At 46.7% G+C, this 71,818-nt stretch overlaps 1 protein-coding gene across 1 annotated transcript; it reads right to left on the bottom strand.

Moving 5' to 3' along the window:
- Nucleotides 1–37,278: 37,278 nt before the first annotated feature.
- Nucleotides 37,279–71,106, bottom strand: ADGRG5 (adhesion G protein-coupled receptor G5). Its single transcript, XM_090063504.1, has 13 exons — nt 70,987–71,106; nt 66,143–66,236; nt 64,714–64,825; nt 60,487–60,631; nt 51,426–51,578; nt 50,339–50,455; nt 46,921–46,963; nt 45,803–45,909; nt 44,852–44,973; nt 43,477–43,745; nt 41,216–41,315; nt 40,331–40,596; nt 37,279–38,773 (listed from the first exon to the last, which is right to left on the bottom strand). The coding sequence occupies exons 2-13, from the start codon at nt 66,204–66,206 to the stop codon at nt 38,688–38,690; spliced, it is 1,584 nt and encodes a 527-aa protein (XP_089919630.1). The 5' UTR covers nt 66,207–66,236; nt 70,987–71,106; the 3' UTR covers nt 37,279–38,687.
- Nucleotides 71,107–71,818: the final 712 nt, after the last annotated feature.

Raw genomic sequence — 71,818 nt, 5'->3', positions numbered from 1 at the left:
GTGTTAATGACTAGACACCCAAAGAGCCAACCCACCAGAGCTCTTTCGGCCACTGGTTGAAGTAGTGTAAGCATTTCCATGTGTTACATCAGTGAAGACAAAAACCGGGAATTCATAGGGCCTATGCTGCAGTTCTGCTAGCTGAAGGAGAGGGGCCTTCCATGGCCCTCTAGCCCAGCAGAGGTTATGATAAGCTTGCCTCAACCAGAAGCTATTTTAGATTTCTCTTGCCTACCTGCTGAAATGGGAGAAGCTGTGGTTTGGATTAGAGGATGGCAAACCAGCTCACCTCTGCTAGAGCAGGATCTGAGAAGACTGAATCAGAGGTTACTGTCTGCAAGAGGGTTTTTTTCTGATTTTTCAGAAAGAAGGTTTTTTTGCCCTTCTAAAAAAAATGTTATCCCCCAAATCCATCCCCAGGCCAGGAAAACATTTGGGATTAAGTCCTCAGCTAAGAACTATATGCCTTTGAAATCAGGAGAGCTACCCTGATTTGCTCCAAGTGAGATTTTGGTTCAGGGTTGTGAGGTCCCCTGGCTGTTTCTCCTGTAAGTCTAGGCATAGCTCCAGGCTGCCCTGACTCTGAGGGTTCTACAGTTGATGATGGGTTATTTTTAATGTCTGGGTTTTGCATTTGGTTCAGTAAGATACAACAGTGTGTTTATGAGGATGCTGACATCCTTTGCTTATTGAAGCCATTCTGAAAAATTGTGCTGTGGATTTCCATGTCCCTCCTCACTGAATTCTTTAAGGTGCTGACACTGCATGCCTGTGGAAAGATGACTTCTGTAGCTACTGTGGGAAGCAGGAGCTAATTTATATTTCGGCACTATGTTCAGTTACCTCAGGAAACCGTCACAAGAATCTGCATGGTCTGGGCATGCAGATTCAGTGGTTTTGACTGGATTTTGGCTTTCAGGCAAGTGACCTTGATTGATTAGTATTTTGTTACATGTTTCTCATCCTCCTTTTCAGCTTCTGTGAATTGTATGGTTCTATTGACACTACACAGCATTTCTAATATGTTCATCTTCTGCCTGACCACTTCAGGATTGGCAAAAGGCACATTTCTTTGTGCTGTTGAAAACATTCTCTCTCACTGATGGAGCTGGAGGAGTTATCTGAGCCAAAGGGTAGCCTTGGTTATAGTGGAGTCTCTCTTCTGGAGTCAATAGAATTATCCTGTCACTCAGGCTTCTGCATCACACTGAGGAAGGGAACAGCTCAAGTGGCAGGGTGGCCATTTCTGAAGAAGGAACTGTGCGCAGATAGAAACACCTTAAGAAGAAAAGCACAATGCAGATATACATAGGGATGCCCAGATGGTAACTTGCTTATGCCCAGATGGTAATTTGGACCCAAGCCTCTGCTCTGCCACAGGCTTTCTGGATGATTAAGGACTGTATGGGTAAAGACTGTGAAGTGCAATAGTAATGCCTACAGACAGAAACTCAAGCCAAAGACTACCAGTGCTAGCAACAGTATTTATCAACTACTCTTTGGCACCCCTGGTAAAAGAACAGCATTATACCTGATCAATGCAAACTGCATTCTGCTCTGGAAAACAAACTATTACCCAGATTCAACTCGGCTGTAATTAAAAGGGCTGAGTTTGTAAATTGCCACTAGATCCCCCCTCAGCCTTCTCCTGTGGAGGCTGAACAGGTTCGGGTCTCTTAGCCTTTCCTCGTAGGGCCTGCCCTGCTGACCCCGATCATGCAGGTGGCCCTCCTCTGGACCCTCTCCATGTTGTCCACATCCCTCTTGAAGTGCAGGGCCCAGACTCCAAGATCCTATTCTGCCTCTGCACCGACGAGAAGGGAGTTCCCCAGCCTGTAGGTCTGCTGCTGGTTCTTCCCCCCCCAGGTGAAGCACCCTGCACTTGTCAGTGTTGAAACCCATCCTGTTCTCATCCACACACCCCTGTAACCTGTCCAGGTCCAATTGCAGCCTATTCCTCCCTTCTACCATGCCCACTTCTCCCCACATTTTAGTGTCATCTGTGAATTTGAACAGGGTGCTTTTTACTCCCCCGTGCAAGTCGCTGATGAAGATGTTGAACAGTGCGGGCCTGAGCCCTGTGGAACCCCACTGCCCACCTCCCTCCAGGTTGAATAAGACCCATCCACTACCACTCTCTGGGTGCAGCCCTCCAGCCAACTAGAGACCCATCTGACTGTAGGTATTGACGCCACAGTCTCCTGGTGTTTTTTTGTGTTTTTTTTTAATGAGAATGGGCTGAGAGACCATGTCAAAGGCCTTCCTAAAGTCCAGAAAGACTACATCCACTGCTACCCCTGCATCTAAGGATTTCGTGACCTGGTCATAGAAGGCCACCAGGTTGGTCTGACATGACCTGCCTCTAATGAACCCATGTTGGTTGGCCCTAAGCATAATCTCCCCTGCTGGCCCCTCACAGCCATGCATCAGGATTATGGCTCTCAAAAAGCGTACCCAGGACCAAGGTAAGACTAACTGGCCTATAGTTCCCTAGGTCCTCCTTCCTCCCTTTTTTTGAAGATGGGAACTACATTGGCCCTCTTCCAGTCCTGTGGCACCACACCAGAGCACCACAAGTGCTTTTAAAGCTGTGCCAGGGGTCCCACAATGACCTCAGCTAATTCCCTCAGCACTCTGAGGTGGAGATCATCCAGACCAGCTGATTTTAAATACATCCAGTCCCTCCAGAAGTTTTCTGACTAGATCTTCACTGACCCTTGGCCTAGGTGCACCTCCCCTGGGGCCTGAAGGGGGTCCAGTGGGGGGGCTGATCCGGTCCCTGATTAGGAAAATGGAGGCAAGGAAGTTGTTAAATAGGTTAGCTTTGTCATCTGGTGTGACAACCAAATTTCCCAGTGTGTCTTGCAGGGGCCCCACGTTACCCGGTACCTTCTTTTTGCCCCCATGTATTTAAAAATGGACTTCTTGTTGTCCTTGATCCGGGAAGCTAGTCCCAGTTCCATCTCCACCTTGGCTTTCCTGACTGCCCCCCTGCATCCCTGAGCAACCGCAGTATAATCCTCCCTGGTGATGGCCCCTCCTTTCCATTGGGTTTATGCCTCTTTTTTAGCTAGAAAAAGCTCTTGATCAAGCTGAGTGGCTTCCTCTGCTCCCAGTCTTAGGCAGGTTGCCAGCAGCCAAGACAGGCATCCTTTCTTAGGTCTGCCCCTCTGCATGGCAGTGAGCACAGCCCACTGACAGGGTACAGTGTTGGGATCGTTCCCGGTGAGTCTCAACCTCTCTTTATCCCACCCCTAATTCTTAATACCCATAACCTCTTCTCTCAAAACAATCAGTGGAGTCCACCCCTCTGCCCCCTCTGCACCATTTTTTTCCTCCGAACTCACCATCCTCGATCCTGTTTGTGACGCCAATTTTGTCACAGGCCACCTGGGCACTGTGAGTATATCAATTTAGCTACTAGGCTGTATGGTTCAGGACTAAGGAAGCAGAGTTGTGAGTAAAGCAATGGCAAGTTTATTATAGCTTACACACACACAACAGTTAACAGAAAGATAAATGTGATAAGCAGATAATGCAGTATTAAAGAGCTAATAGTAAATAATAACAACAGATAAATAGATCAATCTGTTGCAGGCCGGCTGGGCACTGCGAGGGTATCATCCACTGGCTGTTTAAAACAACAAATAGACAGACATGGGTTGGCAACTTATCGATTGTCCCTCAATGCCAAGTGTGCGCCAGGTGATTTCAGCAAATTCAGGAGTCCCTGATCGATGCTGTCAGAGCAATTACCAGGGAAGGTTCCTTGATCAGGATCCGATCCTCACTCACACGGGGAGTCTGGGGTCCGGGTGTGGAACAGCATTGACCGTTCTGTTCCCTCCTTTCTGCTCGTCACCTGATGTACGTGCTGTTTATACCTAGTCTTATGCTAATCTGTTGGCTTTAGAGCCATTCACAATCTTGTTCTACAGCTATTACCCTATGGGATTAAAAGATGTTAAAAATTATTATAAAAGGTTACTACCCAAACTTGGGTTTCTCCAATAAGCAAATTACAATGCAGCATCTTCAGGTTTGAAATTAACATTACTCCACCTAAATCCAACCCGTGTAGAACTCTCTGACCATGCTTTTTTGAGATGTGCTTTCCTGGAATGTGCTGGGTAGGCCAGGCAGTTGAATCCAGTTTTTATCATCATCAAGGCTAAATTCTGAGCAAGAAAAAAACTGTTAGGTCAGCTAATTTTACAACTATAGTTTTGTCTTTGAGGCCTAGTCAGTTCCTCAAACAGTTACAAGTTACATTTGTGGGTTATAAAAATACAAGCTTTATATTAGATAAAAACTCCAAATGCCTCTAAGAAGCACATATTTATTGCTTATTAATTTCTTTGGTTCTTTGGTTCATCTCATGGATGGCCTTCTGGTACTCCACCAGCTTCTCAAGCATTAGGTATGTGGAGTTGCACTGAGTCTCCACATCCTGTATGATTTTGTGCTGTGGGATGTTCAGCTCTGCCTGGTTCTCCTGCAGCATCTTGCCACCCTTGATGCTATGGTGGAAGTAGCCTGCCACCTTCCTGCATTTGGAAATGAGCTTGTTGGTGGTGCTAACACCATCACCAGCAGCCCTGTTCCCCTCCAAGATGTCCGTGACAAGGCAGGCACAGCACCACACAGCCCATGTGCGCAGTGCAACAGCTGTGCCTTCCTCACGCACTCCTCACCGCCTCGTACCACCAGGGCAGCCAGCTAAGCATGAGTGAGCTGCCGCCCCCCAGCCATGCTGGTGCGTGCAGGTGTGTGTAGGCAGTACCACGCGGTGCTGCACTACGCGCCGTGCCCTGGCCAGCACAGTGAATGGAATGCACACTTGGAGAAAAAGCACAGATTTCTTTTCTGGAGGAAAAGAATCAAAATAGACTAACACAAACAACAGAGAGAGGATTTTGCAAGAGGACTAAATTGAAAGGAATGAATGAATGAATATAATAATAAAAGGATATAGAAAGCAAAAGTTATTGATGAATCCTACTTGCTATGAACAGGCTAGCAAGTAGGAAATGATAGCCTTTATTGGCAGCTCAGTTAAAAAAATGCTACTTTTTATGCTGTTTTTCAATCCTTCTCCCAGAGCACTTAGACTGGAAGGGACCTCAGGGAAAGGTGATCACAATCACTGGACAGCTACACAGTCAAGATCAGAGCAGTCCTTCCCCCTCCCTCTCCTTACTTTTGTTTCCCTGGCATCAAGCCCAGCTTCAGCTTTGAAACTCAAAACATTTTGAAACTTTCAAAATGTTTTGACTCCCCTCATTTCATTTTGAGGCTGTTTCGAAGCCTTTCATTTCATTTCGATCTTGCTGTTTCGAACTTGAAACGAGTCAAAACAATTGTGAAACAGAATAGTTTGCGAAATTTCGCACAGCCCTACTGGAGAACATTAGACTGTCACATCTTTTAAAGACTTTTTAACAAGGAACACCAGAATCACTTCTTCCAACTTGTCTTTGGCAGTGACACAGCTGGGTGTTTCACTCCAGATATGAGGTAACCCATCATGCACCTGCCCCACTGCATTACATTAAACTGTAGAGAAAAATTTCTCCTTACCTCAACATGAAATGGAAGGATTGATAACTATCCCCACTTCCCTCTCCTCTGCTCCAGCAAAGTATAATTGCCTGTGTTGGACTAGCTCCTCCACTGGTGAGAGGTCAGCAATGAAGTCGACGCTGCTACATCTGATAAACTGACTCACTTTTTTGAGTCGTATGTTTTAGACCTCGACTCCATGCAACTAAGGAGACAACAGATCAATGCACTCATCACTTGCACACAGTGCTTGTCAACAGCTTTATTCAAAATGGAGACCACTTTGGGCAAGCTCCAACAAACTGGGGAGCAATCATGACATTAGTTCTTTCCATCTTTATACACCTTGGTTTTTGCTCATTAACATTTACTTCACCTTTGTCCCTCCTTTGTTCCACCTTTAGTCCTTCCCGTCTTAAGCTCTGCCTCTGTTTACTGTTGTTTCATTAGCATGGAATTGCCTATGTATTTCACTTATTTACATGTCTTTTTGTTTTGAGCGCATACCTGAGACCCTGACCCCTGCTTCTTTCAGTCACTTGGGTGGACTTCAACCAAAGCCTGGAAGCTTCTGGAGGCTTCTTTACCAATCACCATTCACCTTTTTGCATATGTTTATCTCAGATTCTGTTACCACTTACATGTTGTCTTTCACATTCCAGTTTGTTTTTCATTCCCAAGTTGGACCATCTCCACATTCCTAAGATTTCACCTTATTCACAGCACACAGACATACACAGACTCACTTGCTGCTTTTTTCAGAAAATGGTTGACACAGTTAGGATGGCTACTTAGCATAAGCAAGTAGCTGGCTTAGCATAAACATTCATATGTTTAGTGTTCGCATTAGTGTCTCGGCTTCGGTGCAAGACACATGGGTGTAAGCCTGCTGCCCCCCCCGTGAGCCTAGGGACCCCAGCATTGACCCCAGGACCCCCGATGAGCCCCAGCCTGCCCGCAGGTAAGCAGGGACCCATGGAGGGAGGGATCTAGTCAGCTGGGAGCAAGCTAAGTGGACTGAGGAGGGTCACCCCCCCCAGCTCCTACTTCGCCCAGCCCTCCCGGGAACCGCATGACTGGAGCGTCACAAACAGGCTGCGCAAACAGGTGTGCCCCTAGGCCCGGTGTGCAAGTTAGCACAGGAGGGCAAGTGGGAGGGCCTGAGGCCCTGCCTGTGAGCCCCCCAGGGTAGACAGTCCCAGCCCTAGCCAGCCCACCACTGGCATGATGCAGATGGGCACGCTCTCAGCCGGGTCATGAGGTGCTACAGGGATTTGGGTGTGGGGCTTAAGGGTCTGGGGGCACAGGTGGTGTTTTCTGCGATCCTCCCAGTCTTGGGCTATGGGCTGAGGAGGAAGAGCAGGATCCAGGTAGTCAACCAAAGACAGGTGTCATCGGGAAGACTTTGGCTTTCATGACCACAGTCCCCTCTTTGGAGAAAGAGGCAGTGAGCTGCTGGGAAGAGATGGCCTCCACCTCTCTCCGCTGGGGAGGAGGCTCTTCTCAGCCAGGCTGGCTGACCTGCTCCACTGGGCTTTAAACTAAGCCCACCAGGGGTTGAGGGGACTACTGCCACTGGTGACCTGCTAAGCAACCCTTGCAAAGCCAGCAGACCAAGGCACTTAAGGGATCCCACCCCAGTCCCAGCCCTGGAGCAAAATGTAGGGAAGGCAAGGGCCCCCAAAGGGACACTTGCATGCGTATACACAAATGCCAGGACCTTGGGGAATAATCAGGAGGAACTTGTTCTCCTCCTAAATGCAAATAACTATGATGTCATAGGGATAATGGAGACCTGGTGGGACTCCACCCATGACTGGGCCACAAGTATAGATGGCTATTCCCTGTACAGGAGAGATCGAGTGGACAAAAGGGGCGGGGGCATAGCTCTCTATGTCAAGGAAAGCTACGCGTCTCTGCAAGCTGACATTGGCACCCACAGTGGATGACTTGAGACCCTCTGGGTTAAAATCCATGGGGAACACGGAACAGGGTCAAGACCTTGACCAGGAGTTCACCTGGGAATTGGCTGAGGCTGCGCACTCCCAGTGTATGGTCGTCATGGGAGATTTTAACTACCTAGACATCTCGTGGGAGGAGCACTCAGCCAAATCCGAGTAGTCACAAAGCTTTCTCTTGTGCATGGATGACCTCTATATGATGCAGGAAGTCTACGGGCCTACAAGAGGTAAAGCGCTGCTCAACCTCATTCTGGCAACTGGGGATGACCTAATCAGTGACCTAACAATTGAAGGGAAGCTGGGTGATAGTGACCATGAGTTGATTACCTTCACCATCTGCCATAAAGCTGGCAAGTCAGTCAGTAATACAGAAGTCCTCGACTTCAGGAAAGCTGACTTTGAGAAGCTAAGGAGGCTTGTCAGAGACGCCCTAAAGGGCTATAACCCAAAGGAGAGGGGAGTTCAGGATGAGTGGTTGTTCCTCAAGGGAGCAATCCTGGATGCACAAGCAAAGTCCATCCCATCTCGGAGGAAAGGCAGCAAAAGGGCACAGCAGCCCCCTTGGCTCTCCAGGGAACTGGTGGACCTCCTGTGTCTTAAAAGGAAGACCTACAAAGGATGGAGGACTGGAACCACCACCAAGGACGAATACTCTGCTCTGGTCCAAACCTGTAGAGAGCAAACCAGGAAAGCCAAGGCTGCGATGGAACTCCAGCTAGCTACAAATATCAAGGAAAATAAAAAGTCCTTTTTTAGATATGTGGGGAGCTGGAGGAAAAGCAAAGGCAACATTGGACCCCTGCTAAACCAGATGGGGCAACAGACAACCAATGCTCAGGAAGAAAGCTAACTTGCGAAATGGTTACTTTGTGTTAGTTTTTCACCAGTCTCATGGGACGCCCCTGCCCACTGTGGGTCAGGGAGGCCCAGGTGAGGGAGATTCCTTGCCCTCCATCGAAGCTGACCTCATGAAGGAGCATCTTGACAGGCTGGATACCTTCAAGTCAGCTGGCCCTGATAGGTTACACCCAAGGGTATTCAAGGAGCTGGCAAGCATCATAGCTCAGCCCCTGGCACAGATCTTTGAGAGCTCTTGGCACTCTGGTGAAGTGCCCAAAGATTGGAAGAGGGCCAATGTCATGTCTATCTTCAAGAAAGGGAGGAAAGTAGATCCGACAAACTACAGGCCCATCAGCCTGACCTCTATCCTGGGGAAGGTCTTGGAAAAGATTATCAAAGAGGCCATCCTTAAAAGACTAGCTGAAGGTAATATCCTGAGGGATACCCAGCACGGGTTTGTTGCAGGTAGGCCTTGCTTGACCAATCTCATTTCCTTTTATGACCAGATGACCTATCACCTGGACAAGGGGGAAGAGATTGACATTGTATATCTTGACTTTAAAAAAGCCTTCAACCTGGTATCCCATGATCACCTCTTGGCTAAACTAGCTAACTGCGGCCTCGACCTCACCATGATCCGCTGGCTGGGGAATTGGCTCCGTGGTAGGACCCAGAGGGTGATGGTTGATGGAAGCCAATCATCTTGGTGCGCGGTCACCAGTGGGGTCCCTCAAGGCTCTGTCCTAGGGCCTATGCTATTTAACATCTTCATCAGTGATGTGGACATTGGTGTCAGAAGCGGACTGACCAAGTCTGCCGATGACACCAAGCTCTGGGGTAAAGCATCCACGCCTGAAGACAGGAGGGTGATCCAGACAGATCTTGACAGGCTCATGAAATGGGCAGACGAGAACCTGATGGTGTTCAACACTGAAAAATGCAAGGTTCTCCACCTTGGAAGGAAAAACCTGCAGCTTCCTTATAGGCTCGGCAGTGCTACACTGGTTAGCACTACAGATGAAAGGGACTTGGGGGTCATGATTGACCACAAGATGAACGGCAACCAGCCCACAGCCCAGTAATGAATGAAGATAGTGAAGAGGATTAGAGAGTGAAATATCTTCAGTTTTTTGGGGGTTTTTTTTACATTTGGTATATATTTTATAGTGTTACGTTGTATATATATTTATTATTAAAGCTGCAGCATTTTCAGTAAAGTGTTTTATTTTACCTGTACCATGGCATTACTGGAGAGAGTTGCAGGGTGGACTGTTATCGGAGGGAGGTCAAATGCTTGTTAAGTGCTAGCTCTAGGGTATGGTGCAGCCAGCAGGTCTTGTAAAAATAAATAAATAAATAAACCTGCCCGCCCCAGCAGCAAGCAGGCAATCAGCAAAACTTCTCCATGCATGGACCTCCCAGGGCTTTATTCTTTATCCTTTAGCAAGTCTTTAAAGACTTTAATAAGTCTTTAATGCATTATAATGCATTTCATATGCATGGTCCCCGAGGATGGATGGGGGGTTGGTGTTAACGCCTGCTGCCGCAGCTCCAAAACAGCTCCTTTTTTTTTCTAAGTGTTTACTTTACAGGCCGTACTGTTATGGGAGATGCAATGCAAAAATGAGTTTTTTCAATGCTTTCTTTCCAATGTAATGTTTTCTTTACAAAACTCTGCATGCGGCACCTTTCAGAGCTGGTTTACAGACTGCCCACTCCCCCTGTCGGCTGCAACCTGCTCCCCCACTAGAGACATCTCATCAGATTTTGTTCAGGATTGCTTTGTCCTCCCTTGCCATATCTCTCCTCTCAGCTTGCTTAAAGGACAGAGAGAAAGTGAGAGGGAAATGAGGAGCAAAGTAGCCCAGGATAATCTCTTCAGCTACCTCTAGGCCTCTGCAGAATCAAGTGCATTCAAAGAAAGCATCATTGTGGGAGAACTTATTTTCATCCAAATTCAAGAATTTTGTAATACCTCATTCTCCTGCACTAGGTATTGGCACGTCCTCATCAGATGGGTCTCAGCTAAGCAGGGAGCTGCTAATTAGCTACGGCCAGGGGTTCAAAAAGCACTCTGCTCCCTATAGAGAGGCCAGAAGTGTTATGCAGATGATGGATATCCCCATATGGATAGCCATATTATTGAGATGCCTGGAAGGGAAGCCAACCAATCTGAAATACAAGCCCTGACCAGCTTTGTGTCCAGCCTGGGAACCTACTGCACTCCTGCCCCTAGCTGGCTGTAACCACTTGCCCGCTCCTAAGTTCATGCCCTGAAATCATGCAGGAACAAATACAAATCAGCATTTTTTTGTTCCTCATCTTGATAGCAATTCAATGTATTGTGAAAAAAAATAAATTCAACTGAGAAATCACAATAAAGCTAAAACAGTATAGACTTTTTTTGTCGTTGCTCAACAATGCCATTGGTAGTCAACTGGTGAATACATTTTTTACAGTACAGCCATTGCCAGCAAACACAATACAATAGGATAAAACACCACTTCACAATATGCTCCCAAGGTCCCTTGAGTAAGCCCTTGGTATGATATGGATGGTGGGGTGCATGGTGGGAGGGTGATAGGGAGGGAGGCAAGCAAACAGCCAGCCTGGTTACTGGCCCTTCATAGTTACTGGGCGTGTCTCAGCAGTGTTTTATTTTTGGTCCATATGCCATACATGTCAAATAGGGGAGTGGGTGGGGTGCTTTTTGGAGAGCAGATGACCGCCTGACTTTTATGGATATTACTGCAGGGTGGACTGTTATTGGATGGAGGGAGGCTGAATGCTTGGCCAGTGCTAGTGTGCAGCCAGCATTTCTTGCAAGAAAGAAAACTAAACAAACCCACCCATGGCTATAAGTCTCCACTCACCTTGCACAGAGGCAAGACGAGCAAACCGACTTTTCCCTTTCAAGCATCGTACCCATTTCGTTAGGAACTTCTGCACACTCTGAAAGGCATCACTGAAAGGTGTCCTGTGACCTCTGTAATTCAACATGGGACTCATCAACCACGCCTTTCAAATTCTGCATGGTGTTTCACAATTCCTGGAGGATGGCATTGTGGTGGGCCAGTAGGGGGTGTGCCTGCATTGAGTCACGCACCTCACTGCACCCAACCACCTTCCACAATCTGAGTGCCTCCCTGGCGGTGCCTCATGTCCAGTCAACCCTTCCTGCAGCACACCCGCAAGCCTGGGGGTAATGCCGCCACCACCCAGAGTCTGGATTGATCTCGGACCTGTGCTTTCTAGGAAACACAGGGCTAGTAGTGCTTGAGGGTACTTCACCCACTGCAAGAACTTGGGATGCTTCCCTCAGTCTGAAGCACAAATAGTGGTCTCCCTTAGCCAAACCAAGGGGACCCCAAGGCATAATCTAGACCCTCTCTCAATAAGTCTCTCATGCTAGGCCAAGGGTGTCTGCCCTCTGCAGTGACCATGGTAACCAAATTGTTAGATAGGTAATTAGCCTGACAGCAGAGTTTGGGGAGAGACAGAGATGGCATTCTGCCACAGGCAGATCAAAACCTGATGATATTCAACACGGAGAAATGCAAGGTGCTCCACCTTGGGAGAAAGAGCCTACATCATACCTATAGGCTCAGTAGTGCTACAATCACTAGCACCATGACCAAAAGAGACTTGGGGTTGTGACTGACCAGAAAATGAATATGAGTTGCAGCACGCAAAGCAAATAAAACCCTGGCTTGCATCTACCAATGCATCTCAAGCAAGACCCAAGATGTCATCTTCCTGGTTTGTTTGGCCTTGGTGAGGCTGCAGATGGAATACTGAATCCAATTCTGGGCTCCACACTTTAAAAAGGATGTGGAGAAGCTTGAGAGAGTCCAGAGGAGAGCTAGGCACATGAACAGAGGTCAAGAGTGCAGACCTTATGAGGAGAAGCTAAGAGGCATGGGACTCTTCAGGAAGGAGAACTGTAGGCTTAGTGGGGAGTTGGTGGCCGCCTATCAGTATATCAGGGGTGTGCATCAGGATCTGTGAGAATGTTTGTTCACCAGGGCTCCCCAAGGGAAGACAAGGTCTAATGGTCACAAACTGCTGGAAGACTGTTTTAAACTGGACATAAGGAAAAACTTCTTTACCATCTGAGTCTCCAGAGCCTGGAATAGACTCTCCCCAGAAGTGGTGCAAGCATCTACTCTGGAGACATTCAAGAAGCTTTTGGATGCTTATCTTGCATCCCATTTGGGCAGGGGGCTGGACCCGATAATCTTGTGAGGTCCCTTCCAGCCCTAATGTCTATGAAATCTATGAAATCCAGTTTTTCAGATACTGCAAAAAATATACCATTATTTATTATGTTATAGAAAGAAGTGGCATTTGTCTGCTTTATATATTTTACTGGTGTCCTTCATTGTGGTATTTGGCCTGTCCCACAAATAATTGTCACAGAGAAGACTTGATGGATGCTTTGATTCTTCTCTCCCCACTGCTTATTGAAAGCTCTGGATAGTATTTGTGCAGCAGTGTGTGACCCAGGCACTTTATGGCAATACATGTAAAAATTCACAGCCCATTCACAACTCCTCATATTAATATGCTTTCTTGTGATACTTTGGTCAAAACAGTTCCATCAGCTAGCTGTACATGTGCAGAGACTCCTTTATTCACCTTACATTTCTGTCAGAATTCTAGTATATCAGAAAGGAGCCACTTTCTCCAAGAGATTTTTCAGTCGTCTGTGTGGTTGTATTATAGTCCAGTAATTGCTCTGGGTTACATGTATGAGTTCATCTGTCATTTCTTGTTCAAAGTTAGGTGTAAATTACCCAGTAGGAGTCACCAGTGGATAGCTGTCTTTAAGTACAAAGGACATGCTTCCCGTGCCTTTAGAACTACGCGGGTGATGAGTATTGTCTTCTCCTGCTGACTTACTCCAGCTCAGTTTGTGAATCTTTTTTTGTAGAACTGATGTGCTTATTCACTGCTCTCACTGGCTTTATCGTTTCCTCATTTTTGTATGCCAGAGACCGATGTGGAGGGATATCATTTTGCTACTTTACAGTCTCTCTATCCTCTTTGATTGCACCCTGATCTGACAGACTCCCACAGTGGAAAAACTCTTGTCAAACTGAAAAGCAGTAAAGTTCCATAGAAATGTAATAGTCATTTCTCTAAGAAAATAAAAGCCTATAAAAGTGAATTGAGTTAAGAGCCTTTGTCCTACATAATTTTATAGAAGGGACAAGAGTGTCTATTACATGACTATTTATAATGGCTCAAAATCTACAAGAAAAAGTTCTCATTCTTGTTTAAATTCTCTGGGACTTTTGCATGATGGTTTTCCTGCAGGATTTCTACTTCTGATGTGCTTGTGCTACATGAATAATGGGTTTGGTTTGAAAGCTTTGTCAATGGTATTTGTTCTTTACACATCCTCTTCCTTTCCCTTTTGACAGCTTACCTTCAGAGGCAGAGTCACTGAATGAACATGGGCTGCAATCCAGAAGCTGGTTCAGATGTGATCTCGGCTCTGACTCAGCACGTGAACTTGAGGAAAACACTTCATCGCCTTCTGAATCAGCTTCACAAATCTTTTAAGTAGGATTGATTTCTACCTCAGAAGACTTCTGGGAGGATGTACTCCCTAATGTTGGTATGAAAGGAACAGTGCTAACTGTCAGGGTTGAGGTTATTGCTCTCTTTGTAACACCATTCATAATCAAGCTGAAAGCCCCTGGGGATCTTGTCTATAACAAGATAGCTGGGGATAACCAGCCATACAGACAAATATGTGCTTCAGTTTCTACCCTTCCCAGCAATTTGCTTGTGGTCTGACTATGGCCACGATCTAATGATCACCCATTTCTGTTCATGTGTGTGCCCCAAATTTGTTATGAGAGCTTTCTGTACAAGCCCATGGCAGGTGCCTGAAACAGCCACATACCACTTCACACTCCGAATGGAGATAGACCAGTGCTTGTTGGGGGGTGGTTGGCATGAGGCCCTGGCTCATGCTCTTTTTGGAGAGATTACATGATGCCTGGGCTTTGTGCTAACTCCTTGTGCACTCACCTGGAGCAAGTAAGTCCCTTCCTCAGTGATTTTCCCCAATATCTGCTCTCTGCTACTCCCTGTTGCCCAGCCAGGAAATTTCTGTGGAGCTCCAGTAGGCACTTCCCTTCCACAGACTCCTCCTAACTCCGTTCTCAACTCTGTTCTGAAATAGTGTTACTCTAGTCTGGATGAGCAGCAAGATGGGAGTACTCACTGGAGCCACTTGTTGGTGAGGATGAGGCTAGATTTTCAGCCAGGGAGAGGTATCATCATATATTGGCAATACACAAGCCACAAAGTCAGCCTCTTTCACAGTCACATCTTCCCTCAGGATGCATTACTGCTCTCCTTAGGTTAGGGTTTCTCCTGTAAAAGACCTCTTTTCCAGCTGACCCTTTATCTTTCTCAGAGCAAAGTAATAAGACTCTACAATGGTCATGTACTTGACAGCTGCACCTATCTGGTGTGCACCCTTAGGGATGAAAGGAGTCATGATTAATGTCAGAACTGCTTAATGCAGGAGCTGTGCAAGCGTTTCCCTTGTTTTATGAAGTTTCAAAATTCACAGGGCTCTAGAGATTGACAAATTGTGGAAATCTTGGCATTTTTCTTGATTTTTAAAGAAATTGTTAATGTCAAATTCTCATTGAAATTTCAGACTTCCAGAAGTGTTCACTCAGCTCTACTAGAGACATACAAGATAGTGAAAGTGCAAGAAAAAGAAGAAAAAGTACAGCACAGAGAAGGCAGACCAGGCACTTCTGACCAACCACTATTGTGACACAAGAATTCTCTTTCTGAAGAACTGTGTTCCTACCTCTGCAACATGGTTCCTGTGTGATGCTTGGCAAGCCTATTTAAACCAGACTTCTCACAGGTAAGGACTAACTGTACACACAGTTCTCATTTTGGGATGACTGGTCTGGCATGCAAGGGAGTGGTCTACAGCTATACTGAGCACTCAGAGTTTCAACTGAAGTCAATGGGAGCTGGAGCTGGTGGCTATATATTCTGAAAAAATCAGGTTCTAGTTGTCTCAGATTGGGATCTCAAGATGAATGGAATCTTTTTAACCTTAGTCTCTCATTGCCTCAGCTCTGTGTATTAATGTGTGAATAATACTGCTTCCTTCTCTTAAAGCACTGCTGTCAAGATAAATTCAAATTTTCATAGTTTCTAGTTTCTAGGGTTGGAAGGGACCTGAGCAGATCATCTAGTCCGACCCCCTGCCATGGCAGGAAAGAGTATTGGGGTCAAACGACCCCAGCAAGATGAGCATCTAACCTCCTCTTAAACACCCCCAGAGTAGGAGCCTGCACCACTTCTCTTGGAAGCTGGTTCCAGACCCTAGCCGCCCTGACCGTGAAGTCGCGCCTCCTGATATCTAACGTAAACCTGCCCTCTGCCAGCTTGTGACCGTTATTCCTGGTCACTCCTGGCAGTGCTCGGGGAAACAGTGACTCCCCCAATGCCTGCTGACAGAGGCTTGTCGGTCAGGCCCTCAGGGACCGTGACCCCAGGGAGACGGGAGTTCAAGAAGAGTGGTTGCTTCTCCAGGAAGCAATCCTCAATGCACAAGCTAAATCTATCCCAACATGGAGGAAAAGCAGCAAGAAGGCACAGCAGCCCTCCTGGCACTCCAGGGACCTAGCGGACCTCCTGCGGCTAAAAAGGAAAGCCTACAAAAGATGGAGGACAGGATTCACCTCCAAGGAGGATTATTCTGCGCTGGTCCGGTCCTGCAGGGAGCAAACCAGGAAAGCCAAGGCTGCAACTGAACTCCAACTAGCTTCAAGCATCAAGGACAACAAAAAGTCCTTTTTCAGATATGTGGGGAGCCGGAGGAAAAGCAAAGGCAATGCTGGACCCCTGCTAAACCAGATGGGGCGACTGACAACTGATACCCAGGAAAAAGCCAACCTATTAAATAGGTACTTTGCGTCAGTCTTTCATCAGTCCTATGGGACGCCCATGCCTGCTATGGGACAGTGAGATCCAGGTGATGGGGATCCCCTACCCTCCATAAATGCTGACCTCGTGAAGGAACACCTTGAGAAGCTGGATACCTTCAAGTCAGCCGGCCCTGACAATCTGCACCCCAGGGTACTCAAGGAGCTGGCGAGCGTCATAGCCCAGCCCCTGGCACAGATCTTTGAAAACTCTTGGCGCTCTGGTGTAGTGCCTGAAGACTGGAAGAAGGCCAATGTGGTGCCGATCTTCAAGAAAGGGAGGAGAGTGGATCCGGCTAACTACAGGCCCATTAGCCTGACTTCTATCCTGGGGAAGATCTTAGAAAAGTTTATTAAGGAGGCCATCCTTGAGGGACTGGCCCAGGCTAACATCCTAAGGGATAGCCAGCACGGGTTTGTTGCGGGTAGGTCTTGTTTGACCAATTTCATTTCCTTCTATGACCAGGTGACCTATCACCTGGACAAGGGAGAAGAGATTGATGTCATATATCTTGACTTCAGAAAAGCTTTTGATCTGGTATCCCATGATCACCCCTTGGCCAAACTGGCCAGTTGTGGCCTTGGCTCCACCACGATCCGCTGGCTGGGAAACTGGCTCCGTGGTCGGACCCAGAGGGTTATAATTGATGGCAGTCACTCATCGTGGTGCCCTGTGACCAGTGGGGTCCCTCAAGGCTCTGTCCTGGGACCCATCCTGTTCAACATCTTCATTAACGATGTGGACATTGGAGTCAGGAGTGGACTGGCCAAGTTTGCCGATGACACCAAACTTTGGGGCAAAGCATCCACGCCAGAAGATAGGCGGGTGATCCAGGCTGACCTGGACAAGCTCAGCAAATGGGCAGATGAGAACCTGATGGTGTTTAACACTGAAAAATGCAAGGTTCTCCACCTTGGGAGGAAAAACCTGCAGCTTCCTTATAGGCTCGGCAGTGCTACATTGGATAGCACTACAAAAGAAAGAGACTTGGGGGTCATCATTGACCACAAGATGAACATGAGCCCCCAATGCAATGCTGCGGCTAGTAAAGCAACCAAAACGCTGGCTTGCATCCATAGATGCTTCTCGAGCAAATCCCGGGACGTCATTCTCCCCTTGTACTCGGCCTTGGTGAGGCCGCAGCTGGAGTACTGCATCCAGTTTTGGGCTCCACGATTCAAAAAGGATGTGGAGAAGCTTGAGAGAGTCCAGAGGAGAGCCACGCGCATGATCAGAGGTCAGGAAAACAGATCTTATGATGACAGGCTGAGAGCCATGGGACTCTTTAGCCTGGAAAAGCGTAGGCTCAGGGGTGATCTGATGGCCACCTATAAAATTATCAAGGGTGACCACCAGGATCTGGGGGAACGTTTGTTCACCAGAGCGCCCCAAGGGATGACGAAGTCAAACGGTCACAAACTCCTGCAAGACCGCTTCAGGCTGGACATAAGGAAGAATTTCTTTACTGTCCGAGCCCCCAAGGTCTGGAATAGCCTGCCACCAGAGGTGGTTCAAGCACCTACATTGAACACCTTCGAGAGTAAATTGGATGCTTATCTTGCTGGGATCCTATGACCCCAGCTAACTTCCTGCCCTTTGGGCAGGGGGCTGGACTCGATGATCTCCCGAGGTCCCTTCCAGCCCTAATGTCTATGAAATCTATGAAATCTATGAAATCTGGTTACCAAGATAATCTGTGGAGAATGCCCTGTTTCCTCAGCAAAGCCCTAGTACTTTGGTCTAGTCTAGCCTCCTGTTTCTGAACTTCCCTTAAGTGGCTGGCTTTGTCTTAGAAACCCAGCAAAATGTCCCAGGTCACATAGATCCCACCAAATAAGAGTCCCAGATCTCTTAAGTGCTCCCATTTTAAGCATATATACAAATCAATTATTGGAGACTTTTTCTATTAAGTGTTAGTGACATCCACTGGTCATATAGGTGAACTGCAACCCTATAAAAGCATGATGTTTCTTCTTCAACTCTTGGCAGATACCTTCTAGTCCAGGTATTTAGTAGAGACCTGAAGGATTCAGCAGCATCCTGGGGCCAGTCCTTCTCTTGGAAAGGATTTTAGTGGGGTTGTCCTTTGAACTCTCAGTCATAGTTAAGGTGAGAAAGGGAGATCAGGGAAGTGCTGTCAGACTTGAAAGCTAGATGTGGGGCTGTTTAGTAAAGAAAAACTCTGATGAAATTGGGACTGGGAAGCTCACTGGAGAGACAGAACCAGAAAATGTTTCTGTATTGTGCTGAAGCACCTCCAGATGTCTAAAAGATTTAGATGAGATACTGAAAAGCCCCTTTCTCATTAGGAACAGTATCACTACTTGGGCTCCTTAAAATTTTTCTATCCAAGCTGGGGTTTTTTCATAGAAAGTATTTTTGACTAAATACATTTCTTTGGGAAAAGTGCCTGTTTTCCAGTTTAGTTAGGTTGAAAAATAGTATATCAAAACTGAACTATTTTAGTCTGACACTGTAAGACGCTAATGTGTATATGCTGCCACAACACTTCACAGGAGTTAGCGTTCATGTGCTTTGACTCCCCCTTCCTCTGTATGATCCAGGCTTTCAGGCTGGATTATACTCCCCTCCCCACAGGGTTCCCATGATGCATTACCTCCCCTATTCAACAGGGGAGACAAAAGGCATAATAGGAGACAGTGCAATGAGGAGAGGTAGTAAGGTGCCCAAGCTGCTCTGCTACCACAGCCCCCTCTTGTAATAGAATAACACAGTCATTCTGAAGGATGATTGTGTACTTCCAAGGGTGATGTCATACCTCCCAAGAGTGAAAGACAGTTGGTTGGTGCAGGCATCATAATTTACTGATGCAGTTGTAGCCTTGTGTAAGCTGCTAAGGGTACACTCTGGGCAGATCACAGCCCGGCATGTTTGGTCATGCCAGTAGAGCTAACCACTCTTACACTTGCTGCAGGCTTTGGCTAAGGATCCACTGTTCAGGGCCCTTTCCTCTGCTGCAGCAGAGCTAGTAGATAACACCCCGAGACCACCCTGGGCTTGTTATAAAAGCAGAATGAGCAAAGTTAAACAAATAAACTATTGTTTAATTCTTCACCATCCATGTGGCTTGCACTTCCTCATTCACCTCCCTTGCTGGGAGACTCACTGCATCCCAAGACCTGGATCCTCAGCCTTCTGTGAGTCCTTCCAGGTCTGGGAGGGTATGAAGAGGTGCTCCCAGGGTATGGGGCTGTTCAGGCTTCTCCACACCTGTAGTGACAGGGCCCAGCCCTGTTACACCTTGTCATTCAACTCCTCCTCCTGCTCCTGCTCCTGCTCTGAAGCAGACAAGGCTTATCCCCCGGTGGCCAGTCCTGCAAGGGCCTCTCTCCAGCGGTGCTTCTGGCTCCTCTTGATGGCCCATCCAGCCTTTCTCTGGGGCTTCTCTGATGGCCTTGTGCCCCGCACTGGGCACCCAGGGAGGTCTTATGGGAGCCAAGCCCTTACTGGCCCTTACTGGCTCCCATTCCCCAGCGTCACGCCAGGGGTCTTTCCCTTTCCTAGGCCCTGCTATGGGCACCAGAGCTCTTTTAGTTTAATGCTGAGCCACACTGCAGGGCTCTGGCTAACTTAGCCAGGGCTAACTTGAGCAGCCTCAAGCTGCTCTCAAGGTCGAATCTCCATGCACCAGCCTGCACGCCATGTGGGCCCCGAGCAGCCTCAAGCTGCTCTCAGGGCTGGCTCTCTGTGCACTGATCTGCACACTGTTGAGTCTCAGGTGGGGTCCCAATGACAGTCTTCTCCGGAGCTCTGCTCTTCGCCATCCCTCACTGAGTCTGCCCAGTATGCTGAGCACACTGGGCTTTTATTTACACTGGAGGACCCACCCTGAAGTCCATCAAACTTGCAAAGCGCAGTCTTCAATCAAGTCCAGGGGCTCTTCACCCCCTCTCCCCATCGGAGCAGGGGTGGAGAAAGGCCCTCCCAGCTGTTACCTGATTGGTGGAAATGTTCCACCAATCCAAAGTGTCCTTCTCCAAGCCTGTCTTGCTGTGCAAAAGCGGTGAGCCTGCCACATAAGTGTAGGCTTCCAGGCTGTGTGCTAAGCTTGTGAAGATTCAGGGTAGAGTCCTGCCTGTGCTGTAGAGTGGTACAAAATTGGAGACCAAATCTATCTGTAACTGGTTGGCTAAAAATTTACGTTGGGTAGGAGGGTCTCAGCTGGCTCATGCATCATTTGCTAAAACCACAGGTGTGTCTGGGACAAGGGAGAGAGAAAGGGACAATTACTCCTTTCCAAATCTCTCTTTGATGTCTTACGCTGCTTTAAGTTATACCAGACACCAAGTGCCAAAATACATTTCTGTGAATATTTCACTTTGTCAAAATGGCATTTTCCATTAGAGACATTTAAACCAGTTTTAGTGCTCCACGGTTTTGAAAATAATTCATTTTTAAGGAACCTCCATGTGAAATTAAGAGCCATATGTTAGCTACCTCCATCTATCAAGCTTATGTGCTTTTTGAACATGGTACCATAACAAGTTTAGACATTTTAATTACCCCCTTTCTTCTAATTACTGTGCCTTCTTAAAGGAGAAATTTGAATGCAACATACATGTTCAAAACTTAAACAGGTCTGTTTTTTCAAAACAGGTAGTACTAGCAATCTCTATGTGTTCTTACAATTCATTTAGCTGTACAACTCTAATAAAACATTAGAGCAGCCTTCTGCAGTAATGATCTAAAACAATGACTAAATCTATTGTGATGGGTGAGGAATTTTATTTATTTGCTAGTATTTTATTAAGAAAGTTCATTCATACTTTCTTTCATCCACCCACTCAGAAATTCTTACTCATTCCATTCTCCATACACACAGCTCTATTTCCTTGTCTCTCATGCCTTCTCTCTCCCGTACATACATCGGTGGTTTTATTCGACTACAAATGGGTTTATATTTGACATCAACTGTCACTCCCCTCTTAGTCATGGTTGAACACAATTTCAGTATTTTTGTAGACAGTCTGAAACTGTCTAATGGAGAAAGGAACTGGCCTCTCAGTCTATCAGGGACTGATCACATTTTTGCACTGGCTGCCATCAGATTTTTCCCCTGTCGACTGCAGCAATTATACTGTACACTTTTTCTAGCAAGTGAATAAATATTTTAGAAAAATTAGATAATCACTTAGTGGGAGCATACATTTGAAGTTTGGATTTAGTTAGAAGACACCACAAATGTATATACAATTATATACAAATTTTCCAGATCAGTGAACTTATTTCTAATATGACTCAATTTCTATTGTAGACAAGGCTTCTCTCTCATTGTCACTTCTCTTTTTCTCTATATTCTGAGAAGCTGACAAATTAGAAATTGTCCACTGAACTGGAAAATGTGAATGTAAGTGTTGATTTCTTCTTAATGAATAAAAAATTCAAATGTATGTTCCCTCTAAGTATATACCTTGTTTTATGTAAAATAGTTAACCACTTCTTAGAAAGTATCCCTAACCTGAATTAGAAGCGTTACTTTCTGTTATACAATGTATGCTTCTCATTACCAACTCACTAAGTATTGAAAAATAATTGTGTATTTATACTGCTGCTACCAAAAAGCAATAGTCTACAATGAAAGCTCATTTTTCCTCATTGGAGCTATTTCCTACTGGCAGTTTCACTGTGTACTTATTGAGAAGTCATGTGTTGATATCCTGCATGCGCATGTGTGTGCATGCACACACGCAGACACACACACACTCATATACACACTCATATACACAAAACAAACCCAACTCTGTTAAAAGGGAAGGAGCTTTTAACATGGTACACAGACCCTGACACCTAAGAGACTTTCTTAGACGTGTTCCCTTGTGACTGGCTCCTTACGACTCGACTGTTTTGAAGATCCCTGAGTCTGTTCAACACACACCACCATAATCAGCCTGGAGAACAGTGGCTGGCTGTTTACCTGGCGGATCAGAACCAGGGAGAGTTTTTTGATTTGTATGGTCACTCCTCAAACAGCGCTCTGTTTTCTCTGTATTATGTTCTTTTTAAATAAGAATGCTACCCGCAGTGCTTTTCAGATGAAAGAATTACAAGATCCCATTTATTTTGCCTGTGGATACCACTGTGTGTTTTTCCTGCACCACTGTAACAAGGGGTTATCATTTGAACGCATTTTAAAATTGTATTCAGATGATTTAGTACAAAATGACGATATGGTTATGCAGTTTGTGAAAAGTAAATACAAATCTTTCCACATGACTGGACCTGCTCAAAACATGTTTCAGCATGCCCAAACATGTGTCTCTTGCAATGACTTCCACAAAAGTGTTATTTAAATAAAAAACCCCACTGTTGGGATTTTTTAAATTAAGAAAAATGTGTGTGTATTTTCTTTTACCCCGTATCACATTTAAAAAACACTCTGCAGACAAAATTTTGAAGCAGTATAGAATATTTTATTGCAAGTGTAACACTTCATATGCTGATCCACTTGCTTTTAGAGACAACCTTTTGCTTCTGTGGTGGTGAGGTTAGTGATTCTTGGCCTGCAGAAGAGGTTTTCAGGTGTTCCAGATGATCCTGATTCACAGCATTGCCCATAACAGAAGATGGTACATTTAGCTAGGTCATGGCTTTCATAAAGATGTCCCAACCTTTAGATGGCTGTTTATTAGAAGTGATGTGTCTGGAGGGCCCCTCAAACTAAGTCAAACATGTGAGACCCCCCAGTGAGCACTCCTTTGTATACAAAAGAGGGTTGTGTGAAACAGCAGTGTTCTGCTTCGACTTCTGCTTCAACATTTTGATGGAACAGTGTTTCGTTTCGAGTTTCATTTAATTTCGAAAGCACTGTTCCATTCTCTTCCATCGAGATGGTTTCGCTGTTTCAACACTGTTTTGACATTTTAGCCCCATGGGCTATAACAGGGAGGCATGAAACAGCCTAAAACTTTGTCATTTCCTGCCTGATTCTGATGAAACTTGCAGGGATGGTAGCCCTTTCTGAGGACATAAAGCCTGCCAAGTTTCAAGGAGATAGGCACAGGGGTTTCTAGGAAACTGCACCTCAAGCTGCTGACAAGCAAGAGCCAGGGAGTCGGAGCAGCGTCTTGTGGTCCGGCAGGCATATCGGGGGCCTGCACCCCCGAGAGGAGTCCATCAGAGCCCCTGCAGCCCTCCCAGGGGTGCGGGCAGGCCCCCAGTCTGCCTGCCAGATGACAGGAGGCTGCTCCTGCCACCTGGGACCCAGCGCTGGGGAACTGGGCCCAGCTGAGGAAAGCAGCTCCCGCTGCTGCACTCAATTCCCAGTGCTGGAATGGAGCCCAGTGGCAGGAGGTGCTTCCCACAGCCAGGCTGAGCTCCCCAGCACTGGGAACTGAGCCCGGCAGTGGGAGGCACTTCCGCCAGTTGGACTCAGTTCCCTAGTGCTGGGAACTGAGCCCAGTGGTGGGAGGCGCTTCCCCCGCCAGGCTGAGTTTCCCAGAGCTGCAAGCTGTGGGGAACTGACCCCGGCAGTGGGAGGAGCTTCCTCCCACCAGGCTGAGTTCCCGGTGGCTCACAGCCCTGGGGAACTCAGCCTGGCGGGGGAAGTGTATCCCGCCGCCAGGCTCAGCTCCCAGTGGCTTGCAACCCCATGAAACTCAGCCTGGTAGTGGGAAGCAGAGCACAGTGCTGGCTGCCCCCACCTTCCACCACCAGGCTGAGCTCCATGGGGCTGGTGGAGCCGATCGGTGTGCAGCCCGGCAGTGGAAGGCAGGGAGAGCCAGCACTGTGCTCTGACCGGCTCCGCCAGCCCCACGGAGCGCAGCCCAGCAGTGGGAGGTGGGAAAGCCAGCGCTGTGCTCCCCACTGGGCTGAGCCACATGGGGCTGCGGAGCCGCTCAGAGCAGAGCCCTGGGTCTCCCCTGCCTCCCATTACCTGGCTGGCTGTTTTGAATTTCAGAACTTTCAAAACATTTCGACTGGTCTTGTTTTGTTTCGAGGCTGTTTTGAAATCCATCATTTCATTTTGATTTCACTGTTTTGAGCTTGAAATGAGTCAAAACAGTGTGGAAATGAAACAGCCAGTGAAGCTTCACACAGCCCTAATACAAAACCCCCTTGATCATCCCAAGAAGCAATATGCTTGTGCTGGCTCAGTTTACTGAGCAACACTAGCATTTTTCCTGTATTGCATGGACATGTTATCCAACACTTCCTGAACAGTGGGGTCAAGATTCATTGCTGTTTCTAAGGGTTTTGCCATTTCTAGGGGGTTCTGTTCTGGCATAAACAGGATTAATTCCCCTCTGTCCAGATCACCTTGCTTCACATGCAGCAGGTATTTCTGAAGCACAACAGCATACAGTTAACTTTATCATGTTCTGCTAAGCCTGGCCTTTGGAGAATGTCCCTCATTTCAGCATCCAAAAAGTGGGTTGTCTCAGTTCTGATATTTTCCTGAGGTGGTACAGGAGCCCTTAATTGCTCCAGCTGGTGATTGGGTACCAGGTATATTTTTTCTGCATACTCCATCACTGCTTAGTCAAAAGTCCCATAATCAGAGGGATGGCAAAACTTAACAGGGGTCCAACAAATCCCCCAGACTGTTTCATCAGTTTTTTCTTTTTTTTGAGAGAGACAGTCTTTTGTTATTTAGGCTTTTTATGATTCTGCGTCTCTTTTTCAGTACATGGATTTGGTGGGGTGTCAAAGGGATTTTTCCTTTTAAGGTGTTCAGAGCAATTTCTGAAATGGTTGCTACTAAATCCTTAGAGGCTGAGCAGAGTATAGCTTTCCTCTGCTGGGGGTGGATTGAATAAACATTTTTAAGAGAGCCAAATTTCTCTTCACAGTTAGACATGTTTCCCTTCTGCAGGCTCAGGAGCGTAAAAAAAGCTTGCTGATACATCGTCTCTTTTTATGTCCACCCACCGCTTTTTTCAAAATGTAAACCACCGGCTGGTTGGGATGCAGAAGCCCAGTTCTTAATCTAAAAGCCTCTGGGGTAGAAGTGTTTATGTCTATCACCAGATACCCGTAAGGTTTTTTAGTGGCACCCTCACAACCTTCTAGAAAAAACTGGACCTTGCCTGGATATAGAGCCTGTAGCTTATCCGTGGGGTGTTTCAACAGAACTATGTATTTTGTGTTGAGGGCAGAAAATATTCTGAACTATATACATGATGCTGAGATTCCTGTCATGTATGTACTTGGTAAAGACTTTCTCTATTTCACCCGTCTCACAAGCAGAGTCCATCAAATCATCCACCACAGCCATATGTACTTTATTTGGAGGAAACAACTGGTCATCATTAAGACTGTCAGGCAGTCCCTCCACAAATTTAATAAAAGGATATTTACAAAGAAGTTCTTTATACAAAGGCTTCCAGCAGCTGGTGCACCACATGATATTCTCAAGCATAACAGTCAACAAACTATCAGTATTATCCAGAAGGTTTTTCATAAAGCAGCTTTTACCACAGTTTCTTGGTCCTGCAAGAATCACAGAAAAGGCGTGCTTCCAGTGCATATCCATATTCAAAAATTGTGGGGGAGGGACTTAAAGTTTTCTGTGAAGACCCTTTTGTCATAAATGACTTTCTGCATTTTCTTAATAGTCTTGGTCTCAATTGTCCACTGCTATTTGTTCCTGACAATACAGCTCTGCTGTACTACAATGGCTTTAGGGGTGTATCGGGACACAGCAGGATACAGATGTGGGGCCCAGCATCCTGAGGACATCTACTTGTCTTGCTGGTGCCAGGGTGAGCATCAGTCAGTGGAAATGGGTTGAGCTTCTGTCCCATTATCTTGCCTGCTGCATCTTTGATGATTTTTAATTGAGTCTGGGAGGGCGATGGTTTCCCTGACCCAAAGCCAGCTGACACTTGTTCGGACAAACGGTGCAATCAGACACGCACAAAAAGATAAAGGGACCAGAAGAATAACAGAAAAAAACCTCCAAGCCCCTGCAGCGGCTCCTCTGTCTCCTTCCTTGTTCTCTTTCTAGATCTCTCAGTCATGAATCCAGTGATCGAGCGGTTCTTTTTTCCTTTTTCCCACTCCCTCTGTCAACTGCCGTCCTGCCTGCTGTCCTGACGGCCTGCCGTCATGCTGGCTGTAACCAATTAATGCAGAGCCAGGTGTCTTCTTTTGCTCTCTCACTCTCTTTTCTTTTTTTTTTTTTCTCTGAGCTCCTCTGAGCTCTGAAGACCCCGTGGGTCTTTTGCCTTGTTCCCAGGGACTTCAGTCTTGGGCAGCAGGCAGGTGGTTCCCCTGCTGCCCCTGCTCTCTCTCTTCCATGTCTTCTTTTTCTCTCGCTGCTGCTTGCCACCAGAAATAGTTCCCGGCCACGTAATTGCACCAATTTGGCGCACCCAGCGAATCAATAAAGCTCCATGGGAGTGGATCAGGAGATCCCTCCAGAGTTCAGCCAGATTGTGATGACCGGACAGGTCTTCTTGTTTGGGGCTCTCCAAAACGCGGGTACTCCCAACCTTCCCACAGGAGGTCCCTGATGGGGTTTGCTCCGTAATCAAGAACGAGATCTCTCAAGCTCACGAAGTTGACTTTTTCACAGTTGGCCACATTGGCTGCTACACATGCATGTGCGCTTGCAGCAGCTCAAATAGAAGTGGTGCAAATTTGAGTCAGGGCTTTTTGCCTCAGCGCACGTGCTCAGACATGCACTTTGTTGTGGAGCAAACTGTGACACTTGGGGCAAAATAACCTTGCCTGGCTCCACCTAGATCAGCTGCCAGGGGGAGCTAGAGCCCAGGGCCAGCACCTGTGCTGTCCCCAGCAGTATAAAGTCACCCTGTCCTGGCCCCAGCGGTATAAAAGGCTGCCCTGGCAAGTAGCTCAGGGCTACTAGCTCTCAGGAACTTCTGGAGCCCAGCCAATTGGTACCTGGGGACACTACCTCTTGTGCCAGCCAGACTGCTGAAGCAGCCCTGAGAGTTCCCTGCACCCTTTACCCACTGCATCAGTCTGGCAATGTGGCCTGCTGCCTGGCTGTGACCTGCTGTGCACCTGCCAGACCCAGATGGGGACTGCACAGCCAATAGAGGCATTTGTCCCTCTGGGTCAGCTGCCAGTGGACTGTGGTTGCAGGGTTGGACTCTGTGCAGCGCTACTGCCATGTGTGCCCCCTGCCTGACCATCTGGGCAAGTATCACCCAGAACATGTTCCATATGTGGTGGCCTGTTTTGAACTATCAAGGCATGTCCTCCTGGCCCCATTTGGCCAGGATGTCAGCCACAGCCAGCTGGGTCCAAGGTGCCAGCTCTGAGCAGGCAGGATCCTAGCAGGAATTCTGATGTTCCCTATTGGAAAACTGAAAAATCCCTGATAACAAAAAAATCCCAATTTCACTCTGTAAAATACCCCTAAATCCATGTTACTCCACAAGTAAACAAAAGACCACTATAAAGGGAGAGAGAGAGTGAGACAGAGACAGCAATCAGTTGGATGTTTTATTGATATATCTACAGTATTAAAACATGTCTGTAATAATAAATAATAAAGTGAACTCTAAATACATGTTTCATGAATTAATTAATACATGAACATATATTTTGCTGCCCTCCCAGAGGGTTCGGCCCCTGCACAGGGGCTACAGCCCCCCAACAGGAGTTATAGTCCCCCAACAGGGGGTTTGGCCCCTACACAAGGACTACAGCCCCTCAACAGGGGTTATGGCCCCCCAACAGGGGATTCAGCCCCCACACAAGAACTGTGGCCCCCCAACAAGGGGAAACAAGGGGATTCAGCCCCCCTACAGGGGCTACCACCTCCCCTGCAAGGCCCACTTTCCCTACCCCAGTCCCCCGGTTGCTGCCCCACCTGGCCCCATCCCCCACTAGCTGCTACAGCCCCCCCAATGGCTGCCTCACCCAGCCCCACCCCCCACTTGCACCCACCAGGCCTCCATGACTGCCCCCACAACCCCTGGCACCTTCACTTAAAAGAAGAAAAAAGGGAAAAAAGTGGGAAAAAACCACTCTACTTACCTTAGAAGTGGCATGGGGGGGAGGATTCCAGGGCCTCGTGGCATAGCTCCCCCAGGCAGCACAGGACAGCGGGCGGAAGCAGAGCCTGGGCTGGGGCTGCTGGGGCTGTCAGCCTGCCCCGCACTGTGCAGGTGGGGCCCCAGTCAGCCAGACGGCAGCTCCAACTGCCAGTAAGTGTCAGAGTTTTGGTTTTTTTAAACTATGGGGGGGGGGGAAGGCAGGGATTGGGGGGATGGGGGGATGGGGCTCGGCAGGGCAGGGTTTAGGGGGTTGGTGGGGGGTGGGGTCAGGCATAAAAGTGTTGTTTCTTCCATGGACAAGTACACAACATAGTAAGGGAACTGAAAAGTCCCAAACAAGCTGATATTCGACCAAATCTGTATAGAGATACATGAACTGAATCCTCCTGTAATATCAGCCATAAAAGGGGTTTTCTTAATAGTGGACCCCGGTAGCTATCCTAAAATATAGATAATATGGTAAAGTACAAACTCGTGTTTTGTGGGAAAACCCCGGCACAAGCATTGCTGGGTAAAGTGATATAAAAACGGCAGCTGCTCATCTTGCCCTTCCAGCAGTGATAATGATTTCTTTTTTACTCTAAATGTTACAGACTTGTGAAACTTCTACCAAGCTATTAAATTTAGCTGGCCACCCCAATCATTTTACCAGTAACTTCTTCTTTCTTCCCTTTCCTTTCTCTGCTAGGACTTTTTCAATTCTGTAAACTCTGTCCTGTTTGGGGTTCACTTTCTGTAGTTCTTCAGGATAAAAGGAACCCTCAATAGGTTCATCTTCATAATCTTTTAGGTGGTAGAGGGGGGTCTGCACTCAATGACTTCATCCACTATGAAAAATTCATTGGTAAATGTTTGTTCATAACCTTTTTCAAATCTTCTTTTGGTTTTAGACACCCTCACATGATCTCCTTTTCTGAACAGGGGCGTTGCTGCTTTTGTTTTAAAGTAGTCTCCATACACTGTTTTCCACACCCAGGGAGAGTTTGAGGAGTTCACATCAACAAGCCTGGCACAGACAGTTCTGTGAAAGCTATGGTTATAGCTCTTTAAAAACTCTGGTAACACATCAGTGTAGCAAAAGGTGTTGTGGGCTGTAAAATACCTCCACATCTTTGATTTTAATGTTCTGTTAAACTGGTCTACAACTGCGGCTTTCACTTCATTATTTTTAACAAAATGGTGGATGTTATACTGCTTTAGCAGTTTGCTTAAAGGCTTATTTAAGAATTCTTTCCCCTGGTCAATCTGTGGTTTTTGAGGCACATGACCCTCTAAGAAAATGCTTTTAAAGGCCTTGAATATTTCAGCTGCTGACTTGTCTTTTAGTCCCAAGGCCCAGGCATGCTTGGATAATATGTCTATCAATGATAAGGTGTACTTAAAACCACTATTATGTTTGGAGAACTGTTGCAGATCCACCAAATCTGCCTGACATTGTGCATCCATATCTGAAACAACAGTCTTGTTCCTTTTAAAATGTCTTCTCACTGACATGTGTAGGGTGTAAGCATCCTGATCTGAAAGCCAGACAATCACCTGGTTTCTGTTCAGATTCTTATTCTGACTTTTGGCCGCTTCAAAATATGATTTCACTCCACCAAAACTCCCCACTGCCCAGGATAGTCATAAATTTCCTTTAACAAAGCCTCCCATGTAGACATAGTACCCTCCTCAACAACATGCGTATGGTGGATTTAAATGACTGACAACAAATTTAAACTGTGACAAAACCAGGCTTATTAATCAGACAATGAAAAGCAGCATAAGCAGCATTATTCAATCGTGCCTTGAACTCCTCTCTTTTAGATGTGCAGAAAATCCTTCTCTGAACAGGAGGAGAGCTCCGCAACCTTCCTAGGTTCCTGCATGGGCTCTGGGGACTCAGACAAAATTGATACATTCATCTTCAGCCTTGTTTTGAACTCCTGTCTTTTAGACACAAACAAAAACAGTTGATGCAAGAGATCTTTATTCTCACAGGTTCACCAATGTGTAGGTTTTGAAAGCTCTCTATAAAGGCATCATCTACCTGCAAAGAAATTATATAGTTAGCACAGACCCGCCCTGTTACTGTAATAAGCCACTCCCTCCAAAAAAAATAAATCTAGATTAGTTACCTAGACAGAGCCGTTGGAGTTTAGCTTGTCCGCCACTTCCATGATCTCTGCTGGTGGCTCTGATGCAGTCTGTTGGGGGTCTGCCAAGGTGCCCGGATCTGTTTTGGGAGTCTGGGAATCTGTCTCAACCACTGAGATCTCATCCACAGTGCTGCCGAGAGAGGTCTGAACAACGTCTGAGGCTTCCAAACCGTAAGACTGCATATTTGCTTCTGTTGGCAATGGCGTGGTCTCAGAAAACACGCGGGCTGTTTTGGAGGGTTTCCCAACAGTCTTTAAAAAAGAGGCAGGCCAGGGACTTCCAGCCTAGGTCCCAGCCCTTATACTTCCTGATTGATTCAGCACCGTTCTTGTGGGGAGGTGTTTCCCAGTTAAGGAGAAGACCTTCTGATGAGGGGTTGGACCTTATGATATCACAGACCATGTGATGGCAACACAGAGTTCTGGGACATAACATGGCGGCCAAAATGGCCAACAACATGATGACTATGGGGTTGGGCCTTCTGATGGCATAAGGGCATGTGATGAAGCAGGACTTCCTGTTTCAGGCCCAGAAACACCCCAAAATGGAGAACTTCCATGGGAATGGGCAGGGTTTCTGGTGGCAAAGGTCAAGGGTTAGGGGCGGGCCTGGCAGTTCCAAAGATGGTGGCTAAAATGGTGGCAAAGATAGCGGCCAGCAGGCAGGGCTAAGGGTGGGGCTGGTGGGGGGTAAGAGGCAGGGCAAGGGACTGGGCACCTGTTAGGGGACGGGGCTTGTCAGTGTTACAAGATATACACCCATGTACTACTGAAGTCTAAACAATTGGATTGTCTTCATAACTGTCAAGCTCTACCTCTGCTTAGCTGTAGGCAGGGGAGATTTGCACCTTACAGACCAATTAAAGGAGATACATATGTGTATTTATATGTGCATGTGTGTCAAGCTTTCATGAGATGAAGCTCTCTTCAGTGTACATCTTGATAGAAGTGGAGGTAGCTGGGTATTATAGAATTTTAGATTAGTGTATTAAATGAATGCTGCTGGATAATGTGGAAGTTTCACGTCATTTTCCTCTATTAACTATCACTATTCATGGGGTAAGGTGTGAAAGTATGTTACTTTGGTGTGAGATGTTGAAAAAGAGATATTTTTCTATGAATATGTTGCTATTAGGGCCGTGCAAAACAGCACCATTTTGTTTTGACTTCCATTTCACCATTTTGAAGGGACAGTGTTTTGGTTCATTGTGTCATTTAGTTTCAAAGCACTGTTCCATTTTGTTTCATCAAAACTGTTTCGCTATTTCGACACATTTCGACTTTTCACCCATAGACTATAATGGGGAATCATGAAAATGCCTAAAACCTTGTCATTTCTTGCCTGATTTGGATAAAAATTGCAGGCCTGGTAGCCCCTTCTGAGGCCATGAAGCCTACCAAGTTTCAAGGAGATAGGTGTAGAGGCTTCTGGAAAACTGCACCTCAAACTGTTCAAAGCAAAACTCATGACACTTGCCAGCAGTGGCAGCCACCTGTTATCTGGCATGCAGATTTGGGGGCCCACACACCCAGGAGAAGTCTGGCACAGTCCCATGACCTTCCTGGAGGTGTGGGCACCTGGCTCTGTGTGACAGATGACAGGAGGCTGCTGCTGTCGCCTGGGACCAGCGTAGGGCTGTGGGGCTGTGCCAGACTCCTCCAGGGGGGCACAGGCCCCCAGATCTGTGCTGTAGAAGTAATTGGCTTACTTGACTAGAAAAACAGACAGAGACCAGAAGGCTGATACTGCTTATTTCGGTTAAATATTCTGAGATAAGGAATCCTGCATGCCTTGGGTTATCCTTAGGTTATCTTGATATCTTGCCCCACCCCCCATAGATAGCTTGTTTAAGTAAACTTCCTAAATGTCTGTGTAATTAACTATTGTTTTGTTTCTCCAAGGTCATATTTTTTATCTCTTTCTCTGTCTTAAGTATAAATACACTTGTAAACTTAGAGAGTTTAAGAAATCCTTTGAAACAGACAAGTGAGTGATCCCCTTGCTGTATGAAATCCTCCCTGTGATCACACTATAGCCCTAAATAAAGAAAAGCTGGCTCTGTCAGTTCTGATTCAACCACAACGCGAAGTTTGATCTCTTCCACAGTGTGCAGGATGACAGCAAGCTGCCACTGCCATCTGGGACTGGTGCTGAAGCCAAGTAAGCCTGACTTGGAAACAAAACGTTTTGAAACTTTCAAAATGTTTCTAGTGCCCTCATTTCATTTCAAAGCTGTTTTGAAGCCTTTTGTTTTGTTTCAATTTCACTGTTTTGAGCTCGAAACATGTCGAAACAGCTTCAAAATGAAACACCTGGCAAAATTTCACATAGCCCTAGTTGCTGTATGTAAGATGGAGAGCAAACCTAAAGCTGTTTTATGATGTAATTTGATTTGTGTGAAGGCTAACTTAGGGTGCAGACAGAAGTGCAGCTCCCCGCTGTAACTGAGAATGCTTTGCAAGAAGTGTTTTTAGTTACAAGGTTCTCCCACACCAAACAGAAGTTCACTGTTGGTTCCAGCTGGGGGGGGATGAGGGGGGAAGGGAGGGGGAGGGAATCTAGCTGCTGGCTGGGACCCTGCAGCCCATTTTCCCTGGCAACTCCTCTCTCCCAGTTTGTCCCTGTTTCAGAGTGGGTGGGGGTAAGCAGGGGGTGTTCTCTCTAAGGGTTCACCAGCCAGCTCTAGAGGGTGGGGTAGGTGTATTGGAGCCCTGACTAAGCTAGTTATACCCAGGTGGCAGGCAGTCCCTTAGGGCCCGCTGCTGGCCTGTGTAAGTTAGAACAGCCTCCAGCCCAGGCTTCTCTCACTGGCTTCTTGGGCATGTCTATAATTTATATAAATTAAATCTCTTATTCCAGGGGCCAGATCATGGGGGTTGGTAGTTCACCTATGTCAAAAATTTCAATTACAGTTTACAAGAAAAGAAAGCAGATGGAAACGATGGTCTGAAAGCTTTTGAAGTTGGAACAGGCAATGATGTACAAACCATAAAGTGAAGTTGATGATGATTATGACAACAGGTTATAAAAAATAAAAAATCAAATTAGTCTTCAGCAGTGAAGCACAGGTTCAACTAGTACTTCCATAATACTCCTGAGAGAGCTGCAGGGCCCCATCAGTTAAACTAGGGCACACCAGCTGGGCCCCTGCCAGGCCCCTGCTGCTGGAAAAGCATTTTTTCATTTTTGTTGCATCCTGAGTTTGTGCAAACTGGAGCTCAGAAATGCTCTGAAGCTATTGCCTACTTCTTTGCTCTTCTGGTCTTGGCCAGCTGTGCCCCTCCTAGTTTTGTTCCATGCTCATTAAGAATTCATCTCAAGCCTTCATTTAAGATCCTATGAGCTTAACCTGCTTCAGCAAAGTTTTTTCACTGTACTTTATTTCACACTATGAAATCATCCCACCCATTAAGAGGGCAATGTTAATGTCCCTGAAGAAGGAGTCAATGGAAACTACTGGGTTGTTTAATATTAAGCCCATGTGTTAGTACCTGGATGAATCAGGTGCTAACCACAACCACTCCCTAAATGCAATATCGGTAGGGGGCTAAAGGAAAAGATCCTGTTTCACAGATTTGTTAACATTGCTTGCATCACAGAAAGGATTTGCAGTGCTTTGCCAGGTCCCTAATTATAGCATACGAATTGTGCTTAAGATTTTTTCCCTTTGGTTGCAAGAAGGATGCAGCTAGTTTAAGAACAAAGCAACACTTGATGAATCATGCTGGTTATTTGAAAACTTATTTCTGAAATTTTGGACCCCAATTCTTTAAATTACATATCCATATGTGTACTATGTTTTGTGTGTGTGTACTTGCATGTGTGTATTTAGTAGAGTTGATGTCCCTTTCAGCCCTGTGACTCTAAAATTAAATATGTTACCAACTATGAAATAGTTATTTACTATGTCAGTTTTTTTCATTTTGATGAGATTACAAAATCTTTCTAAACATAGTCAGTAGTTGACTTTCTTGCAGAAATATTTTGATCCTTACCCAGTGACATAGACAGCTTTTGCATGCTTCTCTTAAAATTGACTAAGCAATATTACTTCCTTTGAGATTCTCATTATGAGATGAATGGGAAAATCTGAAGTTTTTCACATGGCATGGAAGAAATTTCTCTCTCATCCATAATAAGAGACAGATTGGCAAGTGAGAGGTACATGAAAATTGTTGGGGGAACAGAGGATGGGGTAGAGGGCCAGTATTTCTGCAGAGTGGTGCTTTCCTCCTTGTCTAGAAATTACATTATGTTTATGCATCTTTTTTCATTTGCTTTAAAGTCAATAAAGCTTCTAAAAAAATGTAATAAGGAAAAAATAATTTTTGACCCAATTCACTTTTAACTACCCGCATGCAACACTCACTGAACTAAATGGTGGTTAGTGTATGATAAAAGGGTAACCTGGGCCCAGAATGATTATAAAACATTCTCAATTGTTTCTTCCCAATGTTGCAAACTGGTTGAAATCCCATAGGACCTATAATTGACTGCTTAGCTTCACATAGTTCAATCATGTTGAGGTTTTACATTGCCCTCTATGTACTGCACCAAACAAATTACTCTAAATTTATCAAATAACCCAGCAATGCTTCTTATCATGGTTAAAATAATTAACCACACTTTTAAAGCACCGTGAATATAGAACATCCTGTATGTGTAAAGCTTTTAATTTGCCCCTGCCTTGCAGCATTAGAGAAATGATCTCTTCAGTCAAATTCCACTTCACCTTTTGTTAAAGGATACAGTGCCAGAAGAAATAAATTGTAAGGAGATTCCTTTGGGGTAAGAGTAGAAGAACATTTTCAGCTTTACATATTTCAAGCCACTTTTCAAATGGGAAACTGGTAAAGCAAAATTGGCTTATCTATTCCACGTCAGCTGATTCTGTTTATTGCTTTTGCTGCAATTTGTTTAACTCCAGAGATTTTGCTTTAGCCAGGCATGGTTTTTGAGGCTGGGAAAACATATAAAGTATCCTCAGGAAATATGAGACATAGACAGATCATACGAGCAGCTATATGTGGAAAGACCTAGGGACTAGACTGAAGCAGAATTGTATGACTGATAAAATCAGCACCAGTTTAATTCCCCCATAGAAAGCTAGGAAGCTGTTTTGAAAAGGCTTTTTGATTCGAGCAGGCTTCATAGAACAGAAACATTTGCCCACAGGTTATAACAAACAAGTTCTATTCATCCCAGATAGGAACTTCTGAAATGTTTGGGGTTCCTTGGGACATGTGACTTTATGAACAAAGACATGCATATCAATACACCTGTGCATCAGCTAAACCCTCAAATTATTTCCTTGGAAATTACCATACTGGGGGGTAGAGGTGGAGGAGTCCAAGCATTGGTGTGAAAGATGCCGGTCATGCAGATACTAAGAAAAGTTAAATTCATTACAGATGCTAGCTCACATCCTTGTGAAAAAATGAGGCTTTAAAGGACTGGCTCTGTGTTTGGCTTTCAGGTTCTGTACTTTCTTTCATACTTGTACTAACAGGAGGAAACAAGAGTGATCAATCTATTTTTTTTCAGTAATTTGAGAACCCCAGCGCTCTTTTCTGCCTGGAGCAGGGGGTCAGACCCAATGATCTACCAGGTCCCTTCCGACCCTAGAAATCTATGAGAAGGGAAGTTACAAAGTTAACAAGGAAGAGTGGCGGAAAGTCATTTTGCTTACCAAGAAAATGGACTGAAGCTGGCATGGCTGAACACGTCTGATTACTAGTAATGAGTGTGCAGGTGTGTCTGTGTAAATGTATGAATATAATGCTGCCCTCTTCCATTTTAGGTATACCCTGTTCAATGCTCTCCCTCTAAAGCAGGCTTGTCCAACATATGGTCCGCCGGCTGCCATGCGGCCCACCAAGCCATTTTCTGAGGTTGGAGGTGCTGCAACAGGAAATTAAAGTAAACACTGTTTACTTTTGTTCCCACCCCTTGTCCCTCCCCCAGCCCCTCAGCAGCTTCCTAATGGGTGGGAGGGTCCTTTGGCCAGCCCACTGGGTGATAAAAAGTTCATGATCTGGCCCCTCATTCAAAAAGGTTGGAAATCCCTGCTCTAAAGCATCCATTCCTGTCACTGTCAGAGATGGGATGTTAAGTTAGACCAACCATTGGGTTGAACCAGTATGGCACTCCTGTTCCAGGGTGAAGTGACTGATGCCCATGGCTAGGGACATAAGTTACACACAAACCAGTTTAAGTGATCAGCAACTGGTTTAAACTTGTAACAGAACATAAGTTCAGAGCAAATAAACCAGTTTCAAAATGGTGGCTTTGGCAAAAAACAGTTTGAGATGAACCTGGTTGAAAGTGGTATCAGACTTAACTGATTGAGCTCAAACCAGTTTATACAACTTCTGTCCTAGACCCCTTCCTAGTTTAAGTTAAACCGAAGTTCCCCAGCATCCTGGCATGATCTGTGGGCTGGGCTATGTTCTCTGCTACAGCAGAGCAGGGCTGGCTCTGCCCATCTGCTCCCCAGTCAGATGAGAGAGAGGCAGGGGCAGGGATCTGACCAGATGCTGACCCCAGAAGGGAGCAGGGAAGAGATTTATTCCCCTGTCTCTCCCCTGTCCCACCAGCATGGACCTGTCAGACATTTCTCCACTGGCTGCTGCAGTGGTAGAGGCATGGCCAGCCCCAGCAGTTGCCTGAAATGAACTGGCCAGGGAGAAGGTTTAATTCCCTCCCTCCCTGTCCTACCAGCATGAACCCAAGCCGGGCTCTGCCTGGCACTCCCCACTTGCTGCTGTAGTGGTGGGGGGTAGGGGGACAGCCAGACACTGGTCAGTATGTCCCCTGAAGCAGAGGGGACAGGGAGGAGGGTTATTCCCTCTTCTGCCTCCACTGCCTCCGTGGGACCGCAGCTGAGGTCTACCAGACCCCCGCTGGAGCAGTGAGGGGGCAGGGCCCTTGATGGGGGCAGTACCCCCTGTCATGGTGTCCTGGAGTATGAGCCTCTTCCTGGAGGGGGGCACACTGTAGGGCAGTTAGAGCTGCTGCAGACTGCGCGGGGCGAGCAGCACTGGGGGTGGGGCTTGGGGGGCTATGGCCACCCTTCCCAGCCCCGGTGCTACTGCTCGCCCAGCACAGTCTGTGGCAGCTCTGACCCCATGCTGGGGATAGTCAGGGCTGACAGACCCTGGCTGCAGTCCTGAGAGGAATAAACCTCTTCCCTACCCTCTGTGCCTCAGGGGGCCATGCTGGCCAGCGTTTGGCTGCACCCCTGCCGCACCACTGAGGCAGTGAGAGGGGAGCACCTGGAGGACCCCAGCTTGGGTCTGTGCCAGTGGATCAGGGAGTGGGGAATTAAACCTTTGCCAGTTCTCTCTAAGCTACTGCCTTGGCTGGCCACACACCCTCCCTGCCCCCAACACAGCTTCCATGCAGCCAAAAGCACACTCTAGCACCCCCTGGTGCCTGGCCTGAGTCACTGCAGGCATGTGCTAACATTTCTGGAGTCAAAAGCAAATGTCTGTTCACTTGCAAATCAGTTCAGTCTAGGCAGGTTAGACTAACCTGCAAATATTGAATCATTCAGGCTCTGGCTTTTTCAATATCTTTCCATATGAGGAATTTTTCACTATGTAATTCAAAAGCAAACATACGGTCCTGTTGGGCTATTTGTATTTCCTGGTGCGGACAAGCACACAGAGTGTGATTCTGCCCTGCTCTGTTCTTTTCCATTGGCATTTACACCTATGTGGAATGACACAGTGCTGTCAGTGTGAGTATGTGCTAATGCTGATCCAGTAGCAGCTTATACCTACTGTGCACTCAGGGGCAAAGGAAGCTGCCTGGTGCAATGCAGAGAGGACACATACCCCAAACAGTCCCACTGTCTCCTTAAGACTTGTAGGGAACAGGCCATTCTGTAGTATGAGAATAGCTGTTCTGCTGCACCTCAGTCTCCTGAGTATTCAGAACACACCAGACTGTGCTGGGCTGCAAGTCCCCTGATGAACACTTTGTAAGGGCCATTCAAGGTTTATTATGTTGTTCGTGCCTCACTTGCCAAGGCCCTGAAGACTGTATCTTTTTCTTATTGGAAGCAGAGAACACCCTTGGCACACCTGTCAATTCTCAAAGCATCTCATTATACGTGCGGCAGTCAGGAGCAGACTGGTTCTGTCACGAGGGAGTCTGTTCTTGAACCATGATTTGCCCCTGGGCTGTGCCATCCTGGAGCACAAGCCAAGAGAATGGCTTATTTTGTTGTCTGTGAAGTCTCACTTGTAAAGCCACCATCCACTTTCCGATGTATGATGCAGTACCAGAGGCAGATGAAGAACCCTGCAGGCAGACAGGAACACCAAATGTAAACCATTGGCTACTACGCTTCTTCCATTCACATCCATGGTAACCAATGGGTGACACCAAGCCCATTGTTTGCTGGCTTTACGCTGACTTACACATCTCTTCCCATCCCTACTCCCCTCACAGAAAAAGCTGCAATGTCCAGATTCAAAGGCAGCAGCAGCTTAAGTGTGATGACCAGGTGGTGGCTAGGAACCGTGCTAATCAAAGAAGTAGTGGCAGCAGGCAACAGAACCCTGGACTTGGCTGCTCCTAAGAAGTGGTAACAAAACCTCTGAGGCAGTAGTCATCAGCCAATTGATTGTGATTGACTGGTTGATCTCAGAGTCTCTGACAAAATCTCAGTCTGGGGGCAGGGGCTGAGCATACACGCACACATGCACACATGCGCTCAGACCCGCCAGACTGAGATACAGAGTTGCAGTTTCTCCAGGAGCAATGCAACACCATATGCATTCCACCACTGGGCTGAGCCATGCCCCCTGCCACTGGGGCTGGGCCGGGTGAGTGGGACGTTCCCTCTCTGCACCCTGCCACACCTCCTGCCACTGGGTGAGTGGGTGCCCCAGCCAGGCCAGGTCATGGGAGGGTCAGAGCCCAGGTGGTGTGTCCAGGGGCACAGAGGGCTCCTGCCACTGCACGCACCCTGGCAGAAGCCCAGGGGCCATGTGCCCCCTGATCTGTGTGCAGAGTGGAGGCAGCTGCCGCTGCACACTTGGCTTTGCATCCTGAGCTCTGCTGCAGCCATGTGCATCCTGCTACTGGGTGGGCAGTGGGCGTGGCTCAGTTCAGCAGCAGGACACGCGTGGCACCGCGCCACTCCTGGGGCAGCTGCAGTGGGGTTCAGGGTGCAAAGCCCAGTGTGCAGTGGCAGCTGCCTCCACCCCACACATAGACTGCGGGGGGCATGTGCCCCCTGGGCCTCTGCCAGGGTACGTGCAGCAGTGGGAGCCTCTCCCCTGCCCACCCCCTGCATGCCTGGACAAGCCACCTGGGCTCCGATCCTCCTACCACCCAGCTCAGCCTTCACTTGCTTCCTCATTATACCCTAGGGGGACTCATAGCTTTCTAGAACCTCTTTTCATCAGGCTGAGTCTGATAAGACAACAAAGAAATCCCACGAATTATCAACACAAGGATCCTAATTCCAGATACTAGGGTTAAGAATAACAACAAAAATAGCATGAAGTCCACTCACCCCTGCCCCTGTCTCTGCCCCACTCCCTCTCTCACTGCGGGGGCCTCAATCTGTGCCCCACCCAGCCCCTCCCCTCCCACACAGACTGACCTGCTGAGGGAGAGGGTGGTGGTGCATGGTAGATCCTGTGTTGCACTTTAATTCAAAAAGTGATCTTATGCTTAAAAAGATTGGAGACCACTACCCTGAGGCAAGGCAGATGTGCCACCCATTGTTTCTGCAGAGTCCCCTTGAGGGGGCTTTGTTCCAGGTCTTAAACCACTTTTGCTTTCATCCCAGTCACCACATTCCCCATCTCCCGCAGTCTGAATAGGGTGCCCTGCAGTGTCACTAACCATGGAGGGAGTTTATGATGGTGAACAGGAAGATCTGAAAAGTCAAGAAGACACCAAAACTGAGGAAGGCAAAGGCCCAGGTTGTTCCCAGCAGGCATGTCAACCCTAGCACTGTCACTATGTCACTTCTTGCTCGTTCTCCCTGACTGGGAAAGTTCCTCAGCATCCTCAGTACGATGACTAAGACAACTATGTTGAAGAACATGGTGACCCCGGCATAGCTCAGGTTGATAAAGTAATGGATGTTCTTGGATGTGATCCAACACCTGCGTGAGAAGAAGAAAGAGTGGAAACTATGATGATAATTTTGATGACACCAGATCATGGGGGTTAGCACTATATAGCTGAGAAGAGAAGTCATAATTTGGGAATGGCATAGCTTCTTGAGATTGCAAAAGCTGGATCCTGCCTATGAATCATGCAATCAGAGGAAACCCAGAGATAGCAAAGCATATGAGACAGGAAAGCTGATCTCACTGCAGGACTGTCAGAAAGCCAACTGCTTTTCCTTAGTTTTCTCATTTGTAAAATGGGCATCATGATACTGGTTTCCATTGTAAAGTGCTTCGAGGTTTCTGGGTGAAAAGGACTATATAGAAGCTTTGTATTGTCATAATAAAAATGAATATTATTGTTCTTGATGAATCTGCATACAGTGCTTCATGGATAGCAGTTTCTGTGGAAGTACAATACAAGGCTTTCTGGAATATTGCCACCATTTTATCATCCCGAGAAGAAAGAACCAGAGCTAGGACACAGGCACTTTACAATGACTTATTGGGAAACCCTGGATCTAGTTCTGCTAGTTGCCATTACAGCACAACATGGTTATTTGTAGATTATCATGGTCATGTGAAGAAGATCCTTTATTTGTTCAGCACTTACATGGTAGCAGTGTAGTTGTGACCACTGGTTTTAATTTGATGGAACCCGTAGACCTCTTTCTTAGCGATGAGAATGCCAATCACTATTATTGCTGGCAGACCTGTGAGGTTGCAAAACAGAACAGGCTTTATCCATGAAGGAAAAGCCAGGTAAAAGATTCCTACAGTTTTGAACAAGCACACATACAGATGTACACATAAATGGAGTTGTGTTGGGAAGCTGGGTAGACTACAAAAGAATTAGTCCTTAAAGAAAGGAGTAGATTGGAGAAAAGAAGAAGGGAAGATCCAGTTGGGGAGATAGAAGATGAAAGAAATGATGAAAGAATAATGGTGCAGGGCTGAGGGAAGCTGGGCAAACCCTTCTCTATAGGAAGATGGAGAGAAAGCTGTATAGCCACACCAAGCCATTTTAGAGAATAGAAACATCAAGACAGAAAACTCCTTTGTAAGTTGGATTCGTGTCCCTCATCATTACTGTACACTGAAGTGGCCATGCAGGAGAATGGTTCTGATGTTCCTGCTCCAGGTTAACAGGAACATCTTTTATTACATACTTAACACACACATTAGAAATTGGCAGTAACCAAAACCCTGCAGCTTTTGGGGAGGAATTGGGAAACAAATCCAGACATCTATTTTATAATCAGCCCTTAGCTCCTTAACTGTGTACGTCAATACGACACAAGCAAAAGACACAATTTTTAAATAATTCATAGATGAACTAGCCAACTGCCCATCAAGAATGATGTGGGGGGGGAGCAGGCGGGGATGGAGCCCCACGTTCCCATCCAGGCCCATTCCCCTTCCCTCCTGCTGCTTGGGGTTGGGGCCCATTTCCCCACTCCCTGCCACAGTGGTAGGGGGAGGGGAGGGGAGGGGAGGGGAGGAGTGGGCCCGGGCCAGATGAGGGGGAGGACCAGGCCCGAGGCTGGGGAGAAGCTGGGCTATCATGGCAGGGGGAGCAGCGGGCCTGGGCCGACCCAGCGGCAGCAGGGGGAACGAGAGGAGTGGGCTCAGAGCCAACGTGGGAAAGTCGGGGGTGGGGGAGGAGTGGGACCGGGCCTGCTCCTCCCCTCCCACAGCTGCTGCTGTGTCAGGCTGTTTTGGGACAGGCCCGCTGCTCATCACCGCAGTGAGGCCACTTCTCTTCCAGCCTGGGTTTGGTCCCAGTCCTCCCCCGCTCACGTTGGCTTTGAGCCCACTCCTCCCATCCCTTCCCTGCTGTTGCCAGGTCAGCCCAGACCTGCTGCTCCCCCCACCGCTGTGGCCCGGCTTCTCCCCACCCTCAGGCCCATTCCTCCCCTACATCAGGCCTGGGCCCACTCCTCCCCTCCCTACACCACCACCACCACGGTACGCCTACTATTCCCCCCACCACTGCCATGTCATCCCACGTCGGGCCCTACAGGCAGTGACAACAGAAGCGGGGAGGGGCAGGCCGAAGCCAGCGCTGGTGATCTTGCCCCCTCCCTGACCCCACTCCCCCCATGCCACCACCACTGTCACCTGCAAGAAGTAAGAGGTGGGGGGGCAAGGCCAGCTGTGGTGGTCTCAGCCCCCCTCCACCATCACCACCTGAAAGGAGCAGGGCAGGGGCAGCAAGGCCAGCAACCTTGGCCTCACCCCTCCACCGTCCCCTGTCCCCACCACCAGTTCCTGTTGAAACAGTTGTTCACACTCTGATTGGCTGTTTGTCAGCCAATCAGAGCATGAATAAAGCGTTATGGACAGACAGACAGACTTAGGCTTTTATAATATCAGAATTCGGGGGGAGGTAGAACCACAACCTTGATCCTTTTGTTCTCAAAACTCAGCTAAAGGAAAACATTAAGCAGCAGTGGGTACTCTTTCTCCTTCCCATGGACCAAGGCCCTTTCTCTGTCATTACCTCTGACATCTTCCATGTCTGAAATTCAAATCTAGTACTCACTGAAATTCGGTGCCACATCACAGACCAGAAGGAAAGGGTTCTAGTGGCCACATCTACATGAGATGAACCATGCAATAGCTCATTACTACTGTGCAGTAGCACTGCGTGGCAGGAAGTATGATGTGATGCTACTGTACAGTAGTAATGAGCTACTGTGCAGTCAGTGTCACCTAAAAGTCATTTGGTGACACTACTGTGCAGTAACTCCAGTTACTGGACAGTTATTTAGTACTGTGTATACAAATACTAGATGTCTGCATAGCAACAACTCATTATGGGAAATAACTTGTCAGGTAGGGAGGCTTCAGGACAAAGGAAACTTTGCTCACCCCAGCCAAGCATGCACAGCTTGTGGATGTATCGCCTGATGTACACGTTGTAGACTTTGATCAAGAGCAGGTAGAGATGGAAGCCCTCAATGGCCATCCAAGTGAAACAGCAGAGCAGGGAGTAGTGAAGGAATACAGCAGCAGTCCTGCAGAGCCACATGAGAGTAAACGATGCTAGGGGCTGGCTGAGTAGGAAGAAGCTGTTCAGAAAGAAGAGGCCACCCAGGAGGTTCATGTGGATTTTCGTTGTATTGTCGCCCTTCTTTTTTCTGAAATAAAGTCAGTAAATGAAAGATTTTCCTTTGGCTGCACATGCTATGGGGATAGGAATGGGTTGAAAACCAGACAACATACACCTACTCAAATTGGTTTTTCTTCCTTTAACACCCCTCCCTGCCTTTTCAGGTAAGTATAGTTTTGAAAGGTCAGTGTGAGGTTCAGGAGAATGCCATATATGTGTCTCATCTTGCTGATGAATGCAAGATGGTCTCATCATGGGGTATTTGGAAACTGCACGTTTCCCAGGTGTAGTGTAGTAGGCAGTTCTTGCCATGGAAGCTAAATCCAGCCCATGATTTAAGGAGACCTTGTATGTTGTCTACAGCCAGTATACACAGTTGGGCAAGATGTACTTTAAAGACTTTTGACACTAGCAGTGTGGGTTAGAGAGAGTGTTATTTCTGTCAATTCTCTACCAGCCATAGCCCAGTGGTGACAGTTATGCTGGCATAAAGTGCTCTTGCTGGTACACTTTATTTTACTGGGGAGCCAGTCATTCTTGTGGTGGTAAAAGGTGTCTCTCCACAGGGAGGGTTGACTGGTATAAGCTGAACCTTTCTACTGAAGACTTCCTAGCCCTGATTCCTTTGTGACACAACCATAAGATTGATATGTGCCCAGCAGCCTCAGTAAATCACTTCATAGCCATGACAGCCAAGACCTCAACTAAATCACCTGTTTTTATGAACTCATGTCTCTCCATAGACCTTAATGATACTATACTGATTGGCACCAGCTAAGGAGCTGGCCTCTTGACTTTTCTACTGTAAAGGCTACAACAATGGAAAGGGGTAACTGGATCCCTCCCTGGAGTGGGCATGGGAGAAAATGAGTAAATGATGTAGATATCAAGGCAAGAGTATAACAGCTTGGGGGATTGTAAAAGAGAGCGTGTCTGTGCAGAGAAGGATGATTTCACCCATAGCGCAACTCTAACGGACATCAGGAGCAATTCATCTTCAGGGCTCAGCTTGGCTCAGAAATGTTCTCGGGGGTATCCATTGGACCAGCTCAGCCAGGATTCCCTCCTTCACCTCACAGATGTTAAAAAAAAATAACAGCAATGGTAGCTTTATGAGATTTGCAGCACAGTTACCTGGAGACAAGGTATAAGAGGATGGTGAGAAAAGAGGCAGCAGCTGAGATACTGCAACCTATGATGGTGATATAGGTGAGAGGAGCCAAGAGGTTCTCACTGATGTCCTCTGAGGAGATTTGCTGCATAAAAGAGAAGAAGGAAGGGATTAGGATTATAAAGGGCAAGGCCTTCTGGCATGCAAATTCTTTCTTCATTGGAGCCCTGATCTCTGATCCTTTCCTCAGACGTCTCACTGACCTCCTAGCTAGGTCACTTTCTGAACCTGGCAACACATCCTTGAAGCTTTCCAGGTACCACTGGTGTCTGTCTGTCTTATCTCATGCCTATTTTTATAGCTCTGTAGGTGACTGAGGAGGGAACCTTCTGTGAAATTTCTGCACCAACCCTCTGCTGCTGTTTGAATGAAAGGCATTTTGTCACAACCATAAGTTGCTCTCCAGATACATGCCCTGCCCTACTACACATTACTGTCTAATCACCAAACTCTCTCCTGTAGTCCTACAGGGGCTCCCAGGCACACACATGTATCAGCCCCACAGAACTGAGGTTATGGAGTGAGGCTGTCCTAGAGTATGGCCATGTATGCCTCTGAAATCCTGCATACATCAGGGGAAAAGGTGATGCTCCCTGGCACAGGATCATTCTGAAAATGCCAGGGAAGACATGACAGAAAAATAAGGTAGTGGAAACAACCTTGTGATGGAGACCAGGGGGGCTTTGAAGGTGTCTGGCTGCACTGAGGGAAAGAGGGGAGAGAGAACAGTGCAAGCGCAGTGGGAGATGCTCTTGGATCATTTCTTCTGGAGTTCCAAGACAGAGGGGGCAGAGAGGAACTCAGTGAAGGAAAATGAAACTGGCCATAGAAGCCAGTACTATTTACAGCAGCTATGAAAATGAGTCTTTGCCCCATTACTAAGCAAGAGCCATGGGGAGAAATGGCACCCTTACCAGCAGCACAGCAAAGTAAGTGAGGTGGTTACACTGGCACAGGACCATGTGCCTTTCATGGATGGTCTTGCAGCCTTCTCTGCTCCAGGTCCCCTGGCTGTCATTCTCTGCAAGAGGGAGAAATGATCTTAAAAAAAAAACAGCCAGTGGCCACAGAACAAGACCAGCCCTGTAAAAGGCCATAAGCAACATAGTGCAAAGCATTTAAGTAATTTAGGAGCCCAAATCACAATGATTTTCAATAAGATTTCAGTGTCTTTGAAAATGTAGCTTAATATTTTGCTCCTGTGGTATTGGGAGTGTGAACAGAAGAGCCAGCCATCCCTGAGATGTGGGGTGAGTTGGGACTCAGGGTCAGGACTTGGGTCAAAGCTAAAGCAGGACCAGGATCTGTGTTTGTTGGTGCTAAACTGTTGAGAGCTGTTCTCAAAGTGTGAAGGGGAATGTCTAGATAAAGCTGACAGGAGAAAACATGCCCAAGCTAGCTCCTCAGTCCTGCTCAGGCAGGATATCCTGCACCTCCATCCTGTCAGATCCAGCTGTGAGCATTGCCAAGCCCTGGAAGCTTCTGTACCTGAGGGACCCTGCCAGGAACCAAAACTTTAAGTGGAGATTGCTTTCCTGAGTGTGCAGAGGTTGCCAATGCCCTGATTAGCTGTGTGCAGGGTGCCTTGCCTGTCCTGGTGCCAGATCTGCACCCCTGTCACATGTGATAAGGGGTATAGGATTTTGGCCACCAGTTTTAAGTGTTTGGGTTGACCCCTAGGTAGCCTTAGAAGCTGCAGAGTCCTGGCCAAAGTGGAGTGTGCTGGGGACTCTCCATAGATAGTAATGTGGAGGGGGAGGGGGCAGGGGGAACTTGATGTACTTGTCACTGTCAGAAGGCCTATCTTTCAGGGCTAGAGGGGTGATCATAGTGGGCAGGGGAGGCCATAGCATGAATCTTGGTATTTCTCAGCTGCCTGTGTTCTCCCTACATTTATCCAGGTTTCTGAGGCAGCACAGTCTCCACTGACTTGAACTTTTTCTCTTTACTCTCCCTATTCTGGCAGGTGGCACCATGAGGGTCAGGGATGCTTTAACAGAGCTAGGGGGTGGCCCATGAGAATTGTAATTACCTGCTTCTTTCAACCAAAAGACACACGTTGCAGTGGAGTTGTCCTGATAGGAGAAAGAAAACAAGAGACACATGAAATGGTAGTTCCTTCTGAGGGCATAAAGCATGCTAAGTTTCAAGAAGATAGGTGCAGGGGGTTCAGAGAAACTGCACCCCAAAATCTTGATAGCCAAGCTTGTATCGTGTATGTGTTAAGCCACAGCACAGTCAAAACTACAGGAATGCTAGCCCCTGCTGAGGCTGCAAAGCCTGCCACATTTCAAGGAGATAGGTGCAGGGGTTTGGAGAAACTGCACCCCAAAATCCTGAAAGCAAATCTCATGTCACTTGTATGTGTTAAACCACAGCAGGGTCAAAGCTGCAGGGATGCTAGCCCCTGTGGAGGCCACAAAGCCTGCTAGTTTCAAGGAGATAAGTACAGGGGTTTGGGGGAAACTTCACCTCAAGCTGCAGACAAACAAAACTCATGAGATGGGTGACACTGCATGTGTTAAGGAGCAGCAGGATGAAAGCTGCAGGCCTGCTAGCCCCTGCTGCAGCCACAAAGCCTGCCAGCTGTTGAGGAGATAGGTGGAGGGGGGTTCTGGGGCCCTGCACCTCTGGCTTCTGACAGGCAAAACTCATGACATGGGTGCTTGTGCAACTGAGTGTGTCTGTCTTGGGGCAGTTGATTGTCTGTATTCATTATTTCCTCTCCTTAGCCTGTGGTTTTGTAGGTGTTAATCCATGCTCCTTACGTCATTATGTAGTAGCTAGGTACTGTGTATTGAGCTGGTTCCTGAGTGAATCATGATTAATTGATAACTGGTAACATAGTCGCTTAGCAGCCAGGCCTACAGTAGTACCCCCCCGCCACCGGGGCCCCAAGACAGACACAGTTGCAATAGCACCCATGTCACGAGTTTTGCTTGTCTGCAGCTTGAGGTGCAGTTTCCCCCAAACCCTTGCACTTATCTCCTTGAAACTTGGCAGGCTTTGTGGCCTCAGCAGGGGCTACCACCCCTGCAGTTTTCAGCCTGCTGTGCCTTAACATGCACAGTGTCATCTATATCATGAGTTTTGCCTGTCAGCAGCTTGAGGTGCAGTTCCCCCCAACCCCCTGCACCAACCTTCTTGAAACTTGGCAGGCTTTGTGGCCTCAGCAGGGGCTAGCAAGCCTGCAGTTTTGACCCCACTGTGTCTTAACACACACGAGATAAATTTTGTTTCCAGGATTTTGGGGTGCAGTTTCTCTGAACCCCCTACACCTACCTCCTTGAAGCATGGCGGGCTGTGTTGCCTCAGAAGGGGCTAGCATCCCTGCAGTTTTGACCCTGTTGTGGCTTAACACATACACATGACATGAGTTTTGCTCTCAATATTTTGGGGTGCAGTTTCTCTGAACCCCCTGCACCTATCTTCTTGAAACTTATCACATATCATGCCTTCAGAAGGGGATACCAGAAGTCAAAATGAAACACTGTTCTGTTGAAATGTCAAATCGCTAGTCGAAACGAAACGCTTCCATTTCGCGCAGCTCTAATGGTGAGGGGGGTGTGCTCCCTTCTTTCCCTGTGACAAGTGAAACTTGGTCTCATGAGGGAAAAGTCTTGCTATGGGGGATCACTCGGTCCATCACCCCCAGATGGGCAGCACTGCCCTCCATAGTGGATGCCCTGCAATTCTGCCCAGGCCAGTACTGACTGAAGCTTGCGATGAGGCGGCCTCCCTCAGGAGGCTCCCATAATGTACCAAGGCAATATTGGATAATCAGCCCACTCAGCCTATTTCACCCATTACTCCTGCCTGCTGCTATGCATTGGAGCACCCTATATTTTTTCCTTCTCTCCTTGTTCATGCCCAGATTTCTAGCTGGCATAAATGAATATACCTTCCATAAAGCAGATATACAACAGCCTGGCGATCCAGCCCTCCATTCTTATCAGTTATTCTACAGCTTATTAGTTATTGTTTGGCCAACAGACACATGCTTTTGTCCTTTGTGTTCTTTCCCTCAGTTTTAGTCCCTCTCTCCCAAAATCAGCTACAGGTTTCCTTCACTTTATGCTGTACATGAATTCCTGGAAAATGGCACATAACTCAAGTTTGCATAAAGGGAACCCACTTTACAATATAACAAATAGAGATACATTCCAAGACTTCTACTGTACTGACCCCAAACCCATTTCTATCACTTTTACAAGACAATTTTGGTACTCACCAACAGCACACACAAGGACAGGGTGGTGGTGAATGTTACCATAATGGGGATGGCAACTACAGAAACACATGTTGCAGACAACGAGCGATGAGCACAAATCTATACAGGAGACTATATTTTGGTGCACATCACTCCCACAATGCGGCGCGCAAAGCAGCTGACTGGGCTTCTACCACACTGATTGCACAAGAGTGAATTTACCTTGCATATAATGAATTTTTGGTATAAAAAGAGTCATTGCATAAGAGCCAATTTACACATACAGACCCCTTATAAAGTGAGGGAAACCTGTACACTGGTTGTTTCAGAAGTGCCTGCAGGAAGATGGAAGAGAGCACACAGTACTAAGCAGGCACTCGTCAGAGGGCTCAAAAGTCAAATGGATTCTTTATAGGGTCACACAATTTGTTTACCTTGCCCTATACTGACTTGGCTGGCATTTCTCTTCACCCAAGGGCTACCACCTTCTCCCCAGTCTAGACAAAGATAGTAGACACAGGGCCTGGCCCTCAACCCCTTTTCTCAGATAGGAGTTGGCAGGAGGCAGTGACGTGTACTGGGTTCGCACGAAGAACCTAGCTGTGTTCCAGGGACTCCCCCAACTGCTGCTCTACCCAGGTCCATGCAGACTCTGTTCCTACCCTGCACCTACCCTTCCCTCCTGGGTTCAGGGAGAGGTCATTCTCCAAGAGCTGTTTCCTGCAGCAGGTGCTTCTGTTCTCTGGTACATCTTATTCAGCTAGAACTTATCCGAGGGGCTCCTCAGCAGTGTGCAGGGCATGTCTGCCACATCCCCTCATTGCAAGAGGAATACAGTTCCTTTGCTGTGCCCAGCCAGTACTACCACGTGGTACAGAGTACAGGAGACTTAGCTCTCAGCCTGACTCTTCTCATCCTCTGGCAGGCAACTCGCACCAGGGGAGACCACTAGGAGAGAGCAGGGGATGACAGTTCCCTTTGAGATTCCCTCCTTAAGCCTCACTGTCACCTTTGCATGGATAGCCGGACACTGGCCAGAGTCTTCCCCAAAAGCAGCAGATTGGAATCACACTGAATCTGAGTGATTGCTGTGTTCATGAGATACTAACTTCACTGGTGTCCTCTTTCTCACTCCAGCATTCTGTTTTACTTCATTTGCCCCAAGACAGATGGCTGCTGGTAGCTGCCCCTGCACCCATACTACAGCAAGGGCCCTCCAAAGCCACACCAGGTCCCTTACCAGCACACGGTCATGCCAGAAGCGGATCTCCACAGGCTGACTGAGGTTCCTTACAGAGATATTTCTTAGAGTAGCCCCTAAGATGTAGTTGTTTAGCAGCGTGTTGTTATTTTCATCCTGCAAAGCCAGAGAGGAGATGTGACCAGAACAGTATCAGGGACAGAGAAGGCAATGGGACAGGAGCTTTTCCTCTGAAGGTTGCTGCTCTAAATGCCCCATCAGCTGGCCATGACCAAATTTGCTCCTATCTGTGGGCAATCTGGTGGATTGTGTAAAATGACCAGAGTGGTCTCAGTTCAGTTTTCACTAGGCAGATGCCCACAATGAAAACCATCACTGCCGTGCTCATAGGAACTGAACAGCCATACAGACTGAGCTATCCTGTCACTGTGGGGCATAACCATGAGGCATGGTGGTGGGCAGCAAAGAGCATCTCACACTACTACTGCCCATGTTACACTTATTCTGTGGGCAAGGCACTCTGTGGGGCTCTCAATCCAGCACTGTTCACAAGCCCTAGACACCTATGCACTATGGGTGCTTGTACTGTGGACACGTACAGATAGTTTATTAGGTCTGACTGAACAGACAGATTATTTAGAGACCCCTTCTCTACCTTCCAGTGTGAAGCTCTGTAAGAAGCTATTCACTTAGCATTCAAAAGGTTGGAGGAGGCCTGGCTGTGTGCTGCAGTCAAGCTCATAAACCCAGCTGCCATTTCTTGATGTAGCTTGGCCACAAGCTGGCCATGTCTTTACAAATCCCTAGGGCTTTCATTGCAAGAGGAGGTATGTTAGTCTGGGGTACCTAGGCTGGATAGAATATACCTCATACCCTGTCTCTGTTTGAATTCCTATAAACTTCCAGTTCTACTAGGTTCCCTTCCATTTCCTCTCTGTAAACCAGCAGTGTTGCTGTGTGCTGTGACATAGCTGCCATGCTGTGCCTGAACTTGCCTGCATCTTAGTGCAGTGACCCATGTGCATGCTCTGCTGAACTGGTCTGCCAAGATTTCTGAATGTACATGCAAACTGTCTTTCCCTCCCACCTGCCCCACCCTCTGTTAAAACCTCAGAGCGTGTCTAACCTGGAAGGCACAAGAGCTATTGATATAAATACAGATGAATCTGTGCTCTTCAGTCCTTTGCTGGACTCCCTCCAACAGCACTGGTGGGAAACTCATGGCATGTCCTTTCTTCTTGGAAGAGGATATCTGCTGAGGGGGGGGAATGTTTGTCCACTGCATCCAACAAAAATAGGGTTAGTGTTTAAAAAACCAGGAAAAGACAATAGCTGAAGGAGGGGAAACAGGTTGCTGTGATTAAACTTGATCTTAGTGCTGCCTTGCAAATCCCTCACCCCAACATGCATTTCAGTACAGTGTTCACTAGGTAATAGCTGAGGAAGGGAGAAGTGAAGCAACCAAAGGATAAAAATAGGGGTGCTCAGCTGAGATTTAACAGTAGCTGGGGGGACAGAAATATTCTCTCATATACCTGACCCTATCTGGACCACTAAATAAATAAACTCCTAGCAGTTGATCTACACGATTAAACTGGTAGAGAGATGCCAAAATAAACCTCTTATATGGACCATCCAGCAGAGGAGGCCAAAGACCATCATTCCTTTTGGTGTCTCCTCTATGCCTGTGCATTGCTCACCACAGTGGCAGCCTGTTCTTGTCTGCTGCTTTTGGAGACTTATCTGCAATAGATGATTGAGTATAATAACAGGATCTGCACAGCACAAAGTGGCAAAGATGTATATAGCAATGGAGTGGAGGCCAGTGTTACATAAGCTGAAGGAACAAGAAATGAAGGGTGCCTCTAGATGTAATCGAAGAGGGAAGGAGAGGGTTATGTTTTAATTAGAGCTGTTCCCAGAGAGCCACTCTAATTAAAATGCCCCACCGTCATGTGTATTAAGTGTCCCACATTTCAAAATGGCGGCAGGGTGCTTTAACTAAGACTCATTTGATAAGTTTTAGTTAAAGCTCACCTGCAGCTATTTTGAAATGCAGAACACTTAATACACATGCTGGCGAGACATGCTGGTGCATTGTAACTAGAATTCTCCAGCAGGCTCAATTAATTAATTGAGTCTGCTCCAACACATTCTAATTAGAACACGCTGGAGCACGTCTATAGGCACCCAAAAGCAGATAAGATAGGGATGCAGCAGGTCAGCTACCAGGATACCAAGGTGATGAATGTAGCATAAATGCCCAGCTGCAAACCATGATCTTGCTGAGGGCTTTTGGGGAAATAGTATCCAGGAATCAAGATTACGTCAAAAGAAGGAATAGTTTAAAAAGTGGGGAAAGGAAATCAGGAGACCTCAGATTTCCTACTGTTCTGTGGTTAGCTTAAGACAGTGGTTCTCAACCTTTTTAGACTTGAGGCAGTGCTCAGAAAATGCCAGCTGATAGCTTTGACTTGTTTTATGGTAGTGTGTAGATGAAACAGGCTACCTAAATTGAAGCAGTGGGTTTTTTAGAACACCACTTCAATTTAGGGTGAAGTAAACCCCCATGTCATACACACACCCACACACTTACCTGCCTCTCTGGTGGCATGGAGGGGAGGGTGAGCTGCCAGTGGGTGGAGCGGGAGCGGGGTCTGTTGTTTCCCCCCATGGCAGCAGTGGCCCCCCAACAGGCAGCACCTGCCCACAGGCACCCACCTTGGGCAGTCCCAGGTGGCACCGCAGCTGCTGAGGGAAGCACCAGGCTCCTGTGCAGCTCAGGAAGGCAGGCTCCAGGGAAAAGGCAGGCAGGCTCCACTGGCAGGCAGACAGGCTCTGGGCTGCTGCCAGGCTGCCTGCAGAACTACCTGCAGAGATGTGGAGCTGCACGGTGCTTCACTTTGAGGCTGTAGGGCAGCAAGCTAGGAGTTTTAGTTTGCCTCAAGTCATTTAAGGCTCATTACGCCACCAAATTTGCTACAGTGGCTAGAAGTACTGCACAATATGCTGCGGATGCACGCAAACACCAACACCATTAAAGCAGTACAAAAGCATTAAACCCACTGCAAAGTGTTATACACATGTGCTCCTCGTTTCGTCTGTACACGGCCTTTGACTACAGAAAAATACTAGAGCAATTCCTGTTGCAAAGAACTCAGAAAGACCACAGCAGGTCCTAATGTTTTTAACGCCATGAATTCCTATTTGAAATCTCTGGGTTTATCACTTGAACTATATTTCCACACCTAACAGTGCTAATATTGTGTGGCAACTTTGGACAGCCTTGTTAGAAATGGAATATTGTTAGAAATGGAGTATTGTTAGAAATGCACAGCTTGCATCTTGCACCCAATAAGAAAGAAACACTGCCAAGGACTTTTTTCCTTTCCCAGCCTTGCCACAGCTTTTCTTATACTAAATCGCAGACTCTCCCCCAGCTTCTCCCTAGCCTTTCTCATACAGATTACAGAAGCTGGAATTCAACTGACTGTGTCCTCGAAAGGGGGGTGGGTTTGAACTCTTGGTGACCTATAGTAGTCTCTGAGCATGCTTAATTAGCTGATGCATATTTACCTCTCCGCCCTGCATACTTAAGTAGTTAATTATACTATACATGCGATGTATGTAGTGGTGTAACCACATGTATGCTTGTATGAAACGGAAGTGAGCTGTAAGAGTTCCTATTTCTCCACACGTGCCCAGGAGGAAAAAGATAAATACAGCCTGCAAAATTCCTTGGTGGGTTCAGAGTAATCTGAGTTTTTGACTCTGCTCTGACCCTATTTGCAAATACACCTTTTGTGCCATCTAATGAGTGTGTGTCTGTGATTTTGGTGGCCTCCAGAGAAACGAACCACTTTATGCATCACCCTTGAAAGGAGCTTAAGGCACCCCACAGCACTCTGGTGGAGAATAACTAGCTGGTTTAGGATTTAATTTGATGACAGTGCACATTTGACTAGGAATGTGACTAAGGCTGATAATTTTCTCACCTAATAGCAAAAATATTAGAAAGGATGGAGGCAGCCTGCTCAGTTTCCTTGATTCATACCTTTATTTACAGAAACTTTAGAGCTATATGAAGTTTTCAGCTGCACTGAATGTATGAAGACAGAAGCAATTTGCTGGACTCTGTGATGAAATGGCTTGCTTTAGAGATGAGGCCCAGTTTGAAGGCTTGGTTATGCACCTTAACATAGTGCAGTCTGGATAAGAGGGTTTGCTTCAGATCAATCACTGCATTAAGGCTTTTATCAAGATCTTGGCAAGCAGCCAATAATTCCAGGTGCCTTGATGCTTAGAGACCTTACTGTAAATACCTTAAAAGGGCCTGATTTGCAGAAGATTTGCACACCTGCCCTCTTCAGCATTGTCTCAAATTGGGTCCCTGGAAAGCTGAGGAACTTAAAATCAACACTCACTTTTCTTACTAGTAGAATTGTAAAAAAATACCAGCACGTTCACTTTGCACATGCTTGATGCTTCCTTATGCTTGGGTTCATGGGTGGACCTGGATTTTGAAAGGAGGGGGCGGAGGGCATCATCAGTATAACAGCACACATTTTCCTCTAGCTGAAAAGAAACTAGAAGCTTCACTATTAAGTGGGAGCCTAAAGCTATATTATTCACTTTAAGAGTAAAGAAAAAAATATTGGAATGTGCATTAATTTGCTATATCACATAAAACACAACAAACTAGTCAAAAATAATCCAAAGATGTTGTTTTATTAGTCCTGGAATCATTATAGTTAAATATAGGTCTATTTTTCAGGATCATAAAATCAAGTCTTCCTGAGCATCTGGATAGTGCCTCCAATGCTACATGGAAAGTGATTTCCACACCTGAGCTAAAGTTCGCCTGACTTAATATTTCCACACCTGGGTTAATGTTTTTAGCTACAGTTAAAAAACAGTCTGCAGGGCTATGAAATGGGAGCTACAGTACTAGAAGCAACTAACAGACGGCTGCACTGCAGAAGAACTGCAGAAGCACAGCAGCACTTCTTGCCTCTGGGGCAGGGGCCTGGACTTCATGATCTTCCAGGTCCCTTCCAGCCCTAACATCTATGAAATCTATGGAAATCTTTGCAGTAAGGATAGCTGAAGAAGTGGAACCATTAAGAACAATTTAAAAGAAAATAGGGTCGTTAACACCTATAGAATGAAGATTACAAGGAAACAAGTAAATTATAATGAGTTATTAAGTCAACTGACTCTTTCACTGTTGCCTGACTAGAAGTGGTGCTGCCACTGCTAGGCAGTTGGCTTTAAACTTTGAATGGACCAGGAACCAAAGGGAGATGCACCCCCAGTGTGCTCCCCGCTCCCCTCCCCACCCCCCAATCCATCCCCGCTTGGGTTTGATTCCTGTGGTTCAGCAGTGGGCAAAATAAGGCCCATTGTCCAGATCTGGCCCACCGAGAGATTTTGTCCAGCCCATATGGTGGATCCCTTGGTTCCTGGGTACAGGGGATGCGGGGGGGCAGCCCAAGCTGTGCTGCATGCAGCTGGTCCTGCCACTCCTGGGTGCACAGTGAGGCAGGGGCACTGTGGTGGCTGGACTCTATTTCCTGGTAGCCCCACCAGCAGTAGCTCCTTCCAGCTGGCAGACCCAGCCCCACTGCCTGGGCACCCCAGTCTGTCTGCCCCACACCCACCTCTAGGAACTGGGCCCTTGCGGGCAGGGAGCTTGGCTGGGATGGAGCCATGGGAGGGCAGGGAGCAACATCCAGAAGTGAGATGGGTGGGCAGGACCAGGGATCTTGGGGCAGTGATGGCACAGGGATGGGGCCCAGGACAGGGCCAGAGCTGTGATCTGCTGCCTGCATGCCCATGGAGACTGGTTGGGACCTGCATAGGCATGTGGCTGGGCAGATGGGATGGGGCTGTGGGTGGGCAAGGAACTGCATCCAGGGCTGGGGCTGGGGCTGGGGCTGGGGCTGGGGCCAAGGCTGGGATCTTGGGACAGTGACATCACAGGGTTGGGGCCACAATCCACTCCCCACATACCCCTGCCTGCAGAATCAGCACCCATCACAGGGACACGCAGGCAGTGTATCATGACTCTGCCTTGAGCCCCAGCCCCATGCTGTCACCTCACCATGACCCTGCCCTGTGATCCCAGCCTTGTCCACCTGTCCCACTCCTGAACACCGCTCCCCACCCCCCTGTGCCCCCATTCCACATGGTGAGTTCATAGGTAGGGGGAAAATGAGGGGGGGCATGTGCCCCCCCTGAGATTGGCCCTTGACTTGGCACTACTCAGAATGGGGCAGTTGTTTTGCCGTGTGGGCCGGTGGCATGCTGAGCGGGGAGGGGGAATACTAAGCTGCAGCACAGAAGTATAGGAGTAGATATGGGGCTTTTGGCCTTCCCACAAGTTGTGCCTCCCCAGACTCAGGAGGCACCAGTCACCCCTGGATGAGTTGTTGCATGGGGGGAGGGGTTGGAGATGCTGACCTGTCCCACGGCATCTCAGCAAAACTTCCTATGTAGCCTACAGGCCCAAATAATTGCCCACCTTTGCTATGGATTCACTTTACCCTACCCTCTGGTGAGCTTGATCTTCATGTGAAGAACTGGGTCACAAAAGGCTAAGGGCCAATTCACAAAGATACTACTATGTGCAACTCCCATTATATTCAACAGGAATTAAACACATAAACACCTTTGTGGAGCTAGACCAACAAAACTTGCTAGGGTGATACAGTACCTATGTGGTAGAGCAGGGACTTAAACACAGGTCTTTCAAGCCAGTGCCCTAACCCCAGACCAACCTTCCGCTCTAGGCTCTTAGAGTTGTGTAATCTGTCTTCTTCTGCTTTTACTCAGTTAATTTGAGGTTGAAAGTCTATCTTTGGCTCTTTGTGTAGGGAATCTGAGTGGCATCCAGATGAGAAGTTTGCACAGGTATAACACATTTTTTCCCTAGTTGTTTACACTGAGGACGAGCTGCTGGCCAAACACCACCAGGTTGTGTATATCTGAGAAAGCTTGGGAAGGGCACTTTGTTGCACTGCTTGGGTAACTCCCTGAGGAGTCTAATATCCCTGCCCCAGGGCCTGTGCTGATTTGCAGTGGATATAGATCTGTTATAGGTGTGCTGTGGGACACATTGCTCAAGAGGTGGCAGTTCATGCTCTTGGCTTTGATGAGTCCCAGTTCCATTCCTTAGGATGGAGATCAGCAAACCTTCTTGCAATAATAATGCAAAGCTCTCTCAGAAGAAGGACTGCTTTACAGGGTAAACAAATTTGAGCCAAAATGTTATTAGACTATTAATACTGGAAACCCCCAGGGCAGTCTATGCAGGGGCTAGCATTAAGGAAATTCCTAGATGCTTTCATGGCCATGTAAGTGAATTTAAGTGCCTGCTGCACTTGTAATTCAGTCAGGGGGGATAAAGCTGAAATATCTCCCTCATTGCCTCTGCCCCAAGTGAAAATTCTTCCTTGCATCAAATTGTGAGCACAACACATTCCTGGCATACTGAACATGCAGGAAGGCACAAAGCAGTCATGATAGACAATGAATCAGGAGACCCCAACTTGCCAATAGAGACAGAAATGATAGTAGAACAGTACTGAACAGAGAGGACCATACTGTGTAGGCAGGATCAAGGGGCTTGGCATGCGAGAAGAAGTGGAATGTCTCAGATCCCAAAGCATCTCTGTTGGGTGGCTGGGGAGACACCTCAGAGTTGCCTGAGAGAAATCCAAGGACCAATGACTGTCGAGTATACATGCTGAGTTGAGAATTTACCAGATAAAAGGGAGGGAGAGGGTTGCTGGGAGAGGAAATAGTGAAAAAGCTGCTGGAAACTGTTGGCTGTCTCTCACATTGGCTTGTGTTTACCTCTGTAGAGATAAGCGGCATGATCCATAGCAGCTTGGGAATGGAGGCTTGGCATTGGTTTTCTACCTTGTCACACTGAGAGGAGTGATGAGGAACAGAGGGTGGTAAATGAAAATTTCTAAGTACCAAGTTATTTTATAGTGCTGCATACGCTGATTGACATAAGAGAGAATGTTATTAAGTATTAGGGACACAAGAGATAAGAGCATGACCCATTTGCACAACAGTTAGTACAGGCCTAGCACTGGTGTTTGCTTTTCCCAGTATTTTGTTTTAATTCTCAGGGATTCATCAGGCTGACACAACACAATCATTTGGGAGGAAATCCTGACCCTATTAAAGCCAATGGCAAAAATCTTATTTAGTAGGACCAGATTGCAACCCTGGTGGGCTCACTTACCAACTGAACAAAGACTGTGATAAAAACAGATCTGTCTTGATTTTGATCATATAAATGAGGCAACAATACCAGTAGAAAAAACACCCCTGCTGGTGTAAATTGTTGAAGTTCCACTTCTTTCTCAATGAAGATCATTCAATGAAGTCAATGGATGAGAATCTGCCCTACACACTCCACATTGCTTAGATCTTATAGAAATTAGAAGACACCAAACCTTCATTTAGACAACAGTCTGTGACCCTTCCTTACAGCTTCATGCAGGGTCATAAGGCTGCATGTCTTTGTCAGCTTCAGACTGAATTAATATAGTGATACTCATGGTTCCACTCAGCCACTTCCCCTAAAACAATACAGTTCAAACAACTAATGCAAAATAGTCCACATCACCTACTGCTGGATCACATTACAGATATGATTTCATAGACTGAAATTCATATCCAGATGCAAGTCCAGAGGAAGTTTTGAATATTTACCATATTTTCATCAAGGAGCCCTTTATTCTGGAATTCATTCTCCCCTTGGCCCAGCAGAGTGAGAATGTGAACACCAGGGTACTTTGCAACGTCCTCTCTTACCAGATGTTTTTTGCTAGGGCAGCCTGAATGAATGGGGGCAGGTGCTAACAGACTCCTACTCTGGGTGACTTGAAAAGGCTTTTATTGTGGGTTCTAGCCTGTGGAAGAGTGATTAAGATGCTTTGCAGTGGCCCCAGAAGTTTGAGATTGAGCCCAGCTCTGAACTTGTGCTGAAGCCTGTCCTGTACAGATCTACCCCCAAGCAAGTATCTGGTCTTTTAGGTTGAGGAGTCAGGAGCAGCCAGATATGATGCTAGTCATCTCCCTCTCTTGTGTGCCATTGGCTGAAGAGGGTGATGTGCCTTGACTCTGCTATCCCAATGGGTTGCTAGTTTTGGTAGGACCTAGGGTTTTTGTTTCATTTTGTCTTGTCTACTTTATACTTTAGATGGGCCTTGTCAGTAACATGCATGTGCCCAGAGCAAAAGGTGGTGTGCTTAGGAACACAATATAATAAGCCATGTGAAACAGGAACTCTAGTTAGTGTGTAGGAACTACCGAGGCATTACCTTCCTCTCTGTTGCCAGAAAGATTTTTACTCACATCTTTCTGAATCTCCTCCTCCCCCTTGCTGAAGATGTACTTCCAGAATCCCAGTGTTGCTTTAGATCATCTCGGGGTACCACCAGCATGATTTTTGTTGCATGACAGATCCAGAAAAAAGTGTAAAGAGCAACACCAGGAGCTGTTTATGGCATTCACTGACCTAACCAAGGCCTTTGACTCAATCAGTTATGAAGCCTTATGGAAGGTCCTGGCTAGGTTTGGTTGTCCACTGAAGTTCATCAGTGTCTGCAAGCTACTCCATGATGGGATGACTGCCAGAGTGGCTCTTCCAAATGTTTCATGTTGGACCTCCACAATAAAACACTCAAAACCTTAGCTGATCTCAGCTCAGCCTCTAATGCACAGCCTTGTTTAGGGGAGAAGCTTAAGGTATAAAAGAAAGAGCCACTTTGAATTTTTCCCCCTAGCAAAAGCTGAGCCTCTGTGTTCTGGCTTTGCTGTTTGTGTGCAGCCCATGTGTTCAGGTTGCTTCAAAATAGGTTGTCCTGGTCTATGACGAGCATCTCCATCACCTGAGCCTAGAGGGAAGTCAGCTGGTGCACTAATCTGGCCCTGATGGGGTATCACTCATTTGCAGAGCTTACACAAGCTTCACATCCAAACAAGAGGGGAAAGGAAGCCCAGTGAGGGTGGGATTACAGGCCTGAGTCCCATGGAAATGAAAGCTAGCATTGGCATTTAGTCTCTGTGGAATATTGTCAAGATGAGAGCCTTTGTGATGGGAAGAACTGTGAAATGGCAAGGTCTGTGGCATCTAGTACAAAGCGAGATATGAAGTTGATACTGACCTTTTGTTCATCACTGCTGAGAGAAAACCCTGAGAAATTCCTGGATTTGATACCGAATACAAATGTCTGGATGGTAGTTGCCATGTAAGTGAAGTTCCCATTGGAAAAATTGGCTTGCAGCAAAAGATCTTCTAACGCTTCTATGCTATAATACAGAAAGGAAAATTTACGCTCAGAAGGGCAAATAGCAAAATAGGGCTTGGCCTCCCAAGGGCAACTGAGGGAGGGAAGAAGGAACGAGTGAAGGGATACTGTGTGCATTTCCAATGCACAGGCTGCAGAGCTGGCAAGAAGTGATTGTTGCTTGGGCTCCTGAAGCGTAACTCCTCTTTGCTTAAGCCTGCCCCTGACACCATTAACTTCTGAGCATTGTTTCTGAATGCTCTTCAGACCTTCAGAAAGTGCTGTCTGCCCAGTGAATCCTGCCTTCAAGCCAGTGAGCACAGCTTGGGCAGTGAGTCACCAGCTCAGGGCATCCCTGGGCGGCTCCAAGGAAAGTCTTCAGATAGGAGCCAAAATACTTGCCCCAAGCTTTGGAAAATATGATTTTTTGCATCTCTCTAGGCCTCAGAGGTGGATTAAGGTGTATTGGGGCCCTGAGCAAGCACAAAATTGGAGGCCCCCTTCCCCATGGGAGCCAAGCTGCGGGGGGGAGGGGGAGAGGGGTCCCTTCCCCTCCTAGTGCTGGTGGAAGAGACTGGGTGGACCCTGCCAGGCTGGGGGGCACATGCCCACCTCTTCTCCCTGTTCCCCGCCCCCACTACAGCCAAATGTACACACACGGCAGACAAGGTTCTCTGGGTAAATCTGATATCTTTTATTAGACCAATTAAATAGTTGGAAAATTTTTTCTTAGCAAGCTTTTGGGTTTATAAACCCTTCGTCAGGCTGAGGAAGCATCTGCAGTTGGTGTGCTTGCTCTTCCTGGATGGAATGAATAGTAAAGAAGCCAGAGGCTGGTATGCATGCAGGAAAGCCAGTCAGTGGAAATGTAAACTGAGGAGTCAACGGGTGAGAGAATCAGTGAGTGGGAGTCAGTGTGTTTCTTCGAATCAATCATTAAACAGCTTGCCACCCAAAGAGTGAGTTTTGTCCAAGACACTACAGACTTTCTTTGAAAACTTAAAAACATAGACCACCTTCCCAGCAATACCCTCCTAGCCACCATGGATGTTACCAGCTTATATACCAAAGGCCCGCACCAGGATGGTATCCAAGCCTGCCTTAAATACCTACAGGAGCAAGATGATAACTCCGAGTACAGACCCAAAGATATTACTGATCTTATGTACTTCATCCTCACACACAACAATTTCACTTTTAAGTGAATTCCTCAAAGACTTTACCATTAAATCCTTGCTATACTTAAGATATATCGATGACATCTTTATCATTTGGACTGAAAACCTGCAATCTCTGATTGAGTTCCATCAGAAATTCAACAATCATCACCCCTCCATTCAGCTCTCTCTCGAGTACTCCAGCACCAATATCTCCTTTTTAGATGATCAGCATTCAGAATGGTAAAATACAGACCATGTTATACAAGAAACCCAGACCAACATACGTATCTGCACAGAACCAGAAATCACACTGAGAAAGCTGTGATATACAGCCAAGCCCTCAGATACCACCAAATTTGCACTGAGGAGAACACCCAGGATCGCCACCTCACAAACCTTAAAACAGCTTTCATGCAACAAGGACACTCCTCTGGAGAGATAGATCACACATTTGAAAGAGCCACCTGGATACCACGGGAAGAAATTGCTGCAGTACAGAAGGAAAACTCCCAATCACAGACCACTGGTTATGACATATCACCCCACCCCGGAACCTATACAAAAAATCCTCAAACAATTGCAATGCTTACTAGAAGGAGACCCAGTTCTTAAAGAGATCTTCCCAGAACCACCCATCCTAGCCTTCAAACAAGCACCGAACCTCGCTAACCTTATCACCAGAAGCAAACTTCCTCAGGCCCAGAACACACCAGATGGATCCAGACCATGCCAGGACAAGAAATGCAAAACCTGCCAATGGTAACTCCAACACCCCCACAATTACTACCCCCACAACAGAACCGTCACCATTTCTGGATCTTATAGCTGCACCTACAGAAATGTAATATATCTCATCCAGTGCACCAAATACCTTGATGGAAAATATGTAGGAGAGACCAAACAACAACTGTGCAACAGAATGAACACACACTGGATATCTATTATAAACAAGAATACCCAATTACCTGTGGGGGCACATTTCTGACAAGAAAACCACTCTCTCGACAATCTCTCAGTTCTGATCCTCAAAGGGAATTCACAAAACACTTTTCACAGACGAGCCTATGAACTTCACTTCATCAACCTCCTGGATACAAAAAATCACAAACTAAATATAGACATTGGATTTATGACACATTATAACCTGCTTGACATCTGACTCCCCAAGTACCTCTCCACTATTTACCTGCTACATTCATGCCTCCCACCCCTTCCCCAGCCTGTCTCTCAAGCACTGACTCCTCAGTTTACATTCTCACTGACTGCCTTTCTTGCATGCATGCCAGCCTCTGGCTTCTTCACTATTCATTCCATCCAGGAAGAGCACACACACCAACTCCTGGTGCTTCCTCAGCCTGATGAAGGGTTTTTCAACCCCAAACCTTGCTAAGAAAAGTTTTTCCAACTATTTAGTTGGTCTAATATAAGATATCAGATTTGCGCAAAGAACCTCGTCTGCCCATGTCCTTAGACCAACATGGTGACACCTCCCACACATACATACACACACAGGTGTGTAGACACGGGTGCATGCACTCTACTCTCACTCTCTGCACGTGGACACAGACCCATGCACACAGACCCCCACACACACCCCCACACATGCACAGACTCGCAGACAGACAGACCCACACACACACATATAGAACCACTCACACAGACACAAACAGCCCTCTGCCCTATCCCCCCACCCCTCAGCCCATGGCTCAGTCTCACTTCCCTCCCGGCCCCTGTTACACTTACGTGCAGGGAGTTGCTGCCCAGCTGTCCCCTGCACCCAGGCAGATGCAGAGGGCCGGTCTGGGCTGGGCTGGGCTGGGCTGGGCCAGGAGTGCAGCGCCATGTCTCCGCAGGTAGGCGACGGCACTGGGAGGGGCAGCTGTGGTGGGGCTTGGGCTAAGATGAATTTTGGGGGGCTATGGCCCACAAAGGCATGGCATAGTGTGGTGCTCCTGACATGGCTGGCCTGGCCTGGCCCCAACTGCCTACCTCTCCCCACCTCCCCAGTAGGACACAGCTCACTCAGCCCGGCTTGGCACCCTCCCCCCAAGATGCAGTGCCACACAGCCTGGCCCCCTCCCCCAGGCGTGGCATGGCTCTCCTTCCCCCAGTCCTACTGGTGGAGGAGAGGCTCTGCTTCCAGCTCCCAGGGAAGCAAATGCGAAAGCCGCAGTTTTAAACTTGGCGCCAAAAATGGGCGCTGAGTTTAAACCTGCAGTTTTCACTTCCCTGCTGATGAGGATCCTGGGGCCTGACTTGGTAGGAGCCCCTGGGCTCGTGTCTAGCTTGCCTGTTCATTAATCTGCTTATGCTAGGCCTTAGCTTCCCCATCTGTAAAATGGAAGGTAATAAAGCTAAACTGCTTCAGAGGGGCACAAAGAGGGGGTAACAGACTTTGGATGTTGTGAGAGGCTGTTGGTAGAGCTGGGAATGGACAGCTCCCCTCAGACAAATGTGAACAGAAAAGAAAATTTAGCATGCTTTTTTATGTGATTTTCTTCATGCTGTCATTGAAAAACCATACTTTTTTGCTGTAAAACTGAAAGAAAATTCTATTTGTTGATAAAACCCACACATTTTCTAACAAAACCCAAATAATTTCAATGTCAGCTTCCATTTTATCGAAAGGCCATTTTCTACTGAAAACATTTACAAGGAAGTTTTCTAACCAGTTCAGGCTGGTTGTGGTTTGTGGTTCTACTCAGCGTGACTGCCTATATCCTGGTCCCTTAGGTTTTCTAATGCATCTTCTCCTGAGCCTGTGACTCTAATTGCCCCCTTTGCTTCCCTAATCTTGTCTGTTTCTGATCCTGGGTTGCAAAACCTCCAGCATCAAGACCTGATAGCTTATGTCCCTTTGTATCCCTGACAGTGAAGGCATATCTGAGCTCTCACTTGGTTCTCATGCATGAACTGATAACACCACACCGATAGCTCTACTCACTGTTTCAAGGCCTGTCCGACAGCTGGACACTTTTGCAGTTGGGTATCAGTTTCTTGTTGGGCAGTTTTCACCTCTTTCTCCTCATTTATCAATTTAAACTGTTGGGTCCCTTCTGTAGGAGGGGAGGGAAGCAATTCAAGTCAGGATATCACAGTAGCAGCCCTGACTCCATGCAGACAGTTTTGATGCTGCTGCCACCACATGGCAAAACCCAGACTTTGGCATATATATATCAAAATAAAGGGGTGTAGGTTTAGCTATTTCTGCTTGGCTTGATTAAGTGGTTCCTCCTAAGCTGCTCCCACACCTCTGATCTGGGGTATAGCAGGCTTCCTTCCCCACTGAAGTCTTTTAATTGCTGTCCCTTGTTATTTAAGTTGTGCTTGGAGGAAATAGCCTGCAGAAGAGGAAGAAAAAGTAACAAAAGAGGAAGAACGGGATTTGAAGAAATTACAGGAGACCCTGGGCCCAGCAAACTGCTTTCACTCTCACTGCAGTTTCACATCTACCTCCTGTTCCAGAGCAGGCTCCAGCTGTCCTTGCTTTGAGTATTTGTAAGCAGTCCCTTCTTCTTTGTTGCCCGGTCATGATATTCAGCAGATGGGTACCTCTGGAGTATTTGCTAATGTTGTCACCCTCTTACTGTGTTTCTGTCTCTCCCTTGTCCCTTTTTGCTTCTCTGATATTTTCCCCTTAAATTTGATTGATTTCTATTTCCATATTCCACTGTGCTGTATGTTTATGCCTTTCTTTTTCCAGTGATGGTAGCTGCCTAGCTGCCTGGGGGGCTGTCTCCCCATTCTCTGCTGTGCAGTGGGATTCATAATTGGCTCTGGAAGGCTGGACCAGTGCCTCTCTAAGCCATGGGAGCAGAGAACAGAGGGTTGGGTGGGCACTTTGCTTCCTACCATGGCATACATCAGGGTGAGGGGTTCTTGAAAGAACAGGAGGGTAAGGCAGGTGGCTACAAAGAACAGGTCATTCCTTCAGCAGTTTTAGGAGCATGTAGTCTCAGCTGGCATGGATGGGCCTCCCTTGCTGCTCTTCTCTATTCCCTCTCTGGTCTGTACCTTAAGCCAGTGGTCTTCAAAGTGGGGTGCGAGCACCCCAGGGGGTGCGCAAGACGATCCATTGGGGTGCAGGAAGAAAATATTAGAACTTCTATTTAGATCTGTATTCATATAAATATACATATATTGAGGGTGCGCACTCAAAATTTTTTTACTGATACGGGTGCGCGATCAAAAAAGTTTGGAGACCACTGCCTTAAGCAACCAAGGTGTGACTCCAATCACAGATACAGTTACTTTGATCAGCATGCCAGAGACTACTCCTGTTTGCTGCAATCATTGGTTGCAGGTGTCAGCATGGGCTTTTAGGTAAAACTACTCCCAGAGAAGTCAGAGCTTCAGGACAAAAGAATTGGTACCTGTGGCTTGGAGAAGAGGGGCTCTGAGACACAACAGGAGGCAAATCAGTAGACAAGAGTCCATCCCTGTGATACTCCAAATGCAGCACAGATCCTGCAAGACACATCCAAGCTCTACTTAACTGATACATTACCATTGCTTTTAAACTGCAGAGATAACCCAAGACAACAGGAAGTACAGCCGTTGGCCTGAGTATGCACTGAAAATTAATTAAACCAAATCCATTGAAGTCCCAGTTAGGGCACTTTTAAAAGCATCTGATCAAGTGGGTGTGTCACAGCAGCCAGCATTTTAATAGCAATTAGTGAAGTAATGAGCCAAATGAGACACATGGGAACACAGACTTGAAAGACACCGCCTGGAACAGTGAGTCCAGACCAGGGCTATGGCAGGCATCTCTAGCATATATGTCATTCACAGACTGGTCAAGCTCCATCTTAATGCTAGTTAGCTCGTGTCCTAGGACCTCCTTCCTCTGAAAAAAGTCTGCTTTCAGCAAGTGGATGTTCAACACAACCTGGCATTCAGTCTCTTTTACAGTGTCTCTAAAGTACCTAAATCAGTAGTCACTCTTCAAAATGTAGGCCAGCATTTGCCTAGAGCTAAGTTAGTGTGTGTGGACTCAGGCGAAGAAGTGAGCATTGAGGAAGGTTTCAGTAAGGAGAGGGGAGCTGCCAGGCTGACCAAGGAGAGGAGAGAGTTATGACAGCAGTGGGAGAAAAAGCTGATGGAGACCTGGATGAGTGGTGGAGGGAAATATTTCTGGTCAGGCTGGTGATGACAGTGCAGGAGTGATACAGAAGCAGGTGCAGCATCAGCTTGAATACTGTTCAGATCAAAAATGCAAATAGCACTGCAACACTGGAGGTCATGGATGGCAAAGTTTACCAGTGGGACTCCTGCCTCTGGGACTAGCAATCAGGTGTCTAAATTAGCAAATGTTGGTTTTGTGATTCAGATAACTTGATTTTATGGTGCTGGACTTCAGTTCTTAGCTTTAGTGCAGACTTCCCGTGTGTGACCATGGCACACAGTTAACCTCCATGTGCCTTGTTCCCCAGTTTGTATAATGGAGGGGGTGACACGTCCTATATCTGCCTTATTCATTATGGTAAAATCTTTCAATCCCTTGCTGCTTATGTATAGAATCTACCACAATGTGATCTTTAGTTAAAATGCAGATGATTAATTCACCATGCGTTTGGATTGGCACCTAAAAGAACCTAAGTTCACCAAAAGCAGCAAAATCTCTTTCCAGTTCCTCAGTTTTATTTATGCTGCAGGCTCTAAAATTACCTTGTGCTTTTGCGGTACAGAGGTATAGGTTGTAGCCATGTTGGTCTAAGTACATAGGCAGACAAAGTTCTTCGGGTAAATCTGTTATCTTTTATTAGACCGACTCAAATAATTGGAAAAATGCTTCTTTGAAAGCTTTTGCATATAAATATCATTCATCAGGCTGAGGAAGCATCTGCAGTTGGTGTGTGCTCTTCACTGACTGGCTCTTGCAATACAGCATACGTGTCACAAGCAGCCATCAAGTTGTGCAGGCGTTTGGTGGACAGCTTGAATGTTAAAGTTTGCTTTGAGCTGGAAAAGTGCAGCTGCTATCCCAGTACAGTGTGCAGCTTTACCATACAAACCTACAAGAGGTAGGTCTGTTGGTAAGGTGGAAGAGACTCACAAGAATAAAAATAAAAAGAAACATGATTAAAAATCTCTGCTTGCTGTTCTCTTTCTTGGGTTAGCTGTTAATAAGGTCTATGCACAGAAAACAGTTTTTCTATGCTTGTCTACTTTTACTGATGGTAGAAATGTGGTCTTATCACTGCATTCAATGATGAATTTTTACATGTTGATTTTCACTATATTATTGCTGCTATAGGACGCTGGATCAGTGGCCCTAGAGGGTGAGACTTCTTCAAAGCCACGTTGAAATTTGTTGGAACTGCAAACTAGGCTCCAGCAGAGAAAAGACCCTCTTTCTTTCTTCCTTTTCCAATACTTACGCTGTGGAGCTGTGTGACACAGGTCTCACTCACTCACTGGCAAGTTACAGTGAGCAATATAAAGTAAATAAGAAGAGGACTTATTTGCATACTTTCCAGTGTCTGGTATGCAAATAAACCTTCTTCTTATTTGCTTTACATTGCTTACTGTAATTGGCCAGTGAGCAAATGAGAACTGAGTCAAAATTGAAAAATAATTATCATATATCTGGTGATACTGAATCTAGCTTTCTCGGCCCAATGTTGCCAAGTCTGCTTATAATAAGTAAAATTTGGCTTGGGTTTTTTTTAAGTTGTTTTTAATCTTTTGGGAGTTGTAGCTTGAGGTTTTTGAGGGTTGTTTTATTTTGAAGTGGTTAATTTTGGTTGATAAGGTAGGGCTGGGGTTTCCTAGCAACACTGGCACAGTCAGGAACTGTTCCAGGGCTGGGCTGGGCCAGAGCTGTGATCTGCAGCTTGCATGCCCTTAGTGTGGGCTACAAAGGCTGGGGATTTGCTGGAAGGATTTTGTCCCAAGCTGGGATATGCTTCAGCAGTTCAACATGGGAATATATCTGATGGCAACGGAGACCATACAGGGTAGAGAGTGTGAAGATGAACTTTTTAAATAATGTAAATACACATACATTTATTTTAATATTTTTATGTGTAATTTAATATTATATGCAGCAAAACTAGAACTACTAAAAAAATATGGAATTTGTATATGTACCCCCATTCCTGCCTCTTTGAAATGGGTTGGGCTTGTTTTGGGCTTGTTTTTAAAGACAGTGCCACTTTTTTTTCTTGTGAGACTTGGCAATACTGCCTGGGCCTCGCTGGCCTGTATGTTAATCTGCCTATGTGCTGTTTTTAACTTGCTGACAAACTTCTATGGCTACATCTACATGTGCCACCTGGAGCCCTGGTCAGGGCAAGGCAGGAGCAGCTCTGGTTAAACTGCTCTGCCCTGGCTCAAATTACTGAGTTTATTGCTTCGAATTAATTGCATGTGTAGATGGATCCTATGTGTTAGTTTTGCCACCTGTAAAATACTGATCCTTGTAAGCTGCTCTGAGCGCCACAGATAAAAAGTGCTTTTGTAATGGAAGGAAGCTTAATGGCCCAGTATGCTGGTGTGGGAAAGGCACATAAAAGGTTGATGTGACCATCATCACATCTGACCACATTTGACCATGCAGCCTGAATGATCATTAGGTATCCTAGTTTTGTCCATTTAAAAATCACAAATTCTTTGATTAAAAATCCGTGTTTTTCAGTGATTAAAATGAAACACCACTATATATATAGGTATCAGTTGAACACAATGTTTTATTGATATATTTACAATGTTAGAGCAACTTGGAAGCCTACCAGTGCCTCAATCATTATAGTAAAATAAATTCTAAATACCTATATATTGTAGCTTTTGATTTTGGGCAGATTTTTGTCATAGAAAATCAGAGCTCCTCCTGCCCCTTTCACTCACCAGGATGCTCAGTAGTTTCAGGTCCCACTGGTACTTGGATGGGACACCACCTCAGAATCCTGGGTACAGGATATTTTTGGAGACTCAAGATATCAACAATATGTAACTCAGTAAAGCCATGTGTAAAGTGCTGTGTCTCAGAAAGGAAAAAACATTTGAAAGTGAGTTATGGGGATGATGTTAGAGGAGTGTACTCCATTATCACAGAAGGGAGGACACAACACAGTAGATTTTAAACTATAGCAAAGGAGATTTAGTTCAAACCTCAAGGAAAGCTTCCTAGTTATAAAAACTGTAGACCAATGGGATGAGCTGCTTAGGGAAGTTGTGGAATATCCTTCACTGCTGGTTTACAAAAGGCTGGAAAGGTATATGTCTGCGATAGTTTAGCAAAAGTGAATCCTGCCTCTCTCCAGATGTTGAAGTAGACAACCACAAAAATCCCTTCAAACCCTATAATTCTACACAAACACATACAGTATATACACATTTCATATTTCTTTTGGGCAAGAAGGGAAAGATGCAGAATGCTAAATAATACAGTTAATATCAGCTTTTCCTCATATCCTGATATTCTGTTACAGTAAAATGCAATTCTAGTATCCCCTCCCTTTAGTTGTTAACAAAGGGAGTGTGGCTGAGGCATCTTGAAATCCATTTGTGACACACCTGCTGCCCCCTGACACAACCATACTCATTACCCTGCAGGCAGAGAGCACATAAAATAATTTAAGTGATACAAGACTGTGTGGAAAAGATGAAGGGAAAAAATGTTCTGACTAATAAAGCAGGACAGGTGGGGTGGAGGGGGAATGCTAAGAAGAAAAAAGAAACAACTGGACCAGCCCCTGAGGAGCCCAGGAGAAGTAAGAAACAGGACCCGCCATGGCCAGTGCTTTGCAGTTGTAGGGTGACCTGCTGAGGGCTGAGATGCTCAGATAACAGGCCCTTGGAGAAGGGCCAAGGAATGATCCAAAATATTGGATTTTGTGGTGCACTCAAGGTTTCCTTGGAACCAGAGGACATCAGAAGAATTGTCCACCTCCTGCATGCAACAAATGAATTGTCCAGGTTGGAGCAGAATAGAAAGGAAATAAAACCACAGAACAGATCTGAGCTGGGGAGGGCAAAAGGGAGTTGCGGTGGCATCTTAAAGTGGGAAGGAGCACTGCAAAAATTCCCTAACTTCAGTTAACTTTCTTGAGGAGGTAGGGTAGCTCCTGTTCTGTAAACTCACTCTGCAGTTTGCCACACATGCATTTCCTGTGCTAGTTTTAGATCTGTGACTGCCGTGAACCTGATCCTGCCATACTCTACTGTCTACAAGATCAGAATTGAGCCTGGACAGCCAGACTGTAGCACTTACTTGCTGATTTTTTGCAGGGTTGACAAGGTCTTCAAGTCGTTCTCAATTTTTGCTTTTGCCTGCTTGTCTTCTAGCCCCTGGCTCTGTGCACGGTCCACTGCAGGATGCCTTGGTTTCCACAAGCAGCTTTCTGCCCAGAGCCGAGCCTGCAAGTTGTGCACCACAGAAGGAAGTGTTCTCATGCAAAGTCAGAGATTAAATCAAAAAGGGGAGGAAGGGCAGGGTGGCAGGGGGGAACAAAATGATGAACTTGCTGAGTCCTCAAGTGATGCAGTTAGGAACAGTGCCACCAAAGCCAGTACAGCCATGCTGGGGTATGTCACCTGAGGAGCTGGCCCTCAGTAAGGCCATTACTTGGTAAAGGAGCTTTAAATCATGGCTAAACAAATTCCTGCATGGGGGCTTGCACAATATAGCAAGTAGATTTCCACATCATGTACTTTTCAGAGCTGTTGTCTGAGAAGCATGTCAGATCAAAACCACTCTTTCCCCTTCTGAAAGTTGAAACACCGTGTGCATTTCTTAGTTCTGAAATGTACAGCACTGGTTGATGAGCCAGTGCAGTTATTTTCAACCCTCTTTTCTACATGCTTTCTTTTCTGTTTACTAGGTGAAGGAATAAACAAGGTCGTTATTGGGATAACCCTGGATACATGAGCTCAGATCCTGATTTAGAGAGCAAATAGTGAATACGGCTTTCTTCCCGAGTTTGAAAATACCACCATCCATTCAAGAGGAGTGGCACTGAGCAACCATTAAAAAAAATCCGACCTTTGCGCAAGGTCTATGGAATGTAACTCCAGGACTGTAGTTCCCACAAAACAGCCATTGA

This window comes from Crocodylus siamensis, chromosome 9 (genome assembly GCF_052110815.1).
Source record: "Crocodylus siamensis isolate JL-2025a chromosome 9, ASM5211081v1, whole genome shotgun sequence".
NCBI lineage: Eukaryota > Metazoa > Chordata > Crocodylia > Crocodylidae > Crocodylus > Crocodylus siamensis.
Note: the sequence above shows the minus strand (reverse complement) of the source record. Positions and strands in the feature narration are given on the sequence as shown.

Coding starts and splice junctions, on each gene's coding strand:
- ADGRG5 (XM_090063504.1), bottom strand. CDS start 66,206: ATGGACTCTTGTCTACTGATTTGCCTCCTGTTGTGTCTCAGAGCCCCT. Junction 50,456..51,425: donor ATAGCTCTTGTGCCTTCCAG/GTTAGACACGCT, acceptor CTGGCTTTGCAG/GATGAAAATAACAACACGCT. Junction 41,316..43,476: donor GCTGTGCATGCTTGGCTGGG/GTGAGCAAAGTT, acceptor GCAACCTCACAG/GTCTGCCAGCAATAATAGTG.